We start from the raw sequence: 72,089 nt of genomic DNA on the forward strand, positions 1-72,089 counted from the left end.
TTTAATTAATCTCTTTAAGTCACCAAATTAATTCTAATTAATTCTATGACTTATATTAATCAAATAACAATATTATTATTCTTTATATTATTCTCATAATATATTAATAATATTTATTCTCTCTTAATAAATCATCCTATCAAGTTGCTATGGTGAAGGCAACACAAAAGGACCATTCACAACCGGGTCAAATACTTGCCTAATATAGTTGCAGCCTTAGACACTATTACAACAGGCTCCCACATGGATAAGTCTAGTAACTATATGCCCAAGTACAATTCGATTTGCAATCGTAGCTTTCAAAGACGCTGTCAAACTCTGATCTAATCAATGTTGTCCTTTAGATAAGGGATCGTACAGTCCTCTGTTAGATATCATGCTGATAATCCTATGGAATGGTTAGTCAAGCATTTAGGTTTCTCGATCTCTGATTTATTTGACATAGAACTCAATCGAACACATCAATTCAGTTCTGACCGGGCCCGACACATAAGTCAAATCAAATCATCGAGCGGCCGAGATATCGCTTTTACTTTCTTAGATAAAAGTTACAGATAAACTTCGACTTATATGCATTTACTTATTCATTAACCAACTATACACAACAATGCGTTTTATAACACCGAGTTACTGATGCGTTTTCGCATTATTAATGTACAATCAATTAACAAATAACAAACCATATATCTAGGTTTTAAGACTATATGATATTATCGTCTTGCGATCACCCCATTTATATCATATTCCATAAGGTGATTCCAGCAAGCACGGGTTTGTTCCAATGCTCAAAACTAGTTCATAAGCACTCATGAACGTTGCAGAAACCCTTTGCTATGTCTAACACCATTTAGACAATCTACACACCAATTCATGACAATCTTCATTCATATCTACTTCCAACATATGAACGATTGTGGACAATTTGAATAATTTGATTATTCCTAATAAACTCAATTAATCTGGAAGTCAAAACATGCAAAGTCAAACAATAGTTAAACAATTAACATAAGACAGTAACATTAATCATAAATAAAACTCCTTTATTTAATCATCAAATGTTAATTACATTTATCTATTACACGTTTCTAATACTATCTAATCTATGCTAATATCATCCTTCAGCCCAATACTCCTAGCATGCTGCAAGTGCTTAACCCTACTCAGTCCCTTCGTAAGCGGATCTGCTGGGTTATCTTCTGATGATATCCTCTTCACTACGAGTTGTCCTTCTTCTACACGATGTCTAATAAAGTGATATTTTCTGTCGATATGTCTTGATCTACCATGATCCCTCGGTTTCTTGGTCAAGGCAACCGCTCCTTCATTATCACAGAAAATCTCCATGGGCTCCTTTATGGCAGGTACAACTCCAAGATCACTGATGAAGTTCTTCAGCCATATTGCCTCCTTCGACGCTTCGCTCGCTACAATGTACTCTGATTCGCACGTTGAATCAGCTATGGTTTCCTGCTTGGAACTTTTCCATGTCACTGCTCCTCCATTCAGGGTAAAGACCCAGCCCGACTGCGAACGGTAGTTTTCCCTGTCGGTCTGAAAGCTGGCGTCACTATACCCTCGCACCTTCAAGTCATCACTCCCTCCGAGGACTATGAACCATTCATTCGTCCTCCGAAGGTACTTAAGGATATTCTTCACCGCAATCCAATGGGCTCTGCCAAGATTCCCTTGATATCTGCTAACCATGCTCAAAGCGAAGGCTACATCAGGGCGAGTACAAGTCATAGCGTACATGATTGAGCCAACTGCGGAAGCGTATGGTACTCGGCTCATTTTTGCTATTTCAGCTTCAGTACTCGGACTTTGAGTCTTACTCTACTTGGCATTACTTTGTATCCGTAATTCTCCCTTCTTTGAGTTTTCCATACTAAAACGTTTAAGTACCTTCTCTAAGTAAGTGTTCTAACTAAGTCCAATTAGTCTCTTACTTCTTTCTCTTACTATCCTTATTCCCAATATGTAAGAAGCCTCTCCGAGGTCCTTCATAGCGAAGCACTTCCCGAGCCAGGACTTAACTTCCTGCAGAGTCGGGATGTCGTTTCCTATGAGTAATATGTCATCGACAAATAGAACGAGGAAGCTAACTATACTCCCACTGACTTTGACATATACACATGATTCATCTTTGCTTCGTACAAGTCCAAACTCTTTGACATTCTCATCGAAGCAAAGATTCCATCTGCGAGACGCTTACTTAAGTCCATAAATGGACTTCTCAAGCTTACACACTCTATTCGGATGCTTCGGATCCACAAACCCCTCTGGCTGAGCCATGTAAACATCCTTAGCCAACTTTCCATTAAGGAAAGCGGTATTGACATCCATTTTCCAAATCTCATAATCATGAAATGCAGCAATTGCTAGCATCACTCTAATAGATTTTATCTTCACAACTGGTGAGAAGGTCTCATCATAGTCAACTCCGGGAGTTTGAGTAAAGCCCTTCGCAACCAATCGCGCTTTATATGTGTGTACATTTCCATCCACGTCGGTCTTCTTCTTGAAGATCCATTTGCACCCAACGGTCTTACGTCCGGGCACATTATCAACCAAATTCCAAACTTGGTTATCATACATGGATTGGATCTCGCTATCCATTGCCTCTTTCCATTTTTCAGACTCCGGGCCTACCATGGCTTCCTTATAGCTATTAGGTTCATCAAGATTTATTAGTGTACCATCACTAATATATATGTCCCCTTTGGTAGTAATATGAAAACCATAAAACTGGGGTTGAACTCTAACTCTATCGGAACGTCTAAGAGGTAAGGACTCATCAATCGGTTCAACCGGAGTTTCCTCCTCGGGTTGAGTGCCAGCGGTAGAGGTTCCTTCATCTATCGACTCTTTAATTTCTTCAAGCTCGATTTGCCTCCCACTGTCTCCTTGGCCTATGAGTTCTTGCTCTCGGAAAACTCCTCTCCTCGCAACAAAGACAACATTGTCCTTCGGTCTATAGAAGATATATCCAAAGGATTTCTGCGGGTAGCCGATGAAAATACATCACTCACTTCGAGGTTCGAGCTTGTCGTGAGTATCTCGTCTTACGAAAGCCTTGCAACCCCAAACCTTGATATGTGCTAACGAGGGAGCTTTCCCTGTCCACATCTCGTGAGGTGTTTTGGCAACCTTCTTAGTAGGGACTCGGTTAAGGATATGGGCGGCAGTCTCTAAGGCATACCCGCAAAAAGAGATTGATAGTGAAGCACGACTCATCACAGAGCAAACCATATCCAATAAGGTTCGATTACGCCTTTCTCCCACACCATTTAACTGTAGTGTCCTAGGAGGCGTCAATTGTGAAACTATTCCACACTCCTTGAGATAATCGTGGAATTCAAGACTTAGGTACTCTCCTCCTCGATCGGATCGAAGCATCTTGATTTTCTTGCCCAATTGATTCTCCACTTCATTCTTGAACTCTTTGAACCTTTCAAAGGTTTCTGACTTTTGCTTGATTAAATAGATATACCCATATCTACTATAATCATCGGTAAAGGTCACGTAGAAGCGGTTCCCATCCTTCGTGGTTGATCTAAATGGTCCACATACATCGGTATGTATTAGGTCCAATAGACCCTCACCCCTTTCACACATACTCGTGAAGGGTGATTTAGTCATCTTTCCAAGCAAACAAGACTCGCACGTGTCATCTTCCCTAAGGTCGAATGACTCCAACACTCCATCCTTTTGGAGTCGGGCTATGTGTTTCTTGTTGACATTTCCAAGACAACAATGCCACAAGGATGCTTTATCCATATTAGTGGAAGAATCTATGTTTAAAACATCATTTCCTAAGTTATCAACAATCATAACAGTTTCATAAATTCCATTACATGGTATAGCTTCAAAGTAAAAGACACCATTTAGATAAGCCAAAATAGAACCATTCTCATTATTAAAAGAAAATCTAAAACCTTGTCTAAACAAACCATGAAATGAAATGATGTTTCTAGCCATTTCTGGCGAATAGCAACAATTGTTCAAATCTAAACATAAATTATTCCTAAGCACTAATGAATACACTCCAATCTTGGTCACAGGCGACGATATTCTATTCCCCATGATTAGATTGATTCTTCCTTGCTCCACATCCCTACTTCTTCTTAGTCCCTGACATTAGAACAAATGTGGTAACCACAACCGGTATCAAGAACCCAAGAAATAGCATGATTAGAATTGTTAGATTTAATTGTGTATATACCTGCGAAAGATGGCTTGATCTTTCCTTCCTTGATGGCTTGCAGGTACTCTGGGCAGCTTCTCTTCCAATGTCCTATCTTGTGGGAGTGGTGGCACTCTGCCTCCTTAGGGTTAGGGCAGGGCTTAGCGGGATCAACTTTGGTCCCACTAGAAGAGGCACCATCTCGGGCTTTAACCTTGCAATAGTTCTTAGACGAAGCCTTCCTCTTCTTTCCCTTTCCTTGACCAATAGCCATGACAGGAGCAGCGGGTGGATTGGGAGTTGGTGCAACAGACTTGTCTTTGAAGTTGCTCTTAGCGACCCTCAAGTGACCTTGGAGTTTGCTTAGGGTGACCTCCTCTTTGTTCATGTGGTAGGTCATCCTAAATTGATTGTACATCGGAGGCAAAGAGTGAAGCACCATGTCGATCGCCAAGTCTTCCCCAAAGTCAAAATTTAACTTGCGAAGGCGGTCGACATACCTTTGCATCTTTTGCAGGTGCACGGTAAGAGATTCTCCATGACCCATCTTAGCGGAAATCATGTTAGTGAAAATCTCATAACGCTCTTGTCTCGCGTTCTGGTGGTATCTCTCCAATAAGTCTTGATGCATCTCGTACGGGTACATGTCCTCATAGGACTTTTGGAATTCGGAGTTCATGGTGGCTATCATGATGCAATGTACCTTCATTGCATCACGCTCATGGGTTTCAAAAGCGGTAATTTCAGCCAGAGTAGCGATTTCAAGGTTGATCTTCTCGAGCTTCTCATCGAGGACATACTCCTTATCCTCATAGCGAGCAATGGTGCGAATGTATCTTATCCATTCGCTAAAGTTCGTTCCATCGAAGGTGACCTTTTGGCAAAGGCTCATCAATGTTAAAGAACTAGCAGCAACGTTGTTTGCGTTCGACATCTTCAAGTGGAAAGGACAAAGATAGATTTGAATATGAATCCCTAATTATCACCCAATAAGAAAAATTAGGGCTAGGATCTGATGGGATTAAAACAACTTTTAATCTAAGAAGATCGATTAGATCATGAACAAGTATATGAATATGAAACAGTTAAAAACGCAATAATAAGAACAAACAGCTTGAATCAAATGTGTCGAATGATTAAATAAAATCCTTAGAAGAGCTCGATTAAGAACATCAACTGTAAAGGATTAGAAGATTACAAGAATGATTACAGAAAAATATAATACTCTCGATCAATCGCTGTATCAATCACCTCTAAAATCTTAACCTAATATGCATGCAAGCATTTAACTTATATACAATACATAAAAGGCTCTCGGTTGGACAGGCCCAAACCGGAGAATAAAAGGCTAATCTAACGAGCCCAAAAGACGCAACATCAAAACTCTTTTCAGCCCAACAATCTCCCCCTTTGCGTCAATTTGGAGCGAGACTTTCACTTCCTACTTGGGCCGGCAGCTGAAGCTGGTACCTTCTTCTTCACGGTACTAAACAGACACTTGGTTATGGAAAGGATGGTCTGTCTAAACCGGATGTACCAATTGATCATATCATTGAAGTATTTGATATCATCAGCCGAATTGTCTTTACACTGCTTGATGATGAATAAGATGTGCTCCAAGCAAGTTGTAGTGTAAAGATGTTTGTCAGCTAAAGCGAAGAGACATTTTTGTCCTTCGGCTCTAGTGAACATCACAGAGTTTCGCCTCAAATCTATCTTGCCCATCAGCATTTGATTCAGATCACTGGCCGATCCCACAGGCTTGACTTTCGGTTTCTTCTTAAAAACTGTGGCAACCTCCTGATCCATTAGGGCCACCTCCATGATGTAGCATGCCAGCATCCTTTTGACATGGTCTAAGATGGGACCATATTCGGCTTCGTTTGTCAGCAGGATGTTGTACAAGACTATCCAATCATGAGGGTTCAGATTGGGCAGATCCGCCAGAGAGATCATGTGGGCAGTTCTTGCAGATCCTCGGATAAGCTTGAACTTGACGTTTGTAAATCTCCCCACGGCAAAAGGCTTCATCACCCGAACATTGACAATCTTCTGGGCGCTCCATGTAAGGAATTGAGGGCGAGCGGCCTCCAGGTAGAAGTCAATGAGCTCCTTGTCAAGCTCATCGTTCGGATGCGGGACTTCAAAAATGTTAGAGAAGGCGTGGAAGATGAACGCCTTTCGAGTCAGTGGCATATCGAACTGCGAATCAATGGTGTTGTTGCAGTCGAACGATATCACCGGCTCGAGCCATAGTATGCATGGAGTCTCTATGGCCTCTTTTATCAACCGATCCTTGGTTCAGGCAGGGAAGAGCAACTTTCGGCTCTCAAGGAGATCGTTGGCTTCTTTTTGTTTACGTTTGGCTTCTTCAGCTTCACGTGCCACACGACTGACATCGTCATCAGTATTGCGACTGTTCTTTCTCTTTAACATGTCCGCAATAGTCTCCTTGTCTTCATCTTCATCTTCATCTCCATCCTCTGCTATGTGTTTGCCCTTGTTCTTCACACCCGAACCCGAGGCATGACCAGTTTGGGGTGGTTCGGTTGTGTGAGTAGCGTTGGAGGACGGAGGTGGTTTCGATCCTTTCTTCTCTTCTCCCCCTTGTTTCGGAATGGACACAAAACTCGGAAGGCCTTCAATTTTGCTTAAGAGGGCCATGGCCGGGGAGAGCTTTTCAGCGAGGGTGCGCCTCACCGAATGATTAAGGATGGGGTCGTGTGCTTCCAGGATGTTGGATAGAGCCGCGTGGACATCCGAAACACACGTCTTGATGACTTCCCTCTCGGATCGAAGAGCTTCCAATTGTTGTTCAGAGTTGGAAAGCTGCGTGCTCTTGACCTTTAGGGCAGTTGTTTTACTTGCCAGAACGTCCATCAGAGAGTTCTCTGCCGCAAGATCCTCTTGTAGTTTTGCCAGACGGGCATCGATGGAGGCACGGAGTGCCGAGTTGTCGTCGCTGAGGTTTTGGCGGAGGGTAGCGAACGAAGTCAACTCCGTCGAGACGAACTTGGCCAATTGTTGAACAATCGGTTCAAGAATCGTCTTTGTGGCATTGGCGCTTTCCTGCAGAGACTTTAGCAGGTCCGAAGCGTCGGAGAATAGTTTATCGACTTTTTCGGTCGCTGCCTCACAGGCTCGGGTGGAGGCGTCTATCGCAGCAGTTGCTGAGGCTACTGAGTCATGTTGAGCCCTGGAGAAGGCATCAACGATCCTCTGAAGGGCAGCTTCAGATAAGGTGGACTGCTGGTTTGAAGAGGAGGCGAGAAGTTGATCAACCTTCTCGTTAAGATCGCGGAGATGCTTCTTTGTCACTGGAGCATCATCCTCCTCATCACTCTGAACTTGAAACGGACTATAGTAGATCGAATCAAAGTTCATGTGATCACCACCAAGGAATTGATCATCGCCATCGGAGGCGTCTTCTGGAGATTGAGGTGGTGGTGAAGCTGGGGGTGTTATGGGTTTAGTTGGTTCAGGTTGAGTAGGTGGGGGGTTAGTTTCGGGTGGTGGTTGTGTATGGGTTTCGGTTTGTGGAGGTTCGGTTACGGGAGGGGTTTCGGTTACAGGTGGTGTTTCGGTTGAGGTGGTGAATATGGGTGGAGGTATAGGGAATGAGGTTGGTGGTATAGTAGGGGTTATGGTGGGAATGGAAATAGGTATTGTGGGTGGAGGGGAAGGAACTGGGGATTGGTGAAGTTCCATCTCTGGGGTTGGGGACCGAGGGGGTGTGTTGCCTTGTAGAGGAGAGACATCGCCTTGTGATCCCTCAGCGTCCGAACTCTCAACTTCGGATTCACTTGATGAGGAGGAAAGGATTAGCTTTCGCTTTTGTTGGGTCTTCCTCCTTTTCGGTTGTGGTGACGAAGCAGCCTTCGGTTGTTTGCACTTCTTGGGAGAAGGTTTTGGGGCTTTGGATGGTTTCTTCCCCTTGTCTGCCTTTTTACCCCTGGCCACCGGTTTGTCGGCATCATGAATTGATCGCAACATGTCCGGTGTCAGGTCCCTCGGACCAGATGGCCCTAACTCCTTGATCGCCTTGATCATACTGCTGTCTGATGGCACACTACCATACATCGACTCCGGGATAGAGCCAATGAAGGAGAATTTCGATGCATCGGATACGATGATCTTCTTGGTATGGAAGGTACCAATAGAAGACATCGGGGCACCGTCAGCAGTTGGGACCTCAAACCTGTCCATGGCCCATCTTGTGATCAAGATCCAGAACCGGGCCAGCGACACTTCAGAGTGGCGAGAAGTGGAAGAAAGGCTCTGAATCAGTTGTTGCCAAAGGACAAAACCATAATCGAGGTTGATCCCGTTGTACACCCCGTACATGATTGACAGGAAAAGACGACTGGCTCCGTCCGATCTTGAGCTCCTCTCAGACAGTCCCTTGAAGAGAACTGTAAATAGCCCATTCCACAGGGGCGGTAGGCATGACTTCTTGAACCTGGCGACGGAGGTAAGAACTTCCGTGTAGCCCATATTGTAGAACATGTTGTAGAGCATACCAACCGGAATCGTCTCCGGGTGAACACGCGATGGGTCAGCAGCAAACCCAAGCATGGTGCAGAAGCGGGGACGAGAAATCGACGTTTTGTGTTCCGCCACTTCGAAAAATATCCTGTCGACGCCCTTGTCGTAGTAGGCAGTCGCATAGACTTGAGATAGAGCCACCATTGGCACCGTTGCAATTCTGGACAATGCCGGAGCAAGCTAGGAGTACTTGAGGCATTCGATAACCGGCGACATGTAGGGATCATAGGCTAGTGGGTTCAGATCAATCACGAGGCATTGCTGAGGACGGATTGGAAGAATTTGAGAAGTAGCATGGACGGAAGAGGATTCAGCCATTGTTGCAGGTTGGAGAAGAAGATAACCGGGAGAGAGTTTGGAAGTATATTTGCTTTGGAAATTATGGGGCAGTAAAGAGGTAAAAGGTGGTCTGGATGGGTTTTTATAGTAGGTGATAGGAGAGAGAAAGATCGATTCAAATCTCTTATGGAAATACGGAAGGGTTTTTGAGTGACTGATTGGTGACAGTTGGGACGTGCGATGATCACGTAGGAGAGAGAGTGTCAGATTCCTAGGATCACGCCGCCCAATAAGCGCCGGTTCAGAGAGAGGAACCGTTTCCATTTCCACACGCGCCATTAATGCCAGATGGATGACGCTTCAATACTACACACGCGTCCAAAAGTGTCAGAAAAAGCGCGGCCGCTTCAAATTCACGCGCCCTCCTTTTTACCGTCGTTTGAATATCTATCCTTTGAACTTCCGCCGCGTCAGCAACTTTTTGTCTTTTTCCCCTTTTTAATCAGCTGTATTCAATTGAGGACCCACGTGGCTAATTTTTGGCCACAACTTCATTAGTAATCCCTCAGTAATAAACCAGCCTGTAAAATAATTAGTAACGGAATTTTGAAAATCTAGGATTTTCGTGCAAAGAGTGTAAAAGATAAGGAAATAAAGCAACTCTTTTTGGGATAATCTGTGATGTCAATTATGACACGAAACTGATGATCCCGGGCACGAAGCTCTTCCTTCAAGATCAAGAAAGACCTCAAAGTGTTAGTGTGGAATCCCGTTGAATTACGATCAAACATTTATTAATAAACGTTGAAAGGCTTCTTTTAATAAGGCTAATTAAGGGTGGTTTCGCTTTGATTCAACAATTCAATTCTTGATATAAGAACGAAAGTGAACAAAGTACTTGTGAGACCGGTGTAGTCTGTTGAACAAGTAGGGTAGAGTGGATTTTTAAGTGACTTGGTTAAGTATAAAATCTCAGAAAAAAAATTATAACAGGATACCATGGGAAGAAATGTTATGCTGTGTAACAATTTCATTGGAGTCAAAAAAAAAATTGAGATTTCATGAAGGTACATTCGTCAATTCATTGGTGAAAACTTGATCAAGTTAATTGGTCACCGTCAATTCATTGGTGTTGAATTTTGGGTTTCACTCAGCTCGTAGTGGCACGAAGCTAAGATCATAAACACAGATGTTGTGTAACCATAAACCTCAGCGGTAGTTTCTGAGAGTCTCAGGGGTTACAGTGATGAAGCGAATATTATGGAGAAGTGTAATGGGGATGGTGAAAGAAGACATAGTACCTCTGCTGCGAACAAAAGGACCAAGCAGGAGACTCTGAACTCATGTGAGAAAAGAGTGAGGTAGCTCACGATTAGAATAAATGAGTTAGCCTTATTGGGAAGACAAGGTTTGTGTATACCAGGTCATGAAGGCCATTATTCAAAATCTTATGAGGCTTGGGACACATACAGCAGCATGCTTCTAGGGACACTTAAGTAAGTCATCAAATATATCCCCATAAACGAATGAGCACACAAATAAATAAAATATTGTTGCAGTTTTTGAAATGTTTAATAAAAAAATTAAAAATAGTAAGAGTTAAAATAAAAATAAGACTAAAAAAAAACTCTGGAAAGAAAAAAAATTGTAAAACCGAACCCGAACGTTCGGTTGGTTTCGGTTGGAAAAAGTTGAAGAACCGAACCCGAACCTTCGGTTGGTTTCGGTTCAGGAAAATTTTGAAAAACCGAACCCGAACCTTCGGTTGGTTTCGGTTCTTGAAAATTTTGAAAAACCGAACCCGAACCTTCTTGAAGTTCCGGTCTTTGAAAATTTTTAAGAAACCAAGGAGTTTAGAGATAAAAAAAACTTGTTACGTAAAGAAAAATAAATTTTGCACAAGAAATATACAACACAGAAAAACTACCTTTGAAGTAATGAGCGAGTCAGATGGTTGAACCGAACCCGAACGTTCGGTTGGTTTCGCTTCTTACGGTTGAGATTGAGAGGTAGTGTGAGGAACTGACTCTGATTCCATCATACCGAGCCCTTGCAATATTTTATTGAATGATGCTTCAGGAAGAGCTTTGGTAAAGACATCAGCCAGTTGATCAGTGGTTCTTACGAAGTGAACTTCGACATTTCCATCTTCCACATGATCTTTGATGAAGTGATACCTCAGTGCTATGTGTTTGGTTTTAGAGTGTTGCACTGGGTTATGACATATCCTAATTGCACTTTCAGAGTCACAATATAGTGGGATCTTCTTCATATTGAGTCCATAGTCTCGAAGTTGACTCTGGATCCAAATCACTTGTGATGTGCAGGATGCAGCGGCAATGTATTCCGCTTCAGCAGTAGACAGCGACACACATGTTTGTTTCTTGGATTGCCAGCTGACCAACTTCCCATCAAGAAATTGACAGCCACCAGTTGTGCTTTTGCGGTCGAGTCCACATCCTCCAAGGTCAGCATCAGAATAGGCTTGAATGAAAAAGCCTGAATTGGATGGATACCATAGACCTAAGGAGGCGGTTCGCTTGAGATAGCGTAGGATGTTCTTCACTGCCAGCATGTGAGGTTCGCGTGGGTTAGCCTGAAATCGAGCACAATAACACACAGAAAACATGATATCAGGCCTGCTAGCAGTTAGATACATCAATGAGCCTATCATTTGACGATAGAGCGTGATGTCAATAGCCGGTTTATCTAGTGAAGGGGTCAGCTTGGTGCCGAATGCCATTGGGACTTTGACTTTTGAGTCTCCCATCATTCCAAACTTCGCTAGGAGAGTCTTCGTGTAAGCTTCCTGATTGATAAAGATGCCTTCAGGTCCCTGTCTTATGTTTAAACCAAGGAAAAAGTTAATAGGACCCATTGAGCTCATTTCAAACTTAGTCTCCATCAACTTTCTGAATTCAGCTGTTAAGCTAGGATTCGTGGAGCCAAAGATGATGTCATCGACATAAATTTGAACTATCATAAGGTGGTTACCTTCCTTTTTGCGAAAGAAGGTTGGGTCAACCGAACCTTGTTTGAATTTGGACATCTTCAAAAATTTTGTAAGCGTTTCATACCAGGCTCTCGGAGCTTGTTTGAGGCCGTACACAGCTTTATCCAGAATGTAGCAATGATTTGGATACTTTTCGTTCACGAACCCAGGAGGTTGCTCCACATACACAGTTTCTTCAAGTTCTCCATTGAGAAATGCACACTTGACATCCATTTGGAAAACCTCAAAGTTTTTGTGAGCAGCATAGGCCAGAAATATTCTAACCGATTCTAGCCTAGCTACTGGAGCGAACGTCTCTTCGTAATCAATCCCTTCCTCCTGACAGTATCCCTTGACAACCAGACGAGCCTTGTTCCTTATGACATTACCTTCCTTGTCCATTTTGTTTCTAAAAACCCATTTAAGACCAACAACCGAAGCATCTGGAGGAGTTGGAATGAGGCGCCAGACTTTGTTCCTTTCAAACTCGTTCAGTTCGTCTTGCATCGCTTGAACCCAATCAGAGTGATCGAGGGCAGTGTTCACTGTCTTCGGTTCAACTTTTGATACGAATGAGTTAAACATACAAAACTCAACCTTTGAGAATAAGGATGTCTGTTTTGCCTTCAGTTGAGATCGGGTCAGAACCTTTTCAGATACATCACCAACTACTTGGGAGATAGGATGATCTTTGGTCCATTTTGTGAGAGGAGGGTAATTCGGATCGAAGGTTGGATCTAGTTCAGCATTGATCATCTCTTCGGGCTCAGATTGGCTATCGTCATCAAGCGTCATATCATCATGCTCCCCCTCAATTGATGAGTCTTGAGAAACATGAGTTTCAGGCATTGAAGCACCTTCGTTTGGAGGGGCACCTTCGGTTGGAGAAGTACCTTCGGGTGAGGTTGTAGAGCTTTGCTCCCCCTCGATATGAGAACTTGGCTCCCCCTCGACTAAAGCATTGTTGGTTGGAGAGTCATCAGTGGGCGATTCTCCTTCATGTATTTTTCTTGTAGCTTCTTCGACAATCTTCTTCATATGATCTATCTTGTTGTCAGCTGCACCTGCTTCGGAGAGAGAAGCTTTTTCCGGTTCGTCAAAGAGATCCAGAAAGTTCTCGTACATATTGGCGATTGAGACTGTGACTTGACCAGTTTGAGGAAAGATTTCCCTGGCAGTGTCATCTATGGCCTGTAGCTTCTTGACATAGCTATCGTCGAAGGTCACATAGTATGTCTCTTCAATCCTTCTTGATTGTTTGTTTAGGACCCTGTACGCCTTTGAAGTGAGTGAGTAACCCAGAAAGATTCCCTCGTCAGCCTTGACATCAAACTTGTTGCGGTGTTCTTTAGAGTTAAAGATGAAACACCTTGAGCCAAACACGTGGAAAAATTTCACGTTGGGTTTTCTGTTATTTATTATCTCATATGGTGTGAGCGTGAATCGCTTGTTGAGATAGGACCTGTTTTGTGTATAACACGCAGCAGAAATAGCGTCAGCCCAAAAATAAAGAGGTAAGGAAGCGAAACTTAACATAGTTCGGGCAGCTTCACACAACGATCGGTTTCGTCTTTCGACTATTCCGTTCTGCTGTGGTGTGTAGGGAGCTAAGAAATTATGACTGATTCCCTTTTCTGCAAGAAACTCTTCAAACTCTTTGTTCTTGAATTCGAGACCATTGTCGCTCCTTATGTTGCGAACGACCTTCTTGAGCTGGACTTCAATTTGCTTGATAAACACTTTCAGCTTTTGAGTCGCTTCAGATTTGAGCTTTAGAAAGAACACCCATGTAAATCGAGAGAAGTCATCAACGATAACAAGAATGTACTTGCTACCACCGATGCTTTCAATTGATGAAGGACCACACAAATCGATATGAAGCAATTCGAGTGGTTCAACAACTTTTGTGTTAATTATGGATGGGTGACTTTGACGACTCTGCTTTCGCATTTCGCATGCAGCACACAAATGCTCTCTGTCAAACTTGAGCAATGGAAGACCCCTAACATGACCTCCAGTGACAAGTCGGTTGATATCTTTGAAATTGAGATGAGAGAGTCTTCGGTGCCACAACCAGCTTTCGTCGGATTGAGCTTTTGATAGCAGACATATAGCTGGGTTTCCTTTGATGGGTTTCATGTTCAGAGGAAACATTTCACCCTTTCGCTCTGACTTCAGAATCACTTTCTTTGTCTTTTTCTCTATGATTTCAGAACCTTCATCATCGAATGAAACTTTGAGACCAGTACCTCCAACAAGCTGAGATACACTGATGAGGTTGTGTTGAAGTCCTTCCACATAGGCCACCTTTCTTATGGTAAAATCACCATTCGTTATCATCCCATATCCCTTTATGGTCCCGAAAGAGTTATTTCCAAACTTAACGTTGCCACCATTTGCAAGGGATCTGTATTCCCTAAGCTCCTCTTTCCTCCCTGTCATGTGACGCGAGCAGCCACTGTCGATGTACCATTCTTCGTCAAACTGCTCGTCACTTATAACCTGCAAGAAATTAAGCAGATTTAGGAACCCAAAGTTTCTTGGGTCCATGTGAGCTTTTCATGGGAACAGGAATAGTAAGAGAGATGTCAACTAGATATGTTCGTTTTATTAGAGTTGTTTCATCTTTCTTTTTAATGGTAAAGACTTTTATTTTATGAACATTAGGGATGTTCGTTTTGGACTCAGGTTTGGATTCATCAACCTTTTGCTTTCCCTTCTGTTCAGCTGAAGAATGACGTTTTTGAGGGCAAGCGGGATTAGTTTTGGAACTAGATGGAGATGAATGAGTGGAAGTAAAAGAACGAGAAGAATTAGGAAGAGAGGATTTGGATTTGGATTGAGATGTTTTCCTTGCTGATGACTCTAGGTGACCCTTTTGCTTTTGATCGTTGGTGGGGTTAACCTTTGAGTCTTGTTCCTTTTTTATTTTGGAGCCAAACCTCTGTGTTCGGTTGGTGTTGTTCTTGGAACCGAACCTTTGGTTTCGGTCGAAGTCCTTTTCAGAACCGAACCTTGGCTTTCGGTTGGTATCTTCTTGTGAACCGAACCTTGGCTTTCGGTTAGTATCTTCTTGCGAACCGAACCTTGGCTTTCGGTTAGTGGAACTTTCAGGCTTTCGTACAGGATTGTTTTCATACTTCAGATTCTTGTCCTTGTGTGTATAGTATGTGTTCTGGGAGTGCCAGAATTGTTTCCTTTCAGAAAGATTTTTCCTGTATCTTTGGTTCCTCTCTATCTTCTTATCCCTCATCTGCTTAGGTTGATGATGAACGTTCGCTCTTCTTTTTGTTGTAACTTTGACTGATTCCTTTTGAACTTCAGGAGTTTTTCTTTGTGCAGAAGGAACAGATGGAATATCTGAAGAAGATTCAGTTTGCCCTGAGGAAGTGGAAGGAGTATCTGATGAAGTTTCGCTTCGAGCTGTAGGTGTTGAAGGAATGTCTTCTTTTGCTAAACAATCATCCTCTTGAGGAATTTCTTTGGTACCACTTGTACTTGGTTCACTGAAATTATCAGGCTTGTTCAAGGGTTCAGGTATGTACCTCCCTTTCTTCATCCAGGAGGTTCTTTCAGAAAGACCAACGGTTTCGTTTCCATTATCAATAGGAGCTTCCCAGAAATACTCATCACAACCATCAGCATTGTCTTCGTTAACAATAGTTGTGAGTTCAGCTGTTTGATGTTCGGTTACTCCAGTCACCTTGTATACTTGATTTGGAGTGGTCCTGAACTTTTGATACACAACAGCTTTTTCTACTAATTTCGGGGACTTTTGTTGGGACAATCTAGCGAATGCCACAGAATTTTCAAAAAAAAGGTTTTTGTGGTTTTCAGTTTCGCTTTTAACAAATTCTGAGCAGTCAACCGTATCCTCCACAGAAATTTCACTCATGTTTTCGTCCTCGTTAAGCTCAGATGAATTTTCAACATCGATTTTGTTTTCTGAGCTTACGTTGGCGTTAAGAGAGTCAAATTTTTGCATGGTTTCGGTTCTCAGTTTAAGTCGGTCATTTTCGTCCAAAAGGTTTTTGAGCATGTCCTTGTGGTCTTTGGACTTAATGAAGGACTCAATTTTGTCCAGTCCATACATATAGGTTGGATTGACATCATCAGACGATATCACATTTTCACAATTGTAAGCTTCGGCATCGATTTCATCCTCCTTAAATTCTAGAAAGGGCAAAATCATGCGATGGATCTTTTGACCTATCTCACAGTCCAAGTGAAGTTGAGTAATATTGGAATATAAACGTTTAGCTATTAAACAAAAAACATTTCGTTGTTTTAACAATTTCAAATTGTCTCTCTGCAAATAAATGTTTTCGTCTTTAACTTTAATTAATTCCGACTCTTTTAACTCAATCCACATTCGCCGCTCCTCACTCTTCGACGCCGCCCTGCTTAATTGATCAGTCAGGTTAGAATTGGTGACTCGAGTTTGAGTTAGGCTACTATCTAAATGAGAAATTCTTGTATTGATATTTTTTAGTTCTTTCTCGTAAGAGGATGGTGGTACTTTAAATGAAATAAAAGCAGATTGTACCTTCTTTATCAGTTCATCGAGTTCATTGAACTGCTGGCTGAGTGGTTTAGCCGTAAAGCACATATCCTCCTGCACCTTCGGTCCATTGCTTCCTCCATCGGTGTTGTATCCCCTCATTTGAGACACCTCAGTCACCATGAAGCATTTTCCACCACTGCTTTCCTCCTTAGCCACATATGCCTTTCCATGAGTAGGCTTTCTCACTTCTTCGTCTTCTGAGTCAGTAGACCAAACTTCAGTGCTACCGAACTCATCGTCATTGACCGAACCCTGCACAATAAGAGCATTAATAGAAGGGTTAGCGGTAGACTTCTTCTTTCTTAACTCATCCAATCTCTTCTGCAGCACAGCTTCCTCATCATTTCCATTGTCCTTTTCAGCCATCTTCTTAAGAACACAGTCCTTAGCGTAGTGGTTCTTGCCACCACAATAGAAACAGCTTACTCCGGAATCGCCATCTGCTTTCGGTTCCTTTTTGGGCTCCTCAGCTTTCGGTTCATTGTTTGCTTTTTCTGAGCTATAACTCCCCTGCCAGTTTCGGTTTTTGTTGCTGGGGAATCTCTTCTTTATGAACCTCTTAGGATTGGATACCATCATGGCATAATCCTCAGTTGAGAGGTCATATTCATCCAAGTTGAGCACTTCATCCTCCACCACAACTTTACTTTTAGATAGGAGGGCTAACGAACCAAGACTAGAGACAACATTCTTCTCTTGAACCACATTCTTCTCTTGGGACTTTAGAATACCTACCAGTTTTGCCAAAGAATATGATTTAAACTGTTCATGGGCTTTGACTGTGGAAACAACTGCTCTCCATTCAGATCGCAGTCCATTCAAGAAAGTAACCTTTTGTTCGATAAGCTTCCTTTCAATGTCGTGTTTGATCATCTTGCTGAGAAGATGATTGAAGCGATCAAACGTCTGGGTCACAGTTTCTTCGCCCCTTGCCTGAATTCACCAAATTCAGATAGAAGTAAGGTTTGGATGGAATGTTCAAGATCTTCGTCTGTGGAATACAGTTCGCGAAGTCTATCCCACACTTCCTTTGCCGTAGTGCATGAGCTGACCAGCCTGAATGTGTCGGATTGAAGGGCGAATCTGATCAACCTAAGTGCCTTAATATTGCACTGGAGTTTGTCTTTTTCATCTTGCGCGATATTCGTCACGTCCTTGAGCAGATCATTGTACTCTTTTTGCGTCTTAATGATTCTGGAGGACGTAGAATGAGAAAACGGTCCACTGATGATGGCTTCCCATATGAGATAACCATTGTCCTCCGATCCAATCACATAATCTTCGAAATGATGCGCCCATACTTCATAGTCATGGGTGTACAAGATTGGAATCTTTGTCGTCGAACCGATGCTGTTGGAAATATTAATAGGGTTTGATTGCGTTGCGTCCATGATGATCGTAAAAACCTGTTCAAAGATCAGACTTGTAATAAAGCAGATTAGGGCAAAACAATAAATACTAAGATACGTCAATTAAGATGACGGCTCAATAAATATCGATGATTGCGGAAAACCCTAATGGAAATCTTTTTCACAGAAAAGATGTGTATTGATTACACAGCCTCCTGCTCTGATACCAATTGATGGGATTAAAACAACTTTTAATCTAAGAAGATCGATTAGATCATGAACAAGTATATGAATATGAAACAGTTAAAAACGCAATAATAAGAACAAACAGCTTGAATCAAACGTGTCGAATGATTAAATAAAATCCTTAGAAGAGCTCGATTAAGAACATCAACTGTAAAGGATTAGAAGATTACAAGAATGATTACAGAAAAATATAATACTCTCGATCAATCGCTGTATCAATCACCTCTAAAATCTTAACCTAATATGCATGCAAGCATTTAACTTATATACAATACATAAAAGGCTCTCGGTTGGACAGGCCCAAACCGGAGAATAAAAGGCTAATCTAACGAGCCCAAAAGACGCAACATCAAAACTCTTTTCAGCCCAACAGGATCCAACAACATTATTTACATATTAGAAAAGGGATGCCGTAATCTAACATGCAAATAAATTGAAGGTAAGTGAATGACGATTCACTAATTCTCCACCATAAAAACCTAACTATAAGACTTAAATGTATTGAGAATTCCTAGGTTCGGATGAGATTCATTGAAACTATTCAATGGCATGTTTAAATCTCGATATGACCCTCTTGTTTGTGACTGGGATACCGAGGATCACAAAGCAGGTGTGAATTACCATGTAAATTCACATGGTGCCTTCATTGTAACGATCACCTATTCGATGTGCCGGTAAACCACACGTGCTCCATTGAACTATGATAAACAAGGAATCACCCTTTGCCACCTTTGCTTAGAACCAATTAGTGTGCCGGTAAACTACACACGCTCCACTAACTTCTTAGCAAGGGTGAAAAGTGTAATTTCATGGGATTGCATCAATTCACTTTTCCTAAAGTAACTAAGATTGGGAAATTTTTAAAAATGTGTAGTTACTTTGTATTACTTATTATACTTTTAATGAGAGGATGAGGTTGCCCTATCCTACCCGTTCGGCTAACGACCCTCCACCGATCAAGCAAGCGGTAGGTGTGAGTGTACACCCATTAAGCGCCATTTTATTGGCCGCAACCTTATACCCACCTTATAGATCGGCTTCGTGAATGAGGCCTACTAACGGTAAGACTAGCATTTTAGTTATACACACGCATATATATATATATATATATATATATATATATATATATATATATATATATATATATATATATATATATATATATATATATTAATCTTATAATATTATATCAGTATAGTGTTGTATTTTAAACATTTTAAAATCTAGGGTTTGAAATTTAAATTGTCTAAATTAAAACATTTAATCACAAAATATAAATTTCAAAACTTGAGGACAAGTTTTAAACATTTAAAACATGGAGGATCAAATAACAAATAATTTTAATTAACAATTAATTTCCTAATTATCTATATTTGATTTATTTAAGATTTCTTTCAAGATAATTACCAAATTAATCAAAATAATTAATTAATTATCATATAAGGAAATTAAATATTTTATTAGTTGATAAATATGTTTAATTAGATCAAGATTATAGTCATATATATCAAAAAATCGGATTAGGGTTGATTTAATATGATTAAGGTAAGTTTCCATAAGATAATCAAGAAGAAATCCCGAATCTGGCCATTCCTGACGCTTGGACTCGCCGAGTGCACCAAGGGACTCGCCGAGTTCACTATGGAACTCGCCGAGTCCATGACTCAGAAACACAAAAATCGAATTTTGCAGTTAAGTTTCAAACAAATAAGCAACAGTTCAATGAAAACCAAGCTAGTCTCTGATACCACTGATGTGTTTTAGCCATAAGAACTTTCCTATGTGCGCATGCAAAACCCTAATGCTTGGATCTAGGCTTTCTAATTAAACATGCTTTGAATCCAAGACTTCTAATGACTAATTAGGAATAAGAACAATACTAAATCAGATCTAGAATCATACCTTTAAATCTCTTGTTTGATCTTGTTGTCTTGGAGCTCTAGAGTCACAATTGTCACTCCTCTAATGGCTTACAAACACCAAATAGCAAGGAGGATGATTTGGGAGAGAGGAGAGGGGAAGAAATCGGCCAGGGGTTCTATACTTTAGATCAAGTGCCGATTTCCCTTTTCCATAGGGTCTATTTATACTTGTAGACTCCTTAAGGGTTACAACTTAAACTCTAATTGGATAATCTTCTCTTAAAGCAATCCAAATCCATTCCTTAGATAGACTTGGACGATTTGAAGCTATCCATAGCTTCTAGAATCCACCCACCATCTATCCAATATGGATTTACAGTCTAAAGTTTAAATATCAAACAATTGACAGTTTATACCCTCTTATTTAATTAATCTCTTTAAGTCACCAAATTAATTCTAATTAATTCTATGACTTATATTAATCAAATAACAATATTATTATTCTTTATATTATGTCATAATATATTAATAATATTTATTCTCTCTTAATAAATCATCCTATCAAGTTGCTATGGTGAAGGCAACCCAAAAGGACCATGCACAACCGGGTCAAATACTTGCCTAATATAGTTGCAGCCTTAGACACTATTCCAACAGTCTCCCACTTGGATAAGTCTAGTAAATATATGCACAAGTACAATTCGATTTTCAATCATAGCTCTCAAAGACGCTGTCAAACTCTGATCTAATCAATCTTGTCAATTAGATAAGGGATCGTATAGTCCTCTGTTAGATATCATGCTGACAGTCCTATGGAATGGTTAGTCAAGCATTTAGGTTTCTCGATCTCTGATTTATTTGACATAGAACTTAATCGAACACATCAATTCATAAAACAATATCAGAGTGTAATCCCAAAGATCTCATGTGCGGAAAACCATAGTGTGATGCGCTGCGATCAAGTCGGCTCCTTTCCTTTAAACACGAAGTACCTGAAACCAAAACTGAAAACTGTAAGCACGAAGCTTAGTGAGTTCCCCCATCATACCACATACCATACAATCATATGATGAACAACTAGGAGATACGGGCCTCGCCCACGCTCATGGAGGTATGGGCCTCACCCACACTCCGCTAGCTGGGAGATACGTGCCTTGCCCACACTCCACTATCTCTGAGATACGGGCCTCGCCCACACTCAGCCACTAAACCAAAGCATACAAGTATATACAATCATATACTAAACAACTAGGAGATACGGGCCTCGCCCACACTCGTGGAGGTACGGGTCTCGCCCACACTCCACTATCTCTGAGATACGGGCCTTGCCCACACTCAGCTACTATCATAAATATCATAACACGAACATACTATCAGACATATCTGGGGTATCCGAACTACCCTTCGGTCCTAACAACCGAACTTGGGGACTATTCCCCTCCTACTACAACTATCACATATAACATATCATGCCAACGTATAAACATATCATCACATGCTGTCAGACATATCTGGGGTGTCTGACCTACCCTTCGTTCCTAACAACCGAACTCTACTACTATCACATATAACATATCATGCCAGCATATAACATATCGGGTAGTAGCAAACCTAGATGATATCACAAAGACAATCATCTAACATACAAATCCTACTGGTGGGCCGGCACTGTGGCCGTAGACCCACCGCTACTGGAAGGTAACTCACCTCACACTGCTGAAGTCCCGAAGACACAATCCCACACTTGCTGAAGTCCCGCAGACTCAACCCCAGCTGCTGGATGACAGATTCCCGATCTGTCAATATCAAAACATCACCCAATTAATAATTGGGTCCCACTACATAACCATAAACACTTACTTTGGATAATTACATTACCCCAAGCTTGGCTTATTCAAGCCCAAGGCCCAACCCGTAGGCCCAAAGTCAACTAGGAAATCAAAGCCCAACACATGGCCCAACTTTCCAAATTGGGCCTAGGCCTAAACATGGTCTCATTCTAAGGCCCAACATCATATAATCATTAAGGCCTAAACTATGGCCCATCTAAGGCCCAATTTTCCAAATTGGGCCCAAGCCCCGTACATGGGCCTTACTCTAGGCCCATTAAATTATTCTAGTTCAGTGGCTTGACTTTGGATGGCCCACTAATTACCCAATCCTCAAGGCCCAAAAGAAAGACCCAACAACAAACCCAAGTGAAATTAGGGTTTCACATAAATTGATGATTAGGGTTAAGTTTCCTACTTAACCCATTAAGGACTTAATCCATTAAGGACTTAATCCATTAAGTTCATTATCGCTTAGATTAATCTTTGCCAAAGTTTATTATTTAATATCTCAAGTTATTAAATAATTCTTGTGTATGTGACCCGATTAATTCTTAAAGTTAGGGTTTTCATTGGCATTAGGGTGTTCCAATCCAAATATTAGCCCATTTATTAATTTGTTGGCCTTTTATGACAATTAGGGCTTTATGGGGCCTAATAAGCCCACTAAAATCTTATTAAGCCCATATGAGTTTTATTGGGTCCATTAGAGTCCATTAAGCTTCATTAGGCCCATTAGAGCTCCTTTGAGCCCATTAGGGTTTCTAGCACCCTAAACGAATCAATCACAAGAGGTAAAATGCACCGCCTCCCGACACGACGGTCGGTGGCGGCAGCCACCACCATACGGTGGTGGTTTGATTTTTCCTTTTCATTATTTCGTGATGGTTACAGTTTACAATGCTAACTCTCAAAATAAACAAACTCTAACAAAATAAACACACACAGCCATCCTATGGTGGCCGGTGGTGTCCTTTCTCACAACTTCCGGCCAAATAAAGTCACACACTACAATCGGAACACACACACCCACACGTTCCTGCCTGCAAAGTGAATCCAACACCCACCTGTAGTGGGTGGCGACGGTAGCAACACCCTAACGACAGCAGTGGTGTGACAGCGACGGTGGTAGGAAGCATATCGTGATAACAGCCACCCTGACACCTCTGGTCTTCCAAGCTGACTCACGTCAGCAGAACAGCGGTGACACAACGATGGCTCACCATGGTCTCGTTTCTCCAGTTTCACAGACGAGAAAGAAGCGGCGCTACACTGGAATGAAAACGAAGAAAGAGAAAAAGAACACGACAGGGGGTGGCAGCGGATATTCGCCATTTGGAACAGCAGCAGCAGGATGCTATTGTGAACCACGTCGGCGAAGTCTACTCTTCAATGGAACCGGGCAGCGGCAGCAATCACGAAATGCAGTGGCCACGCTCTTCAGCGAGCTGGCGTGTGACGAAGTGTTTGAACTCGACCAGCAGCTTGGAGCAATAATTGCGTCGGATGCTCCGGTGCTTCTCGATGGTTGATGGCTGGGGTTCCGACTTCGACGGGTAAAGAGGTGGCGGCTGGAAGGAGGTATAAGGTTGGAGATGGTGGCCGATTTGAACGAGTGAGGCTAGGGTTACTTGCGTCTCAACGGGAGGGAAGGAGTGACGGGTTTTAAGTCCCGTGCTCCTTTCAAACTTATAGCCCCCTTTTTCCACTTTTGATCCGTCCTCCATAAAGAATTTTCAAAACAAGCCCAATATTTACCAAATAACCCTTATCTTAAATCATTCATTAAAATTAAGTCTTAATAGTTACCCTGCAGCCCCCGACTTCATAAATATTGTGACAATTAGCTCTTCGAGACCATCCTTTCATATATATTTATTTGTTTTAGGGCTACAAGCCATTCATTAATTGATTTATTTATTTAATAAATAAACGGGGTTTTACAGGATCTCCCAAAACCGTAAACACCCCAAAAGGTGTATAAAAGTCCCATGGTTATTCCTTATGTCTAAATCTATCCTAGACTATTGCCATGATTGAGCTAAGGACTTGAAAACCCCTAAATACCAAACTTATGGGTTTAAGGTAGTAAACTCATGAGTTTAAGGTAGTAAACTCTTGAGTTTAAGGTAGTAAACCCAAAGGGAAATGACCATGAGGCCGTAAACTCCTCAAAGGAGTGTTTCGTTGCCCTAGTCCCTTCCTAAGGCCTAATCACCAAGTAGAAATGCTTCAAAGGACTTGTAAAACCTGAAAACAACATATGGTCATAAGGTGTAGAGTTTACGACTGTAAACCCTTGAGTTTACTGCCATAAACTCCTTGGGTAATGGTCATTAAAACCGTAAACTCCAAACAAGTTTCCCCTTGAACTCCAAACACTCTAGCTTTGCCCTACAAACACTTAGGTGAAACCCTTGTGATCTTTAACACTTGAAACAAAGTGTTTTCATGTTCTAGAGTGTCCCAACTTAATTTATTAGTTATAAATTGGCTAATTAGTTATATATATGTTCATTATATGATAACTAGGCTCGTGCGCATGTACAACTCCCCATTTGTCACCTACCATCGTATCCGACAGCTCAATCCAATCCACTCACTGCAAGTGAGTTCATACCCCTTAATCAATGTTTTAAATAATTTTAAATGCTTCAAAGGGGGGGGGGAATACCAGTATATTATTAAATCACTCATATGTATTTATAACTGTGTTTTCATCCATCAGATTTCACATACTTCAAAATGTGATGCATGAAATGGTTTTTTATCTTAAAATACCTTGGTAGCAAAAGTATTACATTTGAAATGTTTATTAAAATGACATCAAGTCATTGTTAATTATTGATCAAAACTCATAGATGTCTTACAAAATCATTTTTACCTTCTTGAACAAAACTATATCTATACACTTATGTTCTTATATATGTATTGATGTTATAGTTTTCATCCTTCATTCAGTTTCCCACACTCTTGTGTAGCAAGGGTGTATAAACATGTTTGGACAATCAATTACCTTCTAGTTAACTATTATAGGGATAGTTAGGAAATACAAAACATAATTCCTATTACAAGGAATCACACCAGAGTCAGTTCATTCATGCGTCTATACTATACATTACATGTTACTTGAATACGTCTACATCGATACGCTTCCATGAATACTTTTACATATATACATTTTTTGTATGTACTTACATGGATTCTTGTACCTAAATTCACTAGGATGATTTACTAGTACATTATGTGTAAATTGTCATGCCTATCCCAGTTCAACGGGATATCTAGACGGGACTAACCATTCTAGAACCCACCTGTTAGCAACAGTGGTTGATGAACTTCTACAGATGCCTATGGTTATTACTTATATTAGGGGTACCTTTACGGGACTAACCATTCCTTTGGCCTACTGTTCACTACAGAGGTAAATGAACATCTACGGATGCCTAAGGTTAATACTTATATTTGGAGTACCTTTACGGAATAACCATTCCTTAAACTTGATGCAGCTACAGAGGAAAATTGAACAATCTACGGATGTTCAAAGGTTATACATTTCGCTAATCGCGAGGTCGTGTTAATCCTAATACAAAAGGATAACACTTACATGATTACAATTTTCCTATTACCTTTTTTTGTGATACATTCACATAAACGATGAGTTAGACTAAGTACTGTTTGTAATAGTCAAAAAGAAGGAAAAACTATCATTGTCATAGCAAAACATTCGGGTCTTGGTAGAAGACTACATTTCATACTAGTAGGAAATATGGGATTTTCTAGGGTCTTCATACTTATACCTACTGTTTCATTCAAAGATTTACATAGCATTCATAACAGCTTTCCTAAACAAGACAATGACACTTAAATACCTATGAATTCACCAGCTTTAGGCTGATACTCACTTTCAAAATCACTTGTATTCTCAGGTCACCAGTAGACAGGTACGATGGCCAGGTTTTGAGAAGACGGAGCACAGACAAGACTCGTCTTTTATTTTGATTATATATTTTGGTGTCTTATTACAATGAAAGAACACACATGTATTAAAACTGTACTTTTAGTGCAATGGATGATGTTGTTGCTTGTTTATTACTTTACATTGTTATGATACTTCACCAAACGTCCTCCACCCCGGAACGTTTCCGCTGTTCTCGGTTTTGGGGTGTGACAGATTAGTATCAGAGCATTGTTTATAGTGAATATAGTATATCAACCCATAAAAGATATACTAACCATAAATACATTAGGATTAAAAACACTCTGTCTAAGAGTTTATACTTTTAAATAATAAAATATTTAAGTAAGTATACGTGCCTGAATTCATACTAAAATCAGTGTCACAATGACAAGAACAAAAGTATTACGATTGTTGAATATGACAAGTAAGCCTGGGGATATATGGTCAGTCTTGGGAATGGCATAGCCTGATCAACTATGCTGGTCCAAAGAGTGATTAGCCTATGCCGAAGAATGGTTGTGATGTGGCAACAAGTCTAAAAACTTACCAACACAACCATTAAGAAATACCATAGGAGTATTTGGTCTTACTATAATTATCTTAGTCAGTTCGTCTATTTAGCTATTTCTTATATCCCTTTTCTCGCGTAGATTTTAATGCCTGGATTTCATCACGGCGATCTGTACTTCCCAAACCAAGGAAACGCTAGATGGCTAGAGGAAGAACCAGAAGATGATTACCCAATCCTTTTGGATGACCACCATGCTGAGGGTTTTTCCGATAGTTCTGACTCGGATCCTGAAGACAACAACCTACCCCCAGCTGCTCAAGACCCAAACCTGAACCCCCGTCCCACATTTCAAGGACCCACACCTTTGTGGGCGACTAACTTGAATAGATGGAGTCAGGAAAGTGTAACACCGTGAATTTCAAAATAATTTTTCGCAAAATATAAAAACATTTTTCATTTAATTTTCATAAAACATCAAGAAAAACTCCAATTCACATCATACAAAATCCCAAGATCACATATCATAAAAATCCCATGCATGCGTATAGATCAAGCCGGCGCCTTCCCACGGTCGTCACTAGTACCTGAAACAAACAACACTAACACTGTAAGCACGAAGCTTAGTGAGTTCCCCAAAATACCACACATAACACATATTAGCCACTCGAGGCTATAACTTTGTGGGTCCGTAGACCCTACTCTGTGAACCCACTGGTTCTAACTCTGGGAACCTTCCGGTTCCAACTCTATAAGCATGCACAACATAAATCACATAGACATCATGCAGTACAACACATAACATACATATAACATACACATACTCTGTCACATAACTCTGATTACCTACTCAAGGTAAAGTATAGTGAGAAGACTCACCTCGTATATCTCGATAACTCGCGAATCCTGGAAATCACTCGTGCTCAATCCTCCGAGCTATAATCCTCCTATAACATCATATATCTCTAATTAACACTTTTACCATTAATGTTGACTACCCCTATCAAGTCAACACTAGTCAACTATGGTCAACAGTCAACGGTCAACTTTGACCGGACTCGGCGAGTGCACTAGGGCGACTCAGCGAGTCTATACGTGTTCACTGACTCCCTAGGATCCTCTCTTGACACGTCGAGTACTCCCCTGACTCGACGAGTTCCACCTGGCATGAATCGCGGGGCCACCACGACTCAACTCGCCGAGTCTCAAGAACAACTCGGCGAGTTCCAGCTCGACTCTGTCCACCTGTCAACCCTCTCTAACTCTCCCTGACTCACTGAGTCAACCCATAACTCGGCAGGACCACTCACTGAGTGGTTAAGGACAATCTGCATGCTACTCGCCAAGTCTGTTCTTCGGAATCGGCGAGTCCATGCCATGCATCAACTCAATCTCGCTTCTGAGGTCAGATCCGCTCCATCAACTCATAGATCTGGCCCTCCTAAGCTCATTCATCACGTAAAGTCACAGTCTTGCCTACCATGCAACACCTACAAGGCTCTTTTTGAAGAAATGACCTCTAAGATGGGAACCCTAGTCTCCAACCCAAAAGGAAGGACAAAAAGCATGGCATTTGGGACTCTCTGGACCTGCTATGGTCCAGATCTAGGTACCATATCCCCATGGGACCTCTCACACTTCAATTACAAAGCAAACAAGGGATAAAGAAACCCTAGATTTGACCATATCAACAAAAACACAGAAATAAGCTCTGAATGATACCTCAAGAAGCTTCCCCTGACGAAATGGAAGTAGATCCAAGCTCCCCAACTCTTGTAGCTTGACCTTCCCCTTCCTTTCTTGCAAATACACACAAATTTGGTGAATAATGGCCTCTTATCTCACTCACAAGAACCCTCAGCTGCTTTGGTGCTCTCAAGGTCAAGGTAGCCGAAATGAAGGGCCATAAGGTCCTTTAAATAGGGCTTAGGACCGGGAAATTAGGGTTTCATTAAACAGCACGGACTCGCCGAGTCCAGGTGCGAACCAGCGTCCAGAACCGCGATCCTACTCGGCGAGTTTGAGCTCCAACTCGCCGAGTCCCCTCACAAAACACCAAAAATATATGAATAAAAGATACCTAGAAATCCGGGCTGTTACAATTCTCCCCCACTAGAACTAGACTTCACCCTCGAAGTCTCACTCTGCAAATAGCTCCGGATGCTGCTCACGCATCTCACGCTCCGGCTCCCAAGTCATCTCTGATCCCTTCCGATGCTGCCACTGAACCAACACCAGGGGTACCTCCTTGTTCCTCAAAACCTTGATTTTCTGATCTCTGATGGCCACTGCTCTCTCGGCATAATTCAGGCTCGCATCCACCAGAATATCCTCTAATGGAACCACTGCCGACTCGTCGGCTATACACTTCCTCAGCTGCGACACATGAAAAGTGTCGTGAATCTGCCTCAACTCTGCTGGCAAATCCAAACGATAGGCTACCCGGCCTACCCTCGCGATCACATGGAAAGGACCAATATATCGGGGCCCCAACTTGCCCCTCTTCCTGAATTGAATCACTCCTTTCCAAGGAGAGACCTTCAGGAGCACAAGGTCGCCGAACTGAAACTCAAGCTCGGACCGGCGTCTGTCTGCATAACTCTTCTACCGGCTCTGAGCGGCCAACAACCTCTGTCTGACTTGCTGGATCTGCTCTGTCGTCTGAAGCATGATCTTTGTACTGCCCATCACCCTCTGTCCAACCTCTTCCCAACAAATGGGGGTCTGACACCTCCTCCCATACAACAACTCAAAGGGCGGCATACCAATGCTCGAATGATGGTTGTTGTTGTAGGAAAACTCTGCCAAGGGAAAATATGCATCCCAGCTACCCCCCGAAATCCAACACACATGCCCACAGCATGTCCTCGAGCGTCTGAATCGTCCGCTCACTCTGACCGTCTGTCTGGGAATGATATGTGGTACTAATATGCAGCCTAGTACCCAACTCCTCATGAAACTTCTTCCAGAATCTGAAAGTGAAGCGCACATCACGGTCTGAAACAATCAAGATCGGCACCCAATGCCGAGATACCACTTCCCTCACATACACCTCCGCCAATTTCTCTGCTGAAGAACTCTCGCTGATAGCAAGGAAATGAGCGCTCTTCGTCAACCTGTCCACAATCACCCAAATTGCATGAACTCCTCTGGCAGTCCTAGGCAATTTGGTAATGAAATCCATAGTGATCTGTTCCCACTTCCATTCAGGAACCTCCAATGGCTGCAACTTACCATGCGGCCTCTGGTGCTCGGCCTTAACCCTACGGCATCTCCCATCGCAATAGGAACCAGATCAATCGGGAACTCAACACCGAAAATCTAGACTACGCAACCTCGGAGAACCTCCATGGCATATATCACCCTCTCATCAGCTATGGAAACTCTTAGAGGCCGACTCAACGCCTCACGACTAACACTGATATGCTGACTAAAAGCCAAAGATTCAAAGACCGACTCGCACCCGAGTCAAATAACACCAAAGCAGGTACATAATTCACAAGAAAAGTACCTACGCATAACATAACATAAGCATAATATCTCAACATCAAAATAAATACATGAAAGAATACATACCAGCCACAACATCGGGCGCAGCGCGGACCTCCTCCGCGGTCAGCTGAAAGGCTCTCCCTCGTGCCCTCGGCGCCTCGGCCTTCATTGGCCGACTCTCTGTAGCTCTGATGGCGGCAGGGGCAGATCCCTGAGGTGCTCCCTTAGATGATCCTCGCAACTGCGGACACTCTGCCTTCCGGTGTCCGGTCTGATTGTAGTGAAAACACACCGCAAACCCCGTGGGGGAGTCCTTGGCCATATGCCCCTCCTTGCCACACTTGTAGCAAGATCCCGCTCTACAGACTCCATCATGACCCTTGCCACACTTCCCACAAGTGTGGCCCTTCTGGCTCCCTGGTTTGGGATCAGCGGGCTTGGCCCGCTTGGCTGTCGGCTGAGACTGTGTCGGTCGCCGATCCCTCCCCTGAGACTCCGCCTCCTCCCTGGCCTGAGTCTCTAGCTCAATCTCCCTCTTCCGGGCATTTGCTTGAAGCTCAGCAAATGTCCGGTACGAGGAGTTCGCCGCGAACTCCCGAATGTCTCACCTCAAAATACTCAAATATCGGCTCATACGTGCCTGCTCAGTGGACACATGCTCAGGGCAGAACATCGCCCTCTCATGGAACATCCTGGTAATCGCTGTAACTGACTCAATACCCTGCTTGAGGGTCAGAAACTCCTGGGCCAAACGCTCCCTCTCCACCTGGGGAACGTACTCATCTCGGAACATGGCAGTGAACCTCTCCCAGGTCACTGTCGCAAGCTCAGCAGGCGTAAAATGCGCCGTCACAAACTTCCACCAGTCCTTCGCTCCCAAGCGAAGCTGGTTCAGCGCGAACCGAACCTTCAAATGCTCAGGAGATGAGCAACTGAAGAAACACCCCTCTATGTTAGAAATCCACCTCATAGCTACCACCGGGTCCAGGGTCCCATCAAACTCTAGTGGTTTTGTGTTGCTGAACTCCCGGAACAGCAACGCATCACCACCTTGCAGCCTCGTGGCAGCAATAGCTGCGGTGGCCGCTGCAACAGTAGCCTCAGAAAGAGCGGCATAACGCTTGTCAAAGGTCTCAATCAGCGTGGTCCTAATAGACCCGAACATCTTTGGTATCTCTGCCCTGATGGCCGCAACCACCTCCTCGTGGATGATCCGGCGGATCTCCTCATCACTAGTATCACTGCTCTCAGGCATCAAACGTGTCCTCACCATGATCTACCTCTGAAATACAACAAACGATAAATTAGAACCCATTCGAGCATACTCACACTCGACAACTCATTCCTCCTTGATCCTTGGTATTCCAAAGATTCTTACTTGGGCCGTACACCGCTCCGGTGCTTTCAGTAGTACGGGCCCAATACTATTGTCCGCACCGTATCAGAATACACTGCAAGTCCTCCTCTTCGAATCCCAAATTCCAAGTACTCTATCATGCACAGGCCACTCTCTAATAAATCTCTCATAAGCCCCTCGCTGCTACCTACTCACTCTCAAGCATCTCATAGCAGCTCACCTCTTCCTAGGCTAAGGCATCACAAATCAGGCCACTCTAGTCCTAATAGGATTACCTAGCCTATTCTAGCATGCGAATACATCATATCAATATCAATATCACATAACATGAGGGTATTTTGGGAAATCACCTTTCGGGCGCGGACTGATCGTACACACAACTCTGCTCTGCGTTTTTCAAAAATCTTTTACTCTTTTTGAAAATACTTCTCAAATCCTCAGTTTGAGTACAAATACGCCCGAAGGTGTACTCGAATCCCTCAAACCAGGGCTCTGATACCAACTTGTAACACCGTGAATTTCAAAATATTTTTTCGCAAAATATAAAAACATTTTTCATTTAATTTTCATAAAACATCAAGTTTAAAACTCCAATTCACATCATACAAAATCCCAAGATCACATATCATAAAAATCCCATGCGTGCGTACAGATCAAGTCGGCGCCTTCCCACAGTCGTCACTAGTACCTGAAACAAACAACACTAACACTGTAAGCACGAAGCTTAGTGAGTTCCCCAAAATACCACACATAACACATATTAGCCACTCGAGGCTATAACTTTGTGGGTCCGTAGACCCTACTCTGTGAACCCACTGGTTCTAACTCTGGGAACTTTTCGGTTCCAACTCTATAAGCATGCACATCATAAATCACATAGACATCATGCAGTACAACACATAACATACATATCACATACACATACTCTATCACATAACTCTGATTACCTACTCAAGGTAAAGTATAGTGAGAAGACTCAGCTCGTATATCTCGATAACTCGCGAATCCTGGAAATCACTCGTGCTCGATCCTCCGAGCTATAATCCTCCTATAACATCATATATCTCTAATTAACACTTTTACCACTAAGGTTGACTACCCCTATCAAGTCAACACTGGTCAACTCTGGTCAACAGTCAACGGTCAACTTTGACCGGACTCGACGAGTGCACTAGGGAGACTCGGTGAGTCTACACGTGTTCACTGACTCTCTAGGATCCTCTCTTGACACGTCGAGTACTCCCCTGACTCGACGAGTTCGACATGGCATGAATCGCGGGGCCACCACGACTCAACTCGCCGAGTCTCAAGAAGAACTCGGCGAGTTCCAGCTCGACTCAGTCCACCTGTCAACCCTCTCTAACTCTCCCTGACTCACTGAGTCAACCCATAACTCGGCAGGACCACTCGCTGAGTGGTTAAGGACAATCTTCATGCTACTCGCCGAGTCTGTTCTTCGGACTCGGCGAGTCCATGCCATGCATCAACTCAATCTTGCTTCTGAGGTCAGATCCGCTCCATCAACTCATAGATCTGGTCCTCCTAAGCTCATTCATCACGTAAAGTCACAGTCTTGGCTACCATGCAACACCTACAAGGCTCTTTTTGAAGAAATGACCTCTAAGATGGCAACCCTAGTCTCCAACCCAAAAGGAAGGACATAAAGCATGGCATTTGGGACTCTCTGGATCTGCTAAGGTCCAGATCTAGGTACCATATCCCCATGGGACCTCTCACACTTCAATTACAAAGCAAACAAGGCATGAAGAAACCCTAGATTTGACCATATCAACAAAAACACGGAAATAAGCTCTGAATGATACCTCAAGAAGCTTCCCCTGACGAAATGGAAGTAGATCCAAGCTCCCCAACTCTTCTAGCTTGACTTTCCCCTTCCTTTCTTGCAAATACACACAAATTTGGTGAATAATGGCCTCTTATCTCACTCACAAGAACCCTCAACTGCTTTGGTGCTCTCTAGGTCAAGGTAGCCGCAATGAAGGGCCATAAGGTCCTTTAAATAGGGCTTAGGACCGGGAAATTAGGGTTTCATTAAACAGCGCGGACTCGCCGAGTCCATTCCTTGGACTCGCCGAGTCCAGGCGCGAACCCGCGTCCAGAACCGCGATCCTACTCGGTGAGTTTGAGCTCCAATTCGCCGAGTCCCCTCACAAAACACCAAAAATATATGAATAAAAGATACCTGGAAATCTGAGCTGTTACAGAAAGGGTCAACCCATTCCCTACAATGTTGACAGAAGTTTCTACAACCTCACTGAGGGAGGTTCTGCTGATAGGGTCCTACCCATCATGGTTCGTAGGATTTCTAGGAGCACGATACTGGGTCAATCAACTATCAATCGAGTCTTGGAGATTGACGCCAACTTTGGCGTTAACACCGTCCGCATTCGCCAACTAGAGTCTGCTCGTGAAAGGACTCTGGTCCGCAATGCAGCTCTGCAGAGGGAACTTGCTGAAACTCAATCTGAAGTTAGGGAACTTCGAGTTCTACAAGTGAGAGCTGGCAGGCGTATGAGGGACATCGAGCGTCTACTGTCGGGATCAAGAACTCATGATAGCAGTTCTCGTCGCCGATAGAATCTCATCGACTCATATTTTGGATAGACCTCATACCGGTCCCAATTAAATGTTTCGACGTTATCATCGGCATGGATTGGTTGAGTCTTCTTCACGCCGACATCATGTGCTTTGAAAAAGCAGTTCGTCTTAACCTTCCTAACAACGAAACCTTAGTTATCTATGGCGACAAACCTAGTACGAGCCTTCGCATCGTTTCGTGCATCCAAGCCCAGAAGTGCTTGCGAAAGGAATATTATGCATTCCTCGCACAAATCGTTGATACGAGTCAAGAGGTGAAAGACATTCAGAAAATCCCAGAAGTACGCGACTTTCCCGACATCTTCCTAGAAGAACTTCCCGGATTACCACCACAACGCCATAAGTCGGAAAGAATATGTTGGTCGTAGATTCAAATCTTTGACTCTAACTATCCATTCACACTTGTCCACGCAAATTAAGGAGGCTCAGCTCGACGCTTTGAAACCTAAAAACATGGCAGGTGAATCCCTTAGAGGGTTGGATAAGAACATCGAAGTCAAGGGTGGTGGAGCCTTATACCTCATGGATCGGATCTGGACATCGAAACACGATGGCTTCAAAGACTTAGTCATGACCGAAGCTCATAACACTCGTTATTCCGTCCACCCAGGTTCAGATAAGATGTATCTGGATCTTAAAAAGTTATATTGGTGGCCTAACATGAAAGCAGATATTGCTACCTTCGTAAGTAAGTGCCTCACTTGCGCGAAGGCAAATGTCGAATACCATAAACCCTCCGGTCTTCTACAGCAACCGGAGATACCATAATGGAAGTGGGAGCGAATCACTATGGACTTCATAACCATGTTGCCCAAGACGACGGGTGGACTTGATTCCATATGGGTCATCGTCGATAGACTGACCAAGTCTGCACACTTATTGCCAATCAAAGAAACAGACAAGATGGAGAAACTTACAAGAACTTACATTAGGGAGATTGTAAGACTGCACGGTGTTCCCTTATCTATTATCTCGCAAAGAGATAGTAGATTCACTTCGAGGTTCTGGCAGTCGTTACAAAGTTCCCTAGGAACTAGGCTGGACATGAGTACAACCTACCATCCACAGACCAATGGCCAAAGTGAGAGAACTATCCAAACCTTGGAAGATATGTTGCGAGCCTGTGTGATAGACTTTGGGAAAACATGGGATACTCATTTACCCCTTGTCGAATTTTCCTACAACAACAGTTATCATACGAGCATAAAGGCTGCTCCATTCGAGGCCCTCTATGGCCGGAAATGCAGATCTCCTATGTGTTGGGTTGAGGAGGATGATACCCGATTAGCTAAGGGATGAGTTCCCGAAAGCACTCTCACGGGTCCGGAGATCATTCGGGAAATGACAGAGAAGATTGTTCAAATTCGTGAACGATTGAAAGCCTCTAGAGACCGACAGAAAAGCTACGCTGACAAGCGAAGGAAACCGTTGGAATTCCAGGTGGGCGACCGAGTTCTACTGAAGGTCTCACCCTGGAAGGGCTTGATTCGCTTCGGAAAGCGTGGGAAGCTCAATCCAAGGTACATAGGGCCTTTTGATATTCTCACAAGAATCGGCCCTGTAGCTTACAAACTCAATCTACTCGATGAACTTTGTAACGTACATTCTACATTCCATGTCTCTAACTTGAAAAAATGTTTGTCCGACGAGACTCTTGTAATCCCACTCGATGAGATCGAGATCAACGAGAGCCTCAACTTCGTGGAGGAACCAGCAGAGATCGTGGACCGAGAGGTCAAGCAAACAAAGCAGAGTTGTATCCCGATAGTGAAGGTTCGCTGGAACGCCATGCTAGGACCGGAATTCACTTGGGAGCATGAGGATCATATGAAACTAAAATATCCTCATCTGTTTAATTAGTTATTTGTAACTACTTTATTTGTTTAGACTTTAGTTTCGGGACGAAATTCCCTTTAACAGCGGGATGATGTGACAACCCGGATTTTCATTCGGTCAAACCCTAAAAGTCAATCACTTCCTATTATAAGTCAAGTTCACCTTTACTTGTTTTTGGGAAAAATAAGTTCATTTGATTATTTTAATAATTAATCTTTAAACGAACGGGTGAACGGATGGGCCGTCTTGGGTCTCGAAATTTCTAAACCGCGAATACCACGTAGCTTAGAAGTTCGCGGCCAAACTTTTATGTTTGGGTTGTAAACTACCCCCAAAAACGTAAACTCATTCCTTAAGCATGAGTTTACTCCCCAAACTAGTCATTTTATGTTTACTCCCCAATTACCTAAAGAGTAAACTAAAAAACACTCTCAAGTATCATCCAAGATTTAATTCAAGATCTTCAAACTTGTAAGTGTTCTATCAATTTCAAGTTGGTATAACACTTAATCTAGTGATTGTACATCTTTTCATCCATCCATTTTTTGTCTTGATTAGATTTCCAAAAACACCAAGAACACACACTAAGTGTTCTTGGACTTTTAGCTCATTTCAAGCTTCCTTATAGTAAGTACTTCCATCCTTGAGTCTTAATAAGATTGTGTTACATGTTAACATCAAAGAAAAGTCCCAAGAACACCAAGATCAAGGTGTTCACAGTTTTGGGAGGTTCCCAAAACCGTATACACCAAATATGGTGCAAAGTGGTGCCTTAAGGTGCCAAGATGCTTCACCATGCCTTAGGGACTTGTCTAGATTCATCCTTGATGAGTTTATCACACAAAAAGCACCAAAACCTTACATTTTTATGTGTTTATGGTTTGGGGATCTCCCAAAACGGTAAACACCCCAAAAGGTGTATAAAAGTCCCATGGTTATTCCTTATGTCTAAATCTAACCTAGACTATTGCTATGATTGAGCTAAGGACTTGAAAACCCCCAAATACCAAAATTATGGGTTTAAGGTAGTAAACTTATGAGTTTAAGGTAGTAAACCCAAAGGGAAATGACCATGAGGCCGTAAACTCCTCAAAGGAGTGTTTTGTTGCGCTAGTCCCTTCTTAAGGCCTAACCACCAAGTAGAAATGCTTCAAAGGACTTGTAAAACCTCAAAACAACATATGGTCATAAGGTGTAGAGTTTACGACCGTAAACCTTTGAGTTTACTGCCATAAACTCCTTGGGTAATGGTCACTAAAACCGTAAACTCCAAACAAGTTTACCCTTGAACTCCAAACACTCTAGCTTTGCCCTACAAACACTTGGGTGCAACCCTTGTGATCTTTAACGCCTGAAACAAAGTGTTTTCATGTTCTAGAGTGTCCCAACTTAATTTATTGGTTATAAATTGGCTAGTTAGTTATATATATGTTCATTATATGATAACTAGGCTCATGCACGTGTACAAGTCCCCATTTGTCACCCAGCACCGTATCCGACACTTCAATCCAATCCACTCACTGCAAGTGAGTTCATACCCCTTAATCAATGTTTTAAATAATTTTAAATGATATAAAGGGGGGGAATACCAGTAGAAAACAGTATGTTATTAAATCACTCATATGTATTTATAACTGTGTTTTCATCCAACAGATTTCACATACTTCAAAATGTGATGCATGAAATGGTTTTCTATCTTAAAATACCTTGGTAGAAAAAGTATTACGTTTGAAATGTTTATTAAAATGACATCAAGTCATTGTTAATTATTGTTCAAAACTCATAGATGCCTTACAAAATCATTTTTACCTTCTTGAACAAAACTATATCTATACACTTATGTTCTTATATATGTATTGATGTTATAGTTTTCATCCTTCATTCAGTTTCTCACACTCTTGTGTAGCAAGGGTGTATAAACCTATTTGGACAATCAATTACCTTCCAGCTAACTATTATAAGGATAGTTAGGAAATACAAAACATAATTCCTATTACAAGGAATCATACCAGAGTCAGTTCATTCATGAGTCTATACTATACATTACATGTTACTTGAATACGTCTACATCGATACGCTTACATGAATACTTTGACATATATACGTTTATTTGTATGCAGTTACATGGATTCTTGTACCTAAATTCACTAGGATGATTTACTAGTACATTATGTGTAAATTGTACTGCCTATCCCAGTTCAACGGGATATCTAGACGGAACTAACCATTCTGGAACCCACCTGTTAGCAACAGTGGTAGATGAACATCTACGGATGCCTACGGTTATTACTTATATTAGGGGTACCTTTACGAGACTAACCATTCCTTTGGCCTACTGTTCGCTACAGAGATAAATGAACATCTACGGATGCCTACAGTTAATACTTATATTAGGAGTACCTTTACGGGACTAACCATTCCTTAAACCTGCTGCAGCTACAGAGGAAAATTGAACAATCTACGGATGTTCAAAGGTTATACATTTCGCTAATCGGGATGTCGTTTTAATCCAAATACAAAAGGATAACACTTACATGATTACATTTTTCCTATTACTTTATTTTGTGATACATTCACATACACGACGAGTTAGACTAAGTACTGTTTGTAATAGTCAAAAAGAAGGAAAAACTATCATTGTCATAGCAAAACATTCTGGTCTTGGTAGAAGACTACATTTCATACTAGTAGGAAATATGGGATTTTCTAGGGTTTTCATACTTATATCAACTGTTTCATTCAAAGATTTACATAGCATTCATAACAGCTTTCCAAAACAAGACAATGACACTTAAATACTTATGAATTCACCAGCTTTAGGCTGATACTCACTTTCAAAATAACTTGTATTCTTAGGTCACCAGTAGACAGGTACGATGGCCAGGTTTTGAGAAGACGGAGCACAGACAAGACTCATCTTTTATTTTGATTATATATTTTGGTGTCTTATTACAATGAAAGAACGTACATATATTAAAACTTTACTTTTAGTGCAATGGATGATGTTGTTGCTTGTTTACTACTTTATATTGTTATGATACTTCACATGATGTCCTCCACCCCGGAACATTTCCACCGTTCTCGGATTTGGGGTGTGACACATACCCTCTTATTTGGTATCACCCCCTTATTTGGTATCAGAGCATGGAACGTTCTATGATCTAAAAGACTGAGACAAGCTCGTTTTTTTCTGGCAGCATGTTTTGCTTAAGACCATTTTTATATGTCGAGAACTCTCTCAGGTGAAGATTATGGGACTGTTTTATGTTTTAATATAATTTAAGGAGATATGATAGTTTTTTTTTGGGTTGTATAAATTTATTTTAAGTTTTTGTAACACTAAGATTTTGTAAAAAGTATGTTATGGGATATAAGAAAATCTTAATAAAGAACTAAGGGAATATAAGATTTAGCTAAGGGATAGGAATTTTTATAATCATTGATCTATCAAAAAATTGTCTCGATCTTAAACAATACAATTCAACCAACTTTAAAAAACTAGACTTCTTAAATCTTGAATATAATAAAAGCGTTGATCCTACTAAAAGTCTCTTTGAAAATTATAAGTCTTATTGTAGATTTAAAAAAATATATATAAACATAGTCTACATATAGAAAATATACACTTAAACGGTATAACAGACTTAATTATTAATCTAGGAGAAAGTTTAGAAAAAGAGTTTAAAAATAATAGAAGTATAATAGAAAAAATAGTTAAAAATACAACTATAAAAACCGAGTTTTTAACTAAATTAGTAGACAACCTAGGATATATTAAAGAACAGAATAATCAAATTATTAAAGAACTAAAAGATCTAAAACAATTAATTCCAAGCAAAGAAGAAATTCAGCAATTAAGCTATCAATTAGAAATTAATAAACCTAAAAGAATAGAAATAGAGACAAAACAACTTATAAATAAAATAGAAAATCAATTATTACAATTTAAACATAAAATAAATACGTTACGAGAAATCTTACAGGTCGTCAAAACTATTGTTGAAAGTTAAAACTGGAAAATTCTAAAGAATACACGAGAGCTTTAGAAGAAGTTAAAATATATAAACCAAAAGATAATAAAGAAGAAGTTACAAGATTTACTAGATATTCAGGCACAGGAAAAAGTGATAAAACATATCCTATATTATTTAATTTTATAATTAGTTTATTATTACAATTTATTGAAAAACTAAATACATTAATAGAAGTTAGAAATCCTTCCATCATACCTAGTATAGAAAGTGATTTAGACAAAATTATAAACAAAATTAACCAATTAAATATTGAAGACAGTAAAATAATAAGAAAACCTAAACCTTATAAACATTGGCTACCAAGAAAATGAATAATAATAGAAGTTTTTTAGGACGTAGCAGAACATTACAAGACGCTAGAAATTCAACTAGTAATATACAAGATATAATTACAGTGGACACATTTGTAAAGAGAATAATTAGAAGAGGACCAGGAACTAATAGTAACCAACAAATTGTACAATTAGAAGAACAAATTGATTTACATAGAAATATAAATTTATATAATCAACATCAACTGGATATATTAAACCCCAGAATATTATATCAAACTGGAACGTTAAATGTTAATACAGTATTAATATGAAGTAGTAGAGAAGAAAGTTTAAGGGTAGTAGATAATACAGTAACAATAGATATGTTTTCTCCAGAAACAATACAAAAGATAAAACAGTCAAAGAAACATTTCGTACATCTAGGATTAGTCATTATAGGAATAAAACCTTTAGGAAGAAAAAATTTAGGAACAAAAATATTAGCATTATTATTAGATAAATCATGGAAAACAGATTTAAAAAAGGCAATAATCTCAGGAATGGAGGTAGACTTGAGTCAAAACACTGCACTATTTTATTGTACACCTGGAATATTAAAAGATATAAAAGATTTACATAATATTAAAATAGCATTACAAACTAAAGGATATGAAAACTATGAAGGTAACAATATAGTAATAAGTATAGGAGTTTTAGGAAAAGCAAGTAATAGATCAAGAATGAAATATAAAGTTAATATAGAAGTTATAGTAAATACAATAGCATCAAAATCCATAAAAATGATAGATCCTATAAAAATAGATCCAGAAGATTTAGCAGGATTAAAATGGTCGTTAAATGATTTAAAAGAACAAGAAAATGAAGTATTAATTCCAAAGAAAAAAGTTATATATATGAAGGAAGTAATGGTATACAAAGTCTTAGATTTTTAAACTTTAAAAAAGAAACAGTAAAACAAAGTGACGAAGAAGAGAATACAAAGTATAGCTTTATGAATATAGAATACGATACTGAACCAATATATGATACAGATAATGAAAAAGAAAGCGAACCGATGGAATTAGGATTTAGTGAATTTGAAAAAGAAGAACATATAGATTATGATTTAAGTATTATAGATTATATAGAAGAAGAAACATAAACAAGCTTCAAAACAGAAGAAATTAGTAAAACTATTGAACAAATTATCAATAGAAAATTTACAGAATTAAATATATAAGACGAAGTAGATGATATGATTATCGAATGCATAACTGATTTAGGATTAACATACGAATAAAGTTATAATAAATTACAAGAATATTATAATTTGCCACTAGTAGAAAATATATTACAAGGAAAAACTATGTTATCAGATTTTTATAAAAAAGAACAAGTCTTTATGAATAACGATACATATATGACAAATATTAGAAAAAGACCTAAAATGGAATGGAGTGAACCAGACACTAGTACAGAAGATAGTAGAGGACGAGAAAAATGGTCACAACCAACAGTTTCATATACCGGAGAATCTAGTTATAAAGGAAAAGGTAGCCGATTACCAATTGGAAATATATATAGTGGAAGCATGTTATTATTAGAAAAACAAAAACCACAACTTTGGATGGATGAAATTTTGTCATGGGAACAAGTAGTTGTTAGAATGTGGGAAACAAATAAAAAGGATAGTATGGAGATGTTTGCTTATTTAGAAACAACATTAGGCCCAATAGCGTTGGGTATCTGGCAAAGTAAAAAAGCACAAGATCCAGATGAAATTAATAAATTAAAAGCCTTAGGTGATAACCCATATAATTTTACTAGTCAAATAGGAACATTAATTTTAGGAGTAGACCCTGCAAAAAATAATACATTAATACAAGATACAGCTATTAGAAATCTTGAACAATTAAGTATAGCAGATATGAAATATATTAATGAACTCCCATTAGATTTTATTAGATTATTATCACAAACTGGGCAAGCAATGGATGATAATTTATGTGATAAATATTTTATAAGACTTCAAGGAGATCTAGGAAGATATATACATGAAACATGGAAACAACAATATGGAGAACAGAAAAATCTAGGAATAGGACCGAGGATCACATATACATTCGCTGTATTAGAAGATAAATGTAATGAAGTAGCTTTACAAGAACAATTAAAGAAAAATGTTTATGCCTTTTGTAAATCAGCAATTTATACACCTCAAGCATACGGACATTATGAAAAAAAAACTACGAAAAAGCACATCATATAAAAAAGTAAATAAACCATACTATAAAAATAAATATGTAAAAAGGCCACAAACAAGAAATTGTAAATGTTTTATTTGTGGTGATATTAAACATTTAGCTAATAAATGCCCAAACAAAAATAAAAATATAGAAAAAAGCAATTTAATAGAACAAATAGGAGAATATAATATAGAACAACTTAATTCTGATAATGAATCAATATACAATATATATAGTGATAGTGATAATGATAAACCTTTAACCAAAATAACATATACATACGTAAATACAGAACAAGAAGAATGTCAACATAATTGGATAAACAAACGAGGAAATAACTATCTAAAATGTTATAATTGTGGATATTATCCTAGTATGGAAAAAAGATCACAATGTAATATATGTTTCACAGAAATCTGTTACATATGCCTTAAAAAGCTATATAATTTAGAAATAAATAAAGAAAAAACAGAAAAAGAAAATAAAGAAGTAAAAATCGGATTACAATCAGAAAAGATAGAAAAATTAGAAATAATACCTGAATTACATAAATAAAAAATACAAACATTAGAAAATAGAGTAAATATTTTAGAGGGGGTGTTAGATAAAAAGAAAAAGATCAATATTGAAGAAAACGCAGTAAATGAAATAAACCAAATGTCTCAAATAACAAATAAACGTATATTAATATAAACAGATGGATCAGCCAACATGATAAAACTACAATGTAGATGATAGTTAGATAATAGTAAATTTTTAGATTTAACAGCATTAGTAGATACAGGAGCAACTAAAAGTGTTATATCTTATCATCTAGCACCAAAATCATATCATAAACAGTTATCATATAAATTAATGACAAGAAGAATCGAACACAGACTAATAACTATCACAAATTACTTAGAACCAACAGATATTCAATTTCTAGACTTTGCAGGTAACTATAGTATGAAATATGATATCCCACAGGTTAATATCAATCCAGAATATGTAAAATCTAATGATTTTACTCTCAGACTAAATTTTATTTTTGCCTTAAATGGGGCTATGACATTAACACATAACTTTATCACACTTAGTAAACATATATATAGTTTTCCAACACTTAAATATACCAATACATCGGAGTTTGCGCAAAAGCGTGGTGGACAAGGTAAACTAGACTTTTTAAAACATAATCAAATTAAGACAAACATTGAAAATGAAACAATTAAGCTATTAACAGAATTTTTAACACATGAGTTAGAAAAATGAAAAGATATAACAAAAAGTATGAATCATCTTATAATTTTACACTTAGAGAAAATTGGACTTATAAGAGAAGATATTACAAAATCAAAAGTTAACTATATTTGTAAATTTAAATTAAAAAATCCTGATATTACAATAAGAACAACAAACATAGAATATAGTCCTTTAGATAAAGAAGAATTTAAAAAACAAATACCAGAAATGATAGAACAGGGATTAATTAGAAAATCAGAAAGCTCACATAGATCATCAACTTTTATAGTAAGAAATCATTCTGAAATAAAAAGAGGAAAAGGTCGAATAGTTTATAATTATAAAAGACTAAATGATAATACAGAAGATGATGGTTACAACATCCCTAATAAAGACTCTTTAATAAACTTGATACAAAAGAAAAAAGATTTTAGCAAGTTTGATTTAAAATCTAGATACAATCAGTTACAGCTTGATGAAAACTTTAAATCATGGACAACATTTACATATTCTGAAGGACAATATGAATGGAATGTTTTAAGTTTTGGGCTTAAAAATGCTCCATCTATATTTCAAAGGTTTACGGACAATATCTTTCTGAAATATGATTTTGTTTAGTATATAATGATGATATTTTGGTTGCCAGTGAAACAGTACAGGAACATGAGAAACATTTACATAAAATATTTGAAGAAATAAAAAGGAATGGTATTGTTATTTCTAAAAGAAAAATGGAATTGTTTAAAAGAAAAATATTGTTTCTTGGCTTAGAAATAGGAAATGGAAAAATTGAATTACAAAGTCATATATCGACAAAAAATTTAGAATTCCCAGAGAAATTTGAAAATCTAAAACAGATACAAGCTTTTTTAGGATTGGTTAATTATGCGCGAAAGTTTATTCCTAATCTTTCAAAGTTAGTGGGACCATTATATAGTAAAACAACAAAAAATGGACAAAGACATTTCAACCAAGAAAACATTAAATTAGTTAAACTAATTAAAGAAGCAGTTAAAAATATTAAATCATTAGAATTACCATTAGTTACTGATTGCATAATAATAGAAGTTGATGGATGCAAAGAAGGATGGGGAGCCGTTCTCCTTTGTAAATCTGATAAATATAGCCCAAAAGATACATAAAAAATATGCTCATATGCTAGTAGAAGCTTTAATAAGACAGGAATGAATTGGACTTCTATAGACTACGAAATACAAGCTTTAATAAATGCTTCAGAAAAATTTAAAATATTTTTACATAAAGAATTTACAGTTAGAACAGATTGTGAAGCTATAGTTCGTTTTATTAAAAATGATCAAAGTAAGAAAATAAATAGGACACGATGGATTAATTTACAAAATACAATACAAGGAAGTGGATATAAGATAAATTTTGAGCACATAAAAGGAGAAAATAATGGAATAGCTAATATGCTATCCAGAAATATTAACAAATTATTTTCTGCAGATGGATAGTCGAAACAACGGAAAGAGCAAATTAATATAGCCTACACAGCAAAAAAGGAGTTCCTCTTCTATGAGCATTTCCTCAGAAGAAGATAGAAACACAACATCAACAGAAAAATTACTGGATTTAACAATAAAAACAGAATATCTACATAAACCCACACAACAGAACTCGATTCCTTATATGGAAATAGCGAGTATCACACATAATAATAACCTTTTGCAAGGATCTAGACCACTATCTCAAAACATTCAACATGCACATTATTGGACAGGATCTTCAAAAAATACACAATATACACAGAACAGAGAAGCCATTATAGCATTTGGTAACTGCACTTTACCAATTTGCTTCGGTGAACGTAAAAAGTTAAGGCCCATGATCGGGGTAAACTTGACAGAAGATCAAGAATGTTTGCTAGACAACTTATGGCATATTCAGACAGTTCCACAGGCTTCATCATTTAAAGTTCAAATTCTCAATGCTTTAAGTTTTTACTTACATAAACAATCACCATTGACTCCTGAAAAACAAATAAAGAAGTTTAATAAGGGGGTATGGCGGTTTTTTTCGGGTTTACCGTTAAACCATAAAAACAATATGAACAAAAATTAAAATCAAGAAGAGTAAACTTACAAGGAAGGCTATGAGAAGAGAAGCAACCAGAGTCGAATGTGCAGCAACAGCTTTTTTTTTTATGTATAAGGGATATAATATGAAGTGCTTGAAAGAACTAGGAATTTACGAGATAGGCTAAGAGAATCAGAAAGAGAGTGTTTAGAGAGACATAAGGGAAATAACAACATAATTTTTTATTCGTATGAATATTCGATGATTTTTACAATCGTTTACAATCCTTTATATAGGCAAAGGGCAGCGTAATATTTAAAATTAAAATATCGACAGACAAAACTTGACATTACATAAAGTAGGAAAAGACTACACACCAAATAAAGTGAAGGCACATCTGTAAAAGTCAGAAATAATAATTCCATACGACAACTATAATTTCATAAATGGCCCTTGAACTTGTTATGTCTTGTCTTTTTTCACAAATGGCCCATAATTTTGTTCAAAATTATCACTTTGTATCCTTTGTTGAAAAAACATCATTTGCTAAAAATCCCGATGAGTACTATCAATAGATACCGGTGATCCTGGTTCTGTGTCAACTTGTTCTTCACTGTTCATGATATCTTCTAGTCTCAATAGTGTATCTCCTTCGCCGCTGAATGGAAAGAGCATATGCCAGTTTTGATGAGACCAAATTTCTAAGTATTGTCCTTCTACTAGGAGTTTATAATTTTCTCAGCGAAAGCTTGCAGGTAGTAAAGGTGTTTTTTGAGCTGTGCATATATCTTCATTTGAAAGATTCTGTAGAGTCCCAAAATTTATTTCTTGTTTGCACTACTAGAAAAAAGGCCTTTTACGACGCTCATTGCGCGTCGTAAAACGCTCAGACGACGCGCAAATGCGTGTCAAGGAAGGCCCTGTCATAAAGAGAGACGATGCGCTTTTGCGCGTCGTCTATAGACGACGCGCATTTACGACGCACATTTATGACGCGCATTTACGACGCACAGTTACGACACGCAATGCGTATCAAGGAAGGCCCTGTCATAAAGGAAGACGATACGCATTCGCGTGTCATAACCTTACGACACGCAATGCATATCAAGAAAGCCTCTGTCAAGAAAGGCCATGTCATAAATGAAGATGACACGCATGTTTGCATATCATAATTTTAAATGTTAAAAAAAATTTATTTTTTATAGATTTACTAATTTTCAAATTAAATTTGCATTTAATGCCTCACAATATAAAATAAAATATCATATACAAAAAATATAATCCATTTCATAAAATTTAATGTCATACAAATAAAATACCATAAATAACAAAGATAATTCATTTCACTAATATGTCAAATACAAATAATTCATTTTAATTAAAAAAAATTACAAATTAATATCACCGGTAACAATGTCAGGCTGCAAAACATTAAAAAAGTTATTCTATACACCGGTAACAATCTATATATACATGAAGGAAAAGATCATACTATCCATACCAATGCATAATCCTTCATGAAGCATCTATACACCAAGCCAACCAGATAAGAATTAAAGACACAGTGATGCATTATGAAATCAAATAAAAGATAAGTTAAAATGATGAACAATGAGAGTTCAGGTTAAAAAACTTAGTCAAACAGTAAAATGATTGATGAAAAGTACCTTGAATTTCATCTGCTTCCTCTTTTTCTGATATGATCAAGCCATAAGCTTCTTATATGTAGTAAACATTGTCCCTACTATCGAAAATATCTCATTTCAAGCTCTGATATAACAAATTAAAATAAAAAAATGATCAAAATTATGTGAATAAATTAATTGAATTGTAATAAAAACTCACCAAAATCAGTAGGTTTCTGATCTTATCTGTGGTTATGCCTAATTTCACAAAATCTTGAAAAGACTTGGTTGATAAGGTGATCTTCCTGAAGTTGGCCCTTTCCGATTAAGAAATATCTCCTCTGCCAAATAGCTTCCCTATTTCCCACACCCTACACCAAAATAATGATAAACAAAAAATTCCAAAAGTTTAAGAAATCACAATGTTGATTGGATTGGATGAAAGCATGAGTGGTTCTAGGAATCAAACCAAGCTTCCAATTAAGAACATCTAACCAACCCTCAGAGTCAGCTTGATCCCAAGGGCGGACAAAGTTATCAATCAAGGATATTTGGGCTGATCAAAGAGAAATCACTATGGACCAAACTGAGTACGGATTATCAAGTTTCCCAGGTCAAGCAAGAGTTTTGTGGGATGAAGATTGTCTGGACAATATTCAGTTGGAATGGTGATCTTTGGGGCTGCTATATCCAAGTCCAAGAAGAACCTAGAAGCAAGTTAACTCAAGTGTCACACTTTGCTTTGTAAATGAAGCATTCTTAGTTTATATGAACTGTCTATGGATGTATAAGTACAACAACAATCACGTTATAGTTATAAGAAACATGTGCATAACCACATACACCATTATGATACATCCACATCAATCAACAACACATAACCATTCAAAAAAACAGATGGTATAATTAGAAAGAAAAATGGACACGCCTATCATCACCTGATGCAGCAGCTGCAGATGCCATTACTGCAAGAATGTTGGCAGTTTTTTTACCCTTCCAACCGCCCAGATGCAAAGAATGCTCTGTATCAAGCGACTATTAAGCAAGGGGATTTCTTGCTCAATCGTATTCAGAATCTCTCTCGTGTTATTGATCTTTAAGTCTTTCTTTCTTTAAGTCTATCTGTAACCTCTCCTTCTTTCCTTCCTTCTTTCCATTTTCCCCAATTCAAGACTCCTCCTAGTAACAGCAAGACTTTTCAAATGTAATAGTTTGTTTTAAGTATTATGATTTTTATTGTGTATCATGATTCTTATGCAACATGAAAATTTTATATACCATTAGATTAGTATTTAGTAATATTGATTTTGAATTGCTGATTAGTGAGGTTAACAATGATTTCCATCAGCAATTCCATTTTTTTCATACCAAACCACTACTTAAGTTTTCATTAGGCTGACCTGTGTTGATTTTCCATGTGTTATGAAAATTATGTTTCGTTTTGCACATTTTACAGTTTTCACAGAAGCAGAGTAATGGCCACCACTAGAGATAGTGATGGTTTTTTATCGATTCCAAGAAGGGAATAACAAAAAATCTTGGATTGGAACAAGAACAACTTATATTAGAATGAATAATTAAAATGAAATACAAAAACTTTGCAACACAAGGAATATAATGGACTCTGTAGTTTTGATCAGCATCATTTTGAGCTTACTCAAAATACAACAGTCCTGTTGTGTTGATAAGGTAGAACGCGTAACTCACAATATGACTTGATTGCCTTCATAAGGCATTGTTTTTCAAGATTCTCAGATTTCTGAATAAAACTCAGCAAATTATCCTTGTGCGAGACTCTCTCAACCTGCAAACCCAAACATAAACTATTTGACTATTCACCTTAGCATATATATACTGCATACTACTGATACTGAGAAACTTAAAACTCTTTGATTACCATCTGCTCAATGATTGGGCCCCCATCAAGCTCCTCCGTGACAAAATAGGTTGTGGCACCAATCAATTTGACCCCAGCTTCAAAAGCCTGTCATTCTCCAGTAAAAAACATAAAAACATAAAAAGCTTAAAACAAAATTTGGAAATTGGAACACAGAACCTGCCTGCCTAGATGGATTTCCTCCCTTGAATGATGGCAATAAGCCATGATGTATGTTGATCACATCCTTCCCATATCTTTTCAAAAAGTTTCCAGACAACACCTGTCCTGGGTAAATAAACAAATAAGACCTTTTTCCCAATCCTGCTGCTATACTACTACTAGAAAAACATTTACCTGCATGTATCTAGCAAGGACCAAGAAATCTGTATCTTCAACCAACCCCAATATCTCATCTTCTACATTCTTCTCCTTTGACTTGGACAGATAATGATATGGAATCTCATGTCTTTCAAGGAACCGCATCACATGGGTATTCCCCACCCTATCATGATTGCTGTTCAAAATACAGACATATTATACACATCATTTACTGGTCAAAGATAACAAATAAAAAAAAAGTTCCATGCTTTACCTGATTACAGAGCTTATCTGAACCGGAAGTTTTCCATCTTGCCAAGCATGCAGTAGATCAACAAGACAATGGTCCTGCACCAGCAACCTCCTTACTAATGTAATACTATTTTTGGTTTTCACTAACAATTTTTTCTAGAAAGAAGAAGAAGAACCTGCTTAGAAGCAAGAAGAGCAATTTTATATTTGGGGTCTACAGAAGGCACTCGAACAAGCGATTTAACTGCATTGAACATCTTTGATAGGTCAAGGAAGTCCTCGTTCATTTGCTTCCGCTGCCATTTAATTGGGTCGAACACAAACTCACTGAAACACAATTTATTCTTACTTGTTACTTATCAACTTCATGTCAAGTTCGGATTATTAGTAGATTAATATACTTGCACTTGTAAAACCAACATACAGGGGAAAAAATCCATTCATTGATTGGGATAAAAAAAAGAAAGATGCCCAACGTATACAGGAGAAAAAATCCATTCATTGATTGGGATAAAAAAACATACAAAAGAAATACGAACCTCCTTTGAAGTCATTCCACTGGACCAAGAAAAAACCCTAAATCTTCTCATTTTCTGCAATCGATTGTAATAATCACATCAACATGGCACCTCCGACTCACCACCACCGTCGATGAAGACCAATCGGGAAATCGAAGCAGATCTTTACCATTTGCGTTCATAAGAGGTCGGAGTGGATATTAGCGAAAGCAGCGATGGTTGTTAGGTTGTTAGTGAAAGCAGCGATGGTTGTTAGGTTCGATTCTTTCAAGTTTGAATCAGAAAATGAGAAAGAGTTAGGGAAATCAAGAGTGCAATGCTCGTCCTTGTTAGGTTGAAGATGAAAGATAGATAGAAGATAGAAAAAAAAGGCGGGTTTTCAAAATTTTGGGGATTTCATTTCCCCCCTTGTCTACTAAAAGCGCGTTTCATTAAAATTATAAAGCGACAGGTACAGACGACGCGCGTTTAAGATAAAGCGCCCTCCGTGTTTTTAATTTTTTTTCTTGAGACACCAAATTAAGGGCACGCAATAAAGCGTGACGTAAATCCTTAAATTTTTTGGAGAGATGACACTATTTTAAGGGCACGTCCTTTTGCGTATCGTTAATTATCGCGTGTCGTAAAAAGCGCGTCATTAAAGGTCTTTTTTCTAGTAGTGTTGCATGATAATTTTTTTAACATATCCATGTTGTACTGTTCTTTGGATGATTAAGATCCTTTTTCTAGCAGGTCTGTATGTATGTTCATCTTCTACTGGAAAAGAAGAAAAAATTTTGCACCCAATAATTGGACTGATGTTGTGAGAGGCGATGTTGCCGGCTGTTAAAATAAATTTTTCTCCTAATTTATTAAGAAGACTTTCTGTGCTACTATTGAGGCAAAATTCTACAAAAACAATATGAACAAAAATTAAAATCAAGAAGAGTAAACTTACATGGAAGGCTATGAGAAGAGAAGCAACCAGAGTCGTATGTGCAGCAGCAGCTTCTTTTTTTTTTTTTATGTGTAAGGGATATAATATGAAGTGCTTGAAAGAACTAGGAATTTAAGAGATAGGCTAAGAGAATCAAAAAGAGAGTGTTTAGAGAGACATGAGGGAAATAAGAACAAAATTTTTTATTCGTATGAATATTCGCTGATTTTTACAATCGTTTACAATCATTTATATAGACAAAGGGTAGCGTAATATTTACAATTAAAATATCGACAGACAAAACTTGACATTACATAAAGTACGAAAAGACTACACACCAAATAAAGTGAAGGCACATTTGTAAAAGTCGGAAATAATAATTCTATACGACAACTATCATATATATATATATATATATATATATATATATATATATATATATATATATATATATATATATATATATATTATGTTCAAATGAGAACATTTGTTAAATTAAGAACAAATGAGAACAAATATGAACCATTAATTTTAAATCCTAAAACTTTAACTTTTTTTTTAATAAAATCTATTATCTATTATATAATATACTAATTTACAACTCCTTGTGAACAAGACTTGCTTTCTATTGGATCAAAACTATTTTTTTTTTAATTTCTTTTTTTCACTTGTGTCAACAATAGTATTTGACTGTTTTTTTTTTTGTTATTCTTTGATGGTTTTCTTTTAAATTAATTTTTTTTATTTTATTCTTCTTGGATGAATGGTTTTCACGTGCTTTGATCTATAACATGAAGGTGTTATACCTTTTCTTTCACCGTCACTTTAACGAATAAGATATGTTCGTTTTATAAGTGTTGTTTCATCTTTCTTTTTGATGGTAAAGACTTTTATTTTATTAGGATTAGGTGCGTTCGGTTTAGACTCTGGATTGGATGCATTAACCTTCTGTTTGCCTTTTTGTTCAGCTGACGAATGAGATTTTTGAGAACGAACAGAATGAGCTTTAGAGCAAGATAGAGATGAATTGGAAGAATTAGAAGAATTAGATGAATGAGAAGGAGTGGGCTTAGATTGAGATGACTTCTTGGCTGGAGACTCTAGGTGACCCTTTTGCTTTTGATCATTGGTGGGACTGACCTTGGAGTTTTGATCTCTTTTGACTTCTGAAACGAACCTTTGCTTTCGGTTGGAGCAGTTCTCTGAACCGAACCTATGCTTTTGGTTGGAGTCATTCTCAGAACCGAGCCTTTGCTTTCGGTTGGTATTCTCTTCTGAACCGAACCTTGGCTTTCGGTTGTTGTGGCTTTCATGCTTTTTGACAGGATTGTTCTCAAATTCAGATTCTTGTCTTGATGTGAGAAATATGCATTTTGGGATTGCCAGAATTGTTTCCTTTCAGAGAGATTCTTCCTGTATCTCTGGTTCCTTTCATGTTTCTTATTCCTCATCTGCTTCGGTTGATGATGAATATTGGCTTTCATTTTCGGTTTCTCCTTGGCTGGTTCACTTTGAACTGTAGGAGTTTCACTTTGAACTGAGGAACTAGAGGGAATGTCTTCTTTTGCCGAACTTCCATTCTCTTGAGGAATGTCTTTTGTACCACTAGTACTTGGCTCATCGAAATTATCTGGCTTATTCAAGGGTTCTGGTATGTATCTACCTTTACTCATCCATGAGGTTCTTTCTGATAAGCCTACCGTTTCGTTTGCATTATCTATTGGAGCTGACCAGAAGTACTCATCGCAGCCATCAGCATTGTCTTCGTTTACAATAGCTGTGAGTTCAGCGGTCTGATGTTCGGTTACTCCAGTGACCTTGTACACTTGATTTGGAGTGGTCCTGACCTTTTGATATACAACCGCTTTCTCTTCTAAGATCGGGGACTTTTGTTGGGACAATCGAGCGAACTCCACTGAATTTTCAGAAATTAGATTCTTGTGGTTTTCAGGTTCGTTTTTTACAAATTCTGAGCAGTCAACCGTGTCCTCTACAGAAATTTCACTCATGTTGTCGTCCTCATTAAGCTCAGATGCATTTTCAACATCAATTTTGTTTTCTGAGCTCAAGTTGGCGTTTAAAGAGTCAAATTTTTGTATGGTTTCGGTTCTCAGTTTAAGTCTATCATTTTCATCCAAAAGGTTTTTAAGCATGTCCTTGTGGTACTTGGATTTAATGAAAGATTCTATTTTGTCCAGTCCATACATGTAGGTCGGATTAATGTCATCAGATGATATCACACTCTCACAATTATAAGCTTCAGCATCGATTTCATCCTCCTTAAACTCAAGGAAGGGCAAAATCATGCGATGGATCTTTTGGCCTATTTCACAGTCCAAGTGAAGCTGAGTAATATTAGAATAAAGACGTTTTGCAATTAAACAAAAAACATTCCGCTGTTTTAACAACTTTAAATTGTCTCTTTGTAAATAAATGTTTTCGTCTTTTATTTTAACTAATTCAGACTCCTTCAACTCGATCCACATGCGCCGCTCCTCACTCTTCGAAGACACCCTGCTTAATTGATCAGTTAGGTTAGAATTGGTGACTCGAGTTTGAGTTAAACTACTATCTAGATGAGAAATTCTTGTATTAACATTTTTTAGTTCTTTCTCATATGAGGATTGTGGTACTTTAAATGAAACGAAAACCGATTGTACCTTCTTGATCAGTTCATCGAGCTCGTTGAACTGCACGCTGAGCGGTTTGGCCATAAAGCACATATCCTGCTGCTCCTTCGGTTCATTGCTTCCACCATCAGTGTTGTATCCCCTTATCTGAGATACATCGGACACCATGAAGCACCTTCCTCCATCACAACTTTACTTTTTGACAGGAGGGCCAGCGAACCTAGGCTTGAAACAACATTCTTTTCCTGCAGCACAATCTTCTCCTGAGACTTGAGAATACCCACCAGTTTCGCCAAAGAGTATGATTTAAACTGCTCATGGGCTTTAACTGTTGACACCACTGGTCTCCATTCTGACCTTAGACCATTTAAGAACGTAACTTTCTGCTCGATAAGCTTCCTTTCGATGTCATGTTTGATCATCCTGCTGAGAAGATGATTGAAGCGATCGAACGTCTGGGTCACAGTTTCGTCGGCTCCTTGCCTGAATTCTCCAAACTTAGATAAGAGCAAGGTTTGGATAGAATGTTCAAGATCCTCGTCTGTAGAGTACAGTTCGCGAAGTCTATCCCAAACTTCCTTTGCCGTCGTGCATGAGCTGACCAACCTGAAGGTGTCGGACTGAAGGGCGAATCTTATCAATCTTAACGCCTTGATATTACACTGGAATTTATCCTTTTCATCTTGCGCAATATCTTTGACATCCTTCAGCAGATCATTATACTCCATTTGATTTTTAATAATCCTTGACGTTGCAGAATGAGAAAAAGGTCCATTAATGATTGCTTCCCATATGAGGTATCCATTATCCTCAGATCCTATAACGTAGTCTTCGAAGTGATGCGCCCAGACTTCATAATCATGGGTATATAGGATTGGAATCTTCGTGGTTGAACCGATGCTGTTGGAAATATTGATGGGATTTGATTGTGACTCGTCCATTATGATCGAAAAACCTGTTCAAAGATCAGACTTGTAATAAATCAGATTAGGGCAAAACAATAAATATCAAGATACGTCAATAATGAGATGACGGCTCAATAAATATCAGTAATTGCGGAAAAACCCTAATTGAAACCTTTTCACAGAAAAGATGTGTATCGATTACACAGCCTCCTGCTCTGATACCAATTGATGAGATTAAAACTTAATCTTGAAGATCGATTAGATCTTAAACAGGTAAATAAATATTAAACAGCAAGAACACGAAAATAAAGAACAAGTCAAGAATGAATCAAACGTGTCGAATGACTATAAAATAACCCTCAGAAGAGCTCGATCAAGAACATCAACTGTAGAGGGTTAGAAGGTTTACAAGAACGATAAAGAAAATCAAAGCTATCGTAATTCTCTATCTTGTAATCTAGGTTCTTAACCTAATTATGCATGCAAGCATATACTTATATAATAAACCTAACAGGCTCTCGGTTGGACAGGCCCAAACCGGAGTACAAAATAAATGGACTAACAGTCGAGCCCAATGACGCAATCTTCAAACGAATCTTTAACCCAACAGAGCTTAGTGTGCATACCACCGCTTCATTATGTAGAATTACTCTTCTGTCACCGCTTCATATCTCGTTTTATCGTCCTCTATCCACCCTGCAAATCAACTTAGACGGCAGCTAAACACACACTGCTCTTTCTTCATCGGTTTACTTAAATTATCTTCCCCACCGAACATGGTTACTTTAATCCTCCATCGACCACTCTTCAAATTCCTCGATCGACATGGTTACTTTAATCCTCCATCGACCACTCTTAAACGGAACAGATGCCACCGTACCCACCAGAAAAAGTAGAGGTTCGTAGGAACGTACCGCCGAAGATACAAACGAAAAAGGGACAAAACGTGACTTTTCATGATGACATTGCGCCGACATGGAACCATGTCATTTGCACGATTTACTTCGTCGTCGTCGTCTTTTCCAGAGTTCATCAAGCTACTTAGCCATCTATTTCCATTTGAAGCAGGGGTTTTCGCTTCAACATCCCCTCCTTTCAATTTTTTCCGACCTCACAACTGACATGAGTAATTTTCCTTACTTCTTTTGGTGGCTTCTGATTTTATTGATTCAAAATTAAATGGCCTACACTCTTCAATATCCCTACATTAATCTATTATTCATGTCTCTTTGAAGACCTGGAAACCCCAATATTGATAGGATTTCTTGGCACCACCACCTAACAACGTTGCATCGCTTCATTTATAACAGGTCGTTGAAATGCATACCCTTTTTATGCTACATAAATGGATAGATTTCTCAAATGATGTCTTACAAATAAAAATTGAAGGGTGTCATTGTATTAATAGATAGTAGGTCACTCGATTTACTGACAGATGAGGTGAACTTGATGACAGTTCAATAGAACAGGTCTCCAATTACACATTAAATTTAATTATGCCCTACCCAGTTGATATTGAGTTTTGAAATTCAGTTTCAATATGCATCCCAACTGGTTGATGAAATGCTTGAATCGGGGTGTCCTTTCCTTTTTTTCGCGCCTACTACAGATAATGAATAAAAAGTTGTTTGTGTTTGTCCAAATTGATATGTTTTTCATTGCGAATTCTCCAAATCTTGAAAAAATGTAGGGCTTACAGGAACACCCGCTACATGGCTCAGTAGAAGTCATAATTGGAAAGCTATCCTTTGAATTTTCCACTTCCATTCTTTTGTGAAGTTGCTTTTGATAAGAAGTTGCTCTTGAATATGTTAAGATTATGTTGCATCCAAGACTATCTAACAACCATTCTTTCAGCATAATGATTTCTCATTCAGGTTGATGACTGCATCTAATGGACCTTTGTTAGTATGAAAACCCCGAAAATGTCTTATCCTTTCCTTTTTTTTATTCCTTTTCCATTTATTCTAAAAAAAGATTTTATATTTTTCAGATATGTTGTCATTATGATTTCAATTTCTTCTGCTCAAAGATCACTGGTACCTATAGATCCATGTGTTGTTGGGTTACAATATCCTGCATTCCTACAACAGGTACCCCATTATTGAGTAAATTACCAATTTCTCCCTATGCTTCTCTATATTTCTGTTTTGGGCCCATTTCTTTGGAATTATAGTCCCTATTTTACTGGAAATGGATTGGAGACATTGTTCCATTTGAGGTGTTGGAGAGCACAAATTTGGACTGAACCCATCTCATGATTTTTAGGAATAGAATAGTTGTATTAAAATCAAATATATTTTATATATTAGTGTAAGTATAATTTTAAAACGGTGTCGTTATAAATGGTTTTTTTGGGTTAGGTTTGCCATCAATTAAAACATGTTTTGTGTTTATTTATTTCTTATGATATGAACTCACCCATATTAAGCTCATATTATGTCAGAAGACTAAATGTAAAACTCAATTAAAAGCCCGTTTGTATAAGGATAGAATATCAAGACATACAAACAACCGATGCAATTTATAATTAAGTATGTGTACATGATATTTTTTTCCCTTAAATTAAAATGTGTCATGGCCTCTATTATAATGGGAAGGGCCCTAGTTTTAAGAAAGGTACTACTTATTTTTCACAAATAAAATTTGTTGTTGATGATGACAAATATGAAATGTGTTCATCCTAAACTATAACCAAGCATTTCAATATAACATTCCGATCAAAGTTGTTGGCTTGTAATACTTATATGTACATCATATAAAAAAGATTATTTAATGTCAGCAATCCACAGATGAGGTTTTTAAAATAATTTTAGTTGTGAAAACTAATTTCTTCATTCTTACTTCGAATACTGGGTTGATAACCGTTTTTTTTGTTTTGTTCTTTATTTTGTTTTGTTTTTTTTTTGTTTTTTTTTTGTTTTTTTTTTTTTTTGTTTATAGAGTATATACAAGACTTTTTGTTAGAAGGGAGTTGAAGGGTTGAAACTGGAAGGTGGAAGGTGGTCTACAAGCTTTGCAGGTTCCAACTTCCTTTATATTCCTTTCATGGAATTATATGTTTGTCCGTTCTATTTCTGTTTCACTTCTGATCAATGATGGATGATAAAAGGCTCAAGTTCATAATAGGCAAAACCATACAAAAATCTATAAACATGGCACTTCAAAAGCAGAACAATTTGCAAATTTGGTAAGGAAGGCCCGATAATCTAATTTTTGGTGTTTTCTTACACGTTATTAGTAAAAATATCTCATGAAATTACCATAATAGTTACAAATTCATTTGGGTTCTATTACATTTTTAATTTGAAGTCTAACCTATATTATTGACAAAATCATAATTTGGAACACAGATGCAATATCCAACATACAATGACTTAGATACCAATGACGTAAGCATTTATTTGAAGTGGTAAATAGACTTTTTATGAGTATTTGAAATATACACTTCAACCGACCTAAAGTATATATATATATATATATATATATATATATATATATATATATATATATATATATATATATATATATATATATATGTTAAATTTTATTTGTAAACCATTGAAGGATGAAAATGAATCCGCAAAGGAGAACGAACAAGAAGTTTTGGAATCAATAGTGTTGACTGATGTAGGTTCTTAACTTATGTGCCTAACGAATATGTTGTCAGTTTTGACTCTTGAGTCTTGACCCCTCCATACATATAAATCAAAAAATCATCACACATTATCCATTAGCGAAAGTAATTTGTTTATTTATATTTATCTTAACTGATTTTATTTGATGCCTTTGATTTTTAGGGCTTTGACACCTTTGAATTGGTGAATGACATTATATACATATATTTTTAATAAAAGAAGGAAGCCCATCAATATATTTTGGGCTTCGTTAAATAATCTTTCCAGTATTATCAATTGGTAGATGTTATGCAAGTTGAAGTATAATTATCAAATGGTAGATGTTATGCAAGTTGAAATTTGGTTAGGTTAATGTAACTCAATAAAATCTTTCTGTTTTATCCATCTATACGCCGAATCCGACCCCGTAAAGCGGGGATTCTTCCCAAGTTAATAAACAAATAAAAATACACCAACTCCACCTACACCTATATCTGCCCTACTCCCACCAGCACCACCTCCTTTCATAATGGAAGTTGGACCACCATTAACCACCGAACCATCACTACTGGAGTCACTGGACCACCTCCGTCGGAGTAATTAGACCGTCATCGGAGTCACCGTAACGCCATTAGAATCACCTGTCATTGCCTTTACACTTTCCCCAGGTTTTTCACCATATCTCTTCGTCTCTACACTTTCCACTGTTGGAAACAACCTCTAGTATGACACTCTTTCCAACTTAAAAGCTATCCCGATATCATTTCATTTATCACAAGAGTAGGTTTCTAGCAGATCTAAAGCAGAAGATCACCATTTTCTTGATCTCGTTTCACCAGATTTGAAGAAGGCGACAATATCTGGGTTTTCCAGCCACCGCCACCACCTCTATTTGAATCCACCAATAAAGCTATAAGGTTTATGCTCTTACCGGAAATTTTGGAGTTGTCGTCGTTTCACCGGAAACCAGATCTGGTTTTTCTTACAACTGTCGATGACTTTGTTCTTAGCAACAGTCAACTCCATGAGCTTCCCTTAAATTTAAGCCACTTGATAAGTTGTTGAATCAATGTTGATTAGAAGCATTGTGGCTCCTCCAAAAGAAGTTTTGCAGAAGAGGATGCAAGTTGTAAAGGTGTATTTGTCTCATTGGTGGTTTGATAGGTTCGTGCATGTCACACCCCGAAAACCGAAGGTGGAAACATTTCCGGGGTTGACTCCACGTTGAGTATCAAATCCAATGCACATAGTAAGTAAAGTAAAACAACCATTACATTACATATAGAAAGTTTACATTTGTTTCAAAATTAAGTTGTACAGTTGTGATACATAGTATATATAAAGAAAACGAGACAAGTCTTTTGTGCACACCGTCTTCGAACAAAAGGATCTTCGGTACCTGTCTAACACTGACCTGAGAATACAAGCGGTTTGAAAATCAGCATAACCCTGGTGAGTTCATAAGCGATTTTGTTTCGTGAAAAATGTACAAGTTTTTCCTTTCCGTTTTCTGAAAATGTTACACACATCAAGAAAATCCCATATTTTCTTAAAAGGTTGGTTATTGATTCCCAAAACGTAATGTAAAGTTGTAGACTGAAAACATGTTTACTCTTATGAAATGTAAGTTATCTGGTTTGTTACACTTTTCTGGTTATGTACAAATGTTCCCAGGAAAATCCCATATTTTCCTGAATGTTGGTTACCAACTATGAAAGATGTATTTTGAAAAACCTGGTTATCTTGTGAAATGTATTAGTTTTAACACGTATATAAAACTAATATTTACTAAGTAAGTTGATTACTTTATTCATTATTACTATTAAGTAAATTTCTGTTATCCTAATTGCGAGTTCCATAACCATACAATAGACTAGATACGGCAATAAGTAGTCCACATCACCTTATGACTTTCGTTACCCTTGAACCATTTCGGTTCGGCTGTAGCTAGCAGCCAGGTGTGGGGTAGTCAGCCCCGTATAGATCTATACACTCAAGTCATGCTCCCTATCTAAGAGATTCTGGTTACGGGGGCGGTCCTCCACTCGCATATCTCTGTGGAGTGTTCACCGAGGACGTGTCTCCAATTATATAGGACTAACAAATTTACTAGTAATAATACGATAATCCTCCACTCGCGTATCTCTATGGAGTGTTACCGAGGACAAAACAGTGTATAAAGTTTTATGTTCAAAGTTTCTAAAGTTATGCTTTTTAACTGATAAAAATGTGGAAACCATTTGTGAAATAATAAACATAACAGCTTATAACTAATTTCACAAATAATGTATATGATTACCCTGCAAGTTTCAAACGGTTATCGGTTGTGATTATCAGTATTAAAAGCATATAAGTTTTGAAACATACACATGTAAAACAAGTTTTAAGTACAAGTAATCCCTTGTACTTTGCTTTTATTCCCCCCCCCCCCTGAAAACATTGAAAAATCATTGAAAAAGGGTAGGGGTATGAACTCACCAGACGAGAAGACGCAACTGTTTCGGACACTAAACGTTGGTTCGGGGCTTGATTACACGCGAGGTTCCTATGTAATATGAAATAATATCCAAATATATCTAATTAGATTTAAAAATACTAATTAGATGAGATACTACATTCCAATGAGCGAAAACACTTCAAAACAAGTGTTTGGAGTGACCCGGGTGACATCTACGGACGTGTAATGATGCAAGGGACTTGGGAATTGAGTTTACTCTTCAAGAGTAAACTCCCTAATGAGTTTTTGGCCATATATCCCATACATACATGAGTTCACGGCCTTGAACTCATGATTGGGTGATTTAGGGTGCCAAATAGCTTCAATGCACATGGGGAATGTTGGAATGGATTTTTCTAAAGCCTAGGAATGGATTGCATGAACATATACACCATTTATGGGAGTTCACGGCTGTAAACATGGAGTTTACGGCCGTAAACTCCCCCAAGCTCAATCCATAATTATTTTGTGAGGCTTAGGACAATCACATGTGATTCTAACTAATTTTCCAAGCCTTGGTATGAATTTAGGGTACCATTTGACATGTATAAAGGAGTTTACGGCCCATGAACATGTTCTTGGGGTGCCTTGGCCGTAAACACCTAATTGGAGGGTGTTTGACAAGTTTAAGGTCCCCAAACTATTTTTAGATGATTCTAGGATTTATTCTGAGGCTTTTGGTGGAGTTGTATGGCTTTCTAACATGTTTAAATGAGTTTACTCCCCATGAATGAGGAGTTTACGGCCCAATCTTGTTCCTTGGCCGTAAACTCTTATTTGCTCCTCAAAATTCATGTTTAGGGTGTTATAAGTCTGGATTTGTAAGCCATAAGGTCGTATCTAAGTTCAAATGTTGGTTTGGAGGGGTTAAATTGCTCAAAAACCATGTTTTTATGTGTTTACGGCCCAAGCATGCTCCTTGGCCGTAAAAACATGTTCCAGGTCCAGATTGATAAATTAAACACGAATGTGAAGGCCTAAGAGGTTAAACAACAAGTTGGGGATGTTACCTCAAAGATTTGGAGCCTTAATTCAATGTTTTGGACCTTGAATCATTGATTGAGGAGAGAGGTTAGAGAGAGAGAGTGAGATGAAGAAAAAGCTTCAAATGGAAGTTTAGAACACTTTAAATAGTGTTTGGGATTTGGACACGGTAGAATTTTACCCGATACCGGCTTTAGACGGGGCTTTTGGTCGCATCCGAGCAAGTTGCCGTAAGCCGACATGGTCGATTCTAGAAATGTTTTGATTACGAATATGGGGTGTTAGAATGAGTTCTAAATGCACTAGGACACCCATTAAGTCATTTTAGATAATTACATTTTAATGACTTTATTAAACGGCTAAATCAGAAACGAATTTGAAAACGACGATTGGTTGATCGAATTGGATTACAAAAAGGGTTACAAGCAATGATACGAAATTTCGGGTTGTTACATTATCCGCTCGTTAGAGGGAATTTCGTCCTGAAATTCAAAATTAAGATACAAGTCAAGATACAAATCATGGATCTGGAAAAAGATGTGGATACTTTTGTTTCATCGAGTCCTCACGCTCCCAAGTGAACTCCAGTCCCCGCTTGGCATTCCAGCGAACCTTCACTAACGGAATGCGACTTTGCTTTGTATGTTTGACTTCTCGATCCATGATTTCGATCGGTTCCTCCACGAAGTTGAGGTTTTCATTGATCTTGATCTCGTCTAAGGGAATCACTAGGGTTTCATCAGATAAGCACTTCTTGAGATTTGAAACATGGAAGACGGGATGAATGTTACTAAGCTCATGGGGTAAACGAAGTTTATAGGCTACCGGACCGATCCTAGCGAGGATTTGGAAGGGTCCAATGTACCTAGGGTTAAGTTTCCCACGCTTTCCAAAGCGTACCGTGCCTTTCCAGGGCGAGACCTTCAACATGACACGGTCTCCTACCTGGAATTCCAGAGGTTTCCGACGGTTATCAGCGCAACTCTTTTGGCGATCTCGTGAAACTTTCAATCATCTCGGATTTGGATGATCTTCTCAGTTGTTTCGCGAATGATTTCAGGACCAGTGAGAGCACTGTCGGGGACTCGACTCTTGGCCAGCTGTGTGTCTCCCAACTCGGCCCAGCATAGAGGGGATCTACACTTACGACCGTATAGGGCTTCAAACGGGGCAACCCTGATGCTGGTGTGGTAACTATTGTTGTACGAGAACTCGATCAAAGGTGGATGTGTGTCCCACGACTTTCCAAAGTCAATGACACATGCCCTAAGCATGTCCTCCAGGGTTTGGGTTGTTCTCTCACTTTGTCCATCGGTCTGAGGATGATACGCCGTGCTCATGTCTAGTTTGGTTCTGAGAGCCTTCTGAAGGGACTGCCAAAATCTGGAGTTAAACCTACTATCTCGATCAGAGATAATGGACGCAGGTACACCGTGCAGTCGGACTACCTCTGGGATGTAAATTCGCGCGAGTCTTTCCATCTTAAATGATTCTTTGATCGGGATGAAGTGGGCGGACTTTTTTAGACGATCGACAATTACCCAAATGGTATCATATCCACTCGGACACTTGGGTAATTTGGTGATGAAGTCCATGGTAATCATCTCCCATTTCCATTCAGGTATCTCGGGATGCTGGAGCAGACCCGAGGGTTTTTGGTGCTCAACTTTAACCTTGGTGCAAGTCAGACACTTGCCCACGAACGTAGCTATCTCAGCTTTCATATTTGGCCACCAGTATTGTTTCTTGAGATCCAGGTACATCTTGTCCGAACCCGGGTGAACGGAGTATCTGGTCTTGTGTGCTTCCTCCATGACAATCTATGAAGCAGTAGACTCCTTGAATCCTCTGGACTTTGCAATCCAGATTCGATCTATGAAGCAGTAGACTCCGTCACCTCTGATCTCAAGTTTCTTTTCCATTCCTCTCAAGGCATCGGTCGACATGTTTTCGGGTTTGAGGGCTTCTAGCTGGGCTTCTCGGATTTGCATGGATAAGTTGGAATGGATGGTCATCGTCAAGGTCTTCACCTTTCGGCTTGAACTCTCCTTTCGGCTAAGGGCATCTGCTACCACATTGGCCTTGTCGGGATGGTAACGGATTTCACACTCATAATCACTGAGTAGTTCTACCCATCACTGTTGCCTCATATTCAAGTCTTTCTGATCAAAGATGTGCTGCAGGCTTTTATGGTCAGTGAAGATCGTACACTTGGTCCCGTAGAGGTAATGTCTCCAAATCTTTAGTGCAAAGACTACGACTCCTAATTCCAAGTCATGTGTGGTATACTTGACCTCGTGTGCTTTCAGTTGTCTAGAAGCATAAGCAATTACTTTTCCTCTTTGCATAAGCACACAACCTAAACCTTGATTAGACACATCGCAGAAGACAACGAAGTCCTCCGTCCCTTCGGGTAGGGACAGAACAGGCGTGCTGCACAAGGCTTTCTTCAACGTCTAGAATGCAGTTTCTTGCTTATCACTCCAACAAAAGGGTACACCTTTCTGTGTTAGAGTGGTTAAGGGTTTGGCGATTCTGGAAAAGTTCTGGATAAGTCTCCGATAATAGCCGGCGAGACCCAAGAATTGCCGGATTTCTATGGGTGTCTTCGGTGCTGACCAATTCTCAATCGCTTTAATCTTGGAAGGATCTACATGAATACCCTCCTCGCTTACCACGTGACTGAGGAAAGTTACCTTCTGAATCCAGAATTCACACTTGGAAAATTTCACGTACAACTTCTCGGATCTAAGGGTTGCCAACACTAGCCTCAAGTGCTGTTTGTGGTCTTCTTCGCTTCTGGAGTAGACAAGTATGTTATCAATGAATACAATGACAAACTTGTCCAGATAAGGACGACACACCCGGTTCATCAGGTCCATGAACACTGTCGGTGCGTTGGTTAGACCATAGGGCATCACTACGAATTCGTAGTGTCTATACCAAGTTCTAAAAGCTGTTTTGGAAGCATCACTCTCATGAACTCGTAGCTGATGGTACCCGGACCGAAGATCTATCTTCGAGAAGTAAATGGCTCCCTAGAGTTGATCGAAGAGGTCATCTATTCGTGGAAGAGGATATCGGTTTTTGACGGTCAACTTGTTCAGCTCGCGATAGTCAATACACATCCGGAAGGATCCATCTTTCTTCTTGACAAACAATACCGGAGCTCCCCAGGGTGAGGAACTCGGTCTAATGAATCCTTTACTAAGCAACTCATTGAGTTGGCTGGATCACTCCTGCATTTCTGCTAGAGCTAAGCGATACGGAGATTTTGCCATAGGGGTAGCTCCAGGAATTAGGTGAATACGGAACTCGACCTGACGCTCGGGAGGGATTCCTAGAAGCTCTTCGGGAAATACATCAGGAAAGTTACAGACTTCGGGGATGCTCGCGAGGTCTTTAACTTCCTGTTTCTCGTTGATTACATGGGCTAAGAATGCAATGCACTCCTTTCGCATGAGCTTTTGTGCTTTGATGCAGGAAATGATACGAAGATTGGAACTGAGTTTATCGCCATAGATTACGAGAGTTTGATCCGAAGGAAGGTTGAGACGGATGGCTTTTTCGAAATAGAGGATATCAGCATGATTGGGACTCAACCAATTCATGCCAATTATGACATCAAAACTCTTTATGGAAACTGGCATCAGATCAATGGGAAATGAATGGTCATTCAGGGTGAGGGTACAACCTACGAACACTTCACTGGCACTTTCTTTCTCAGCATTAGCCATCTCGACGGTAAAAGTTTCAGTTAAAGGTTGGGGATTATGTTTTAGTTTATGTTTGAACGAATGACTAATAAAGCTTCTTTCAGCGCCCGAATCGAAAAGAATACTAGTATATGAGTTGTCAAGAAGGAACGTACCCGAGACTATAGTGGGATCAGCGACTGCTTCCTCCTATCCTATGGCTAGGACTCTCCCAGTATTATCTGTTGTTGATTTCTTGGGGGCAGTTCCTTTTAAAGCGCCCAACCTCTCCACAGTTATAGCAGGCTTGACCAACGCCTGCTCCAGATGATTGATTGGCCGATTGGGCCGGAGCTTTACATAATCGGACCGTATGCCCCTTCTTACCACAATTGGTACAAGATAGTTCTCGGCAGGGGCCGGGGTTGTGGTGATATTTGCACTTGTCACACAGAGGAAGATTACCAACATATCTGCTAGTAGGAGTTGGAGCTGTGGATCCCACAACAGAAGCAGCAGCAACGGGGGTAGTAGCAGCATGGACTGCTACAGTCTGCTGTCTCTTGGAGGATCCTTGAGAATATTGACCCTTCTTCTTCTTCCAGAACTTTATTTTCTCACCACTCCTCTTGGTCGGCTCAGAAGCGGTGGTGGTTTCCTCGACGTCATCACTGTGATCAATTAGGGTTTGGGCTAAACTCTTGGCACTATCATAGGTATCTGGACGTGCAGCTAAGAAGTTTCCCTTTGTTGGTTGGGTCAGCCCCCAGATGAACTTTTCTATCTTTTTACTTTCAGGAGTGACCAATCCCGGGCAGAGAAGTGCGAGATCATCGAATCGAGAAGTGTATGCAGCAATATCGGAACCCTTCATCTTCAGGTTCTAGAGCTTGTGCTCTAGTTTCTGCATTTCACCACGGGGACAGTATTCGGCTATCTTGAGTTCTTTTATGGCTTCCCAGCCCATGGCGTTGACTACGGGTAGGGTCAGAGATTTGACTCGGCCATTCCACCAAGTCAAGGCTTTATTAATGAAGGTACAAGATGCGAACTTGACCTTATCAGATTCTGCACAGGCACAGATTTCAAAGATGGATTCGATTTTCTCGAACCATCGGGATAAGGAAATGACACCTCCAGTGTCATCGAAGGATGTTGGTTTTGCATTCATGAAATCCTTATAGGAACCCTCTTTTCGGTGTCCCTGATTGCTTTGTTGATCCTGAGTTTGAGTACCACTTCCCGAAGCACCTGAACCACCGGTGTTCAATTGAGACATAGTAGCTGCCACCGCGGCGGTAACAACTGCCTGAAATACCACGGGGTCAAATTCAGGAGGAGGTGGTGGCAGAGGGTTGTTGGTCTTTCAGCTGGGTCTCTTTCTTGGAGGCATCTTGATCTAATAAGATCAAGAAAGAGAGGATGATAAGTCCTCTGAATCGAATCGAGAGATATGACAGATATATATTCCGAATAAGCGATAAAGCATGAAAGAGTTATCAAAGCAGGTAAACTATCGCTAACGGAATGATCAAGGATCTATACGTGAACGAAGATTTCTACAAAGGATTGGCTCGACAAATACCCACATAGTATTTCATGATTCGCTACGACACTGACTTGATGTTTGTGGTATTAGGGTATGTTTTAGGCATGCCGCATACTACAGTCACTCCCAAGCACATGTTGGCCGTGTCTTGAATGAATATAGTTTGCCAGGCTATATTGATCCTAGACACGACTACATAACTGTCCAGGTTTAACCGCAATACACAACACCCATTTACTTATGTTTTGTTCTACTTGTAGTTACGGATCTCGACGGTTCGGTATACTTGTATATTTTTGAAAATACTTATATTTTGAAGGATACCTTTAGTTCAGAGCACTTAGGCCCTTTAGTGTTTATAGTTTTATACCATGTAAGGTTTGGTATACTTCATTCACTATAAACAAGGGCTCTGATACCAATGATTTAAGGTCCAAAACATTGAATTAAGGCTCCAAATCTTTGAGGTAACATCCCCAACTTGTTGTTTAACCTCTTAGGCCTTCAAATTCGTGTTTAATTTATCAATTTGGACCTGGAACATGTGTTTACGGCCAAGGAGCATGCTTGGGCCGTAAACACATAAAACATGGGTTTTTGAGCAATTTAACCCCTCCAAACCAACATTTGGACTTAGATACGACCTTATGGCTTACAAATTCGGACTTATAACACCCTAAACATGAATTTTGAGGAGCAAGTAAGAGTTTACGGCCAAGGAACAAGCTTGGGCCGTAAACTCCTCATTCATGGGGAGTAAACGCATTTAAACATGTTAGAAAGCCATACAACTCCACCAAAAGCCTTGTAATAAATCCTAGAATCATCTAAAAATAGTTTGGGGACCTTAAACATGTCAAACACCCTCCAATTAGGTGTTTACAGCCAAGGCAACCCAAGAACATGTTCATGGGCCGTAAACTCCTTTATACATGTCAAATGGTACCCTAAATTCATACCAAGGCTTGGAAAATTAGTTAGAATCACATGTGATTGTCCTAAGCCTCACAAAATTATTATGGATTGAGCTTGGGGGAGTATACGGCCGTATACTCCATGTTTACGGCCGTGAACTCACATAAATGGTGTATATGTTCATGCAATCCATTCCTAGGCTTTAGAAAAATCCATTCCAACATTCCCCATGTGCATTGAAGCTATTTGGCACCCTAAATCACCCAATCATGAGTTCACGGCCGTGAACTCATGTATGTATGGGATATATGGCCGAAAACTCATTAGGGAGTTTAATCTTGAAGTGTAAACTCAATTCCCAAGTTCCTCGCATCATTACACGTCCGTAGATGTCACCCGGGTCACTCCAAACACTCGTTTTGAAGTGTTTTCGCTCATTGGAATGTAGTATCTCATCTAATTAGTATTTTTAAATCTAATTAGATATATTTGGATATTATTTCATATTACATAGGAATCTTGCGTGTAATCAAGCCTCGAACCAACGTTTAGTGTCCGAAACAGTTGCGTCTTCTCGTCTGGTGAGTTCATACCCCTACCCTTTCTCAATGGTTTTTCAATGTTTTCAGGGGGGGATACAAACAAAGTACAAGGGATTACTTGTAATTAAATTTTTTTTACATGTGTATGTTTCAAAACTTATATGCTTTTAATACTCATAATCACAACCGATAACCGTTTGAAACTTGCAGGGTAATCATATACATTATTTGTGAAATTAGTTATAAGCTGTTATGTTTATTATTTCACAAATGGTTTCCACATTTTTATCAGTTAAAAAGCATAACTTTAGAAACTTTGAACATAAAACTTTATACACTGTTTTGTCCTCGGTAACACTCCATAGAGATACGCGAGTGGAGGATTATCGTATTATTACTAGTAAATTTGTTAGTCCTATATAATTGGAGACACGTCCTCGGTGAACATTCCACAGAGATATGCGAGTGGAGGACCGTCCCCCGTAACCTGAATCTCTGAGATAGGTAGCGTGACTTGAGTGTATAGATCTATACGGGGCTGACTACCCCACACCTGGCTGCTAGCTACAGCCGAACCGAAATGGTTCAAGGGTGACGAAAGTCATAAGGTGATGTGGACTACTTATTGCCATATCTAGTCTATTGTATGGTTATGGAACTCGCAATTAGGATAACATAAATTTACTTAATAGTAATAATGAATAAAGTAAACAACTTACTTAGTAAATATTAGTTTTATATACGTGTTAAAACTAATACATTTCACAAGATAACCAGTTTTTTTCAAAATACATCTTTCACAGTTGGTAACCAACATTCAGGAAAATATGAGATTTTCCTAGGAACATTTGTACATAACCAAAAAAGTGTAACAAACCAGATAACTTACATTTCATAAAAGTAAACATGTTTTCAGTCTACAACTTTACATTACGTTTTGGGAATCAATAACCAACCTTTTAAGAAAATATGGGATTTTCTTGATGTGTGTAACATTTTCAGAAAACGGAAAGGAAAAAATTGTACATTTTTCACGAAACAAAATCGCTTATGAACTCACCAGCGTTATGCTGATTTTCAAACCGCTTGTATTCTCAGGTCAGTGTTAGACAGGTACCGAAGATCCTTTTGTTCGAAGACGGTGTGCACGGAAGACTTGTCTCATTTTGTTTATATATACTATGTATCACAACTGTACAACTTACTTTTGAAACAAATGTAAACTTTCTATATGTAATGTAATGGTTGTTTTACTTTACTTACTATGTGCATTGGATTCGATACTCAACGTGGAGTCAACCCCGGAAATGTTTCCGCCTTCGGTTTTCGGGGTGTGACAGTGCAGGAGGAGGAGTATTTACAAGAGACGAAACATTCATTCAAGCAAGTTCTTTTTTCTTTTTTTCCAATTTACATGGTGGCTGGTGCATTTAGTATAAATTTCAAGATTTTTTTTACCAAAAATGTGAATAATGATTGTTGGAGAATCTAGATGTGTATGGTTTAATATTTAGTATTTGTTTTATTTAGCTTTAGAATAAAGGTGGTTGAGCAGATCAAGGGAAATGCACATGAATGTACTTGGTCACTAAAGTGTCCTAGTCTTAAGGAGTGTTAGCTAGTTTTTAGATTGTTTTTGTTTGCTTCCGTTAGGTACTTGTAGGCTATATATATAGCCCTTTTTTCTGAATATGGAGAGAGTGCAGCAACTTTGAGTCCATATTACTTTCATTTCTTCATATTTGCTTTCTGCATACATATATCTCTCTAAGTGTGTGTTACCTAAAAGAGTGATTTGAGGGCCTGTTTTTCCAACATTTGGTATCAGATCAGGTTGAAGCAAGTTTGAGTTTCGATGTATAGAAAGGAGGAGTAGCCCTTGGCTACAATGCTGAGAACGAAAAAGAAAAAGTATGTGAGATCAGCAGATAAAATGGTGAAGGGAGAGAAAAAGAAAAAGAAGAAGAAAAAGATGAAGGGGTTGAGTCAAGTGAAAACCCCAGAAGTTTTGAAGACCAAAAATTACTTAGTTACAGCTAAGAGGAAGGCTCAAACTTAGTTTGTAGCAGAAAGAAGAAAGACTATTGCACAATAGCAAATTAGAAAGAAAAATGAAGAATGAAGAAAGAAGAAAGAAGAAAGACAGAAAGGCAGAAAGAAGAAAGAAGAAAGTGGAAAGAGGAAAGAAGAAAGAAGAAAGAAAGAAAGAATGAAGGAAGCAGCATAATTTTCTGTATGAACAATAGCAAGTGTAACAAGAAAGAAGGGCTGTCACGTAGTCTGTAGCAAGTAGCAAGAAAGACAATCATAGCAAGAAGAGAGTTTTGGGTTTGTAGAAACTAGCAAACAAGAAACAAAATGCAAGAAGCAAGAGGCCTGAGAAGTATGAGCAGGAAAATAGAGAGTTTAGCAAGAGAAAGAGATAAGAACTTTGTGTTCTTAAAGCAAGGAGCAAGATTAAGTCATAAGGATTCAGTTAGCAAAAGAAATGGGACAAGATCATCAAGATTATAGGGGTGAATGTTAGAGAATCTTGATGTGTATGTGTTGATATTGTCACACCCCCAAACTAAGGATGGCAGAAACGTCTGGGGGTGGCGGACTTCATGTGTAGTATCATAACAACGAGTATAATAGTGCTCAAGTAAATACCACCATCATAAATATAATTGAAAAAGTTACATCATAGCATGTGTTCACATATTTCAAAATCAATTACATTATGATGAGAAAATGAAATGTTTGATGTTTGAGCGTCCCATCCTCAAAAGCTGTTTTTTACCCGGTTCATTGATTTCCTGAGAATACAAGTAGTTTTGAAAAAGTGTCAATAATTAAGTTGTTGAGTTCATAAGCTTTTGTATGTGGTGTTGAAATTCTTTCCATGTAAAATTAATTTTTGTTCCAGAAAAATCCAATATTCCCCTTTATGAAATGTGAAATGAAAGCTCCTATGTTATGCAATAATGTACCCTAGAAAGACCCGTAGATTCCTTCTATAATCACCCAATGTATATAAGTTATATAAAATTTAAGTTAAATAAATTGTCGAATATAATGGGTCTACTCTAGGTCCCCAACCAAACAAGAAATAGGAAATAAGGCAGGCCCACCAACTCTAAGTTGATTGCGACTAAATTCATATATAAGTCTAACATGTACACTTAGCAATTATAGCTGAAAACTAACAATTCTAGATTAAACGTAGTTTTAATATCATAAAAACCATTTTGTGTAAACCCGGTACTTTGTATTCGTACTCCGTTTATATGAAAACCCGGTACTTTGTAATGTACCCCTTTTTGTATAAACCCGGTACGTTGTATTCATACCCCGTTTATATGAAGACCCGGTACTCTGTAATGTACCCCTTTTTGTATAAACCCGGTACTTTGTATTTGTACCCCATTTATATGAAGACCCGTAACTTTGTAATGTATCCCTTTTTGTATAAACCTGGTACTTTGTTTTCATACCCCGTTTATAGTAAATGAAAACCTTTGGTAATGAGTTCGAAATGTAAATGAAACATAAACTATACCTATTATAGTTTATCATAATTGTTTGTAATGTATATGAAACATAAACTATACTTACTATTGTTTACCAAAATTGTTTGTAATGTATATGAAACATAAACTATACCTATTGTAGTTTATCATAATTGTTTGTAATGTATATGAAACCTTTTATGTGTAAGTAGAATGTATAGCGAAAACATAACTATGTTTATTATGCCTCATCTTGTATTATTTGTAATGATAAAGGACTCTTACTATTCAGTGAATATTTTGTGTTATATAATTATATCACAACAGAAAAACACATAC

The 72,089-nt window shown here is 38.9% G+C and overlaps 1 protein-coding gene across 1 annotated transcript; it reads right to left on the bottom strand.

Moving 5' to 3' along the window:
• Nucleotides 1–48,684: 48,684 nt before the first annotated feature.
• Nucleotides 48,685–49,852, bottom strand: LOC111907783 (formyltetrahydrofolate deformylase 1, mitochondrial). Its single transcript, XM_023903587.3, has 6 exons — nucleotides 49,668–49,852; nucleotides 49,514–49,587; nucleotides 49,276–49,435; nucleotides 49,103–49,201; nucleotides 48,940–49,026; nucleotides 48,685–48,846 (listed from the first exon to the last, which is right to left on the bottom strand). The coding sequence occupies exons 1-6, from the start codon at nucleotides 49,776–49,778 to the stop codon at nucleotides 48,700–48,702; spliced, it is 678 nt and encodes a 225-aa protein (XP_023759355.3). The 5' UTR covers nucleotides 49,779–49,852; the 3' UTR covers nucleotides 48,685–48,699.
• Between the last annotated feature and the right edge of the window lie 22,237 nt (nucleotides 49,853–72,089).

Source organism: Lactuca sativa, chromosome 1 (genome assembly GCF_002870075.4).
Source record: "Lactuca sativa cultivar Salinas chromosome 1, Lsat_Salinas_v11, whole genome shotgun sequence".
NCBI lineage: Eukaryota > Viridiplantae > Streptophyta > Magnoliopsida > Asterales > Asteraceae > Lactuca > Lactuca sativa.

Bases quoted from the DNA above. Each gene is read 5' to 3' on its own strand.
- LOC111907783 (XM_023903587.3), bottom strand. From the start codon at position 49,778: ATGAACGAGGACTTCCTTGACCTATCAAAGATGTTCAATGCAGTTAAA. The intron at 49,588-49,667 runs GTTCTTCTTCTT...TTGCTGGTGCAG, and splicing joins CTCTTCTTGCTTCTAAGCAG to GACCATTGTCTTGTTGATCT. The intron at 49,436-49,513 runs GTAAAGCATGGA...TATTTTGAACAG, and splicing joins CAGATAAGCTCTGTAATCAG to CAATCATGATAGGGTGGGGA.